Source organism: Melospiza georgiana, chromosome W, assembly GCF_028018845.1.
Source record: "Melospiza georgiana isolate bMelGeo1 chromosome W, bMelGeo1.pri, whole genome shotgun sequence".
NCBI classification, from domain to species: domain Eukaryota; kingdom Metazoa; phylum Chordata; class Aves; order Passeriformes; family Passerellidae; genus Melospiza; species Melospiza georgiana.
In genome coordinates, this window is record NC_080464.1 from 13,227,882 (window position 1) to 13,299,970 (window position 72,089).

Consider the following 72,089-nt stretch of genomic DNA (forward strand, 5'->3'; position numbering starts at 1 on the left):
GGCAGACATAGGCAAGCAAGCAAAGCTAGGGTAGGGTAGGCTAGTAAAACTAGGCATGGCACTGGAGGCAAGGCAAAGCCAAGTGAGTTGGAGTGCCTTTCCTTGGGAAGCAAAAGATATGGTGGCAATGTTGGTAGGGCAGCTGATAAGGTATCATGGGGAGGTATAGTCCAGCAAGACATTTCTGTCCTGGCCCTTTCTGTGTAGGAGCCATTGTTGAAAAGAGTCAGTACCGGGTGTGGTATGCAACTTTTGCTTGGTAAGTTCCTGAAGGAAATCAGCAATGCTTTCTCATGGGAAGGAAAGAACTTAGCCCCAGTGTTGGAGGTGCAGATAAGAAGCTGTGTCGTGCAACTTAAGGGCGGCCTCAATTTCTATCCTGGCATATTTGGTTTGGAAGCACTGACTCAATTCGGACAATCATGGAGTTGCTATCCATCTTTGGAAAGCAGTCTCCCTCCTTAAAGAATCCATTTGGCATGTTTTTCCCACTTCCTCGAGGCAGTCTTCTTGAAATTCTGCCAGCACACTTCTTTTGGACAAGGTAAAGAGCTGCACTTGGTCTTGGTGTGCAGCCTAGCTAGGGCCCCGCATAGGTAATGCCCAATAGCAGTGTTCTGACACCTTTGTATAGGATCAGGCACTGGATGTTTTGGATTTTGGAGGAGGAGATGCCATTTCTTTTGAGATGGGCTTCTAGTTCCTCCTCTCTTTGGCAAAGTTTGGATGGGCACTTTGGGTGGTCTCAGTGAATTGAAAGGCATTTCTCTGGATTAGAGTTGTTGAACTGTCAGTGGGAATGCAGAGGCCAGGCCTCTGCAGGACAGGTTTTTGTCTCTTGTAGCTTTAGAGGCTGCATGAGCAGTCCCTGGTGCCATCCCATTTGGATTCTGACTCTGAGAGATTAAAGGCTTACAGTGGTACCTAGAGCTGAGAAGCAAAGTGGTGATAGCAGGGTGTGTGCTTGTAGTTTGATGGGTGCAATTGAAATAGTAGGCAGCAAAGAGCTTTCTCCACCGACAGTTTTGCGAGCTCTGGTTTTGGCAGATGTTTTCAAGTTTGTTACCAGACACTACGAGAGAGAAAAGTTTGTTAGGGCAGAAGAGCTGGTGTTGGCCTTTGAATGCGGGGCAAAGAAGAGTATCCACTTGGAAGGAGAAGATCAGTGAAATCGTGTTGTCCTGACACAGTTGATTGGAGAGCAGGGACATTTCTGACTTGGCTGCATCCTGGGGGTGGTTTCGTGTTGGGCTCGGTGCGTGTCCTTGTTTTGTGAGTCGACAATGCCATGGTGTGGTTATTTTGATGAGCGCTGACAGTGCCCAGGAAAAAGACAAGCACTTTTCTAACCCAGCCCCATTCGTGTGGGGGCAAGAGCTCTGCTGTGGATCCTGGCTCTTGGTCACTGACAGAATGTGGTCCTGCATGTAGCAGAGAAGGAAGAGGAATCATTTCATTGTTGATTGCACAGTTTATAAGCTTCAAAATAAAAGGCAATTGCAGCATGGCCTCTTCCTTTTAGAATGTTTTCTGTGCCATCAGCTGCTCAACATATAACTCGCACCCACTGAACTGCATCCAGCTCCCTGGAGATATGCACTTTCCCTCAAGATCTATGTACCATCTTGCACTCTAACTCTTGAAGATCCTAAACTGTCACCCTGTTTTTTTAAGATTTTCTAAGCCTTCTGATGTTGACATTCTTGTAGTGAACTTTCTCACACACTTTCTGTAAATAACTCATTGTTTTGCATTCCTTTATGGAGGAGGAGAGAGTTGATGGACTGTTGGTTTGACCAGTGTCATTGGAGAGGTGTCACTGTCACCCTCCAATCTGCTGTCACTTTTGTAAAACTATAAATATTGGAGTCAGAAAATAAACTTCCCTTTTTTCTTCACCTTGAGAGTAGTGGTGCGCTTCTGTTCTTTCGTGTCCTATAACGACACCAAACTGCTTCAAAATGTCCAGCAGCTGCTCTCAAAGAAAAAAGTCCTACAACAAAAAGGCAGTGCTGGCCATAACAGTCCCTTTGCAGTCTGTCAACTAAATGAAACATACTAGTGATTCGCATGTTCCTTCTCAACGATATATATATATATATATAAATAGCATCAGCACATTCTCTCAAAGTGGAAGAGCTATCGTTACAGCCAAGCGTTTTCAGCTGCACTTCTGACTGACAGATGTGCCAGGCCAGACGGCATTTGCCAACCTACCCTCTTTTCTGTGAAAACTGACATTGGCAGCCCAAATATTTTCGCATTCTTTCATTGTGGCTGTGTCCAAGCAGCTAGAGGTCCTGCAGATGGAAGTGTCAAGACAGAAGATGTTCTCAAAGTACCTCCTTTTCTAAACAGCTTTTAAACTGCACACAGTGTTCTGTATCTTCTTTCCCAGATAGACCTGCCCTCAGTTTTTCACTCTCACATCTTTGTTGCAAACGTCCAGCAGCTGTTTGCATAGAAAAAATCTCTGGAAATAAAAGCGAGCCTTGGGCTGCACCTTCTGCCTGCCACATGTAAGCCACATCAAACTCACCAGTGCACTCTGTCCTTCCCTTCTCCTCTGCATCTACCACTGTGTTCTCTGGATCTCTGAAACTTCTTTTCAAAATCAATTGCATTATCTCAGACAACTTTCTGAATTTTAGCTGGAAAATTACTTTCACCTCCTTCCCATATGATCAGAGCTACTATTGCTTGCATGTATAACTGTGCTTGTATACAACTGAAAGCTAAAGGTACATTATCTTGAACTCTACTAAGTGCTTCTACTATTAACTTGTGGTCTTGGTCTTTGGCCTTTTCTTACTTTGGCAGTACTTTTGAAATCTGCTACTGGCTAGTTCTTAATGCCAATAGATATGACTGTAAAGGCTGCTTCAATTTTGCTACGCTACTTGCTGCAGTGGCCAGCTTATTCACCAGTATTTCTGAATCAATTCCATTTAAAACTCCTAATCCTGTCCCTAATATCTCAGTTAGATCTTTTCTTATTCTGCTCTTGTGGTATACCTATTTTTGTTACTACGTTGTCCAGCCTTCAAAGGATGTTCTTAGGAAAGTGGAGCAGGCTGGTTGTATTTTTGAGATGTTAATTTGCATGAGCATTTCAACATGCTTGAGAGACCATTTTGGATTGAACAACAGTTGTTGTTTATCCACATTCTTCACTATGTAGGGCTCTATTCTATACACTTCAGGTTCAAGTTTGGGTTAGGTCTGAACTATTTGAGTATTAGTGTGAATTGTATAAGGTCTTGCTGTTGTAAAAAGGGCAGTATCTATTCTAAATTTAAATGAGAGCTCGATAGCATCACGAGGTCAAAGGCAAGTCACTTCTACAGGCTGTATTAAGGTGAAATTACACTAACAGTCTGATTCACTTAGGTTATCACAAACTTCTTGGTGCTTGTATACGGAAGGTTGAGACACTAATTGCTTCTGGTCTCTCATAAGCTGTCTCATTGACTACCTGGCACTCTGATTTCTTCTCTTCTGATCTTTTGAAGTGTCTACAGTTCTCGTTCTTGCTACTCTTGCTCTTCATATACCTGATCTCCATGAATTACTACAGTGGATAGGTTTAAATCTTTTATCTCAGAAAGTTCTCCCATGGATCTAGTATACTGATTAAAAGCTTGGGACCAAGGCCTTTCAGCATTGCTTTGAATAGAGATACTCTCAAATTCCAAGACTCTAGTTATAATTATATTCTGTAAATGAAATTACAAACTACCCCTGGCCGCAATATACTCATTTTGCTTAAGTAAGTTTTAATCTCAGTTCATTGTCTCTTGGTGTCACTCTCTAAGGGACTTCTGGGGCTTTCTTCACTCGAGAGTGATGGATCTAGGCATTCTGCTCTTTGATCTTGATTGCAGTGAAGGTGGTGAGAAGCACCTGGAATGGTCTCTCCTACTGTGGTTCTAGAGTCTTTTCTGCAAGAGGCTTAACATATACATAATCTCCAGACTGTATGTTATGTACTGGTCTACTTAGCTCTCTGCTCGGAGTTCTAGTCATATGTTTTCTATTTTCTCTGAGCTGTCTACTTAAAGCTACCATATAGATATTGTGGCTGGAACTCTGAAAGCAGTATTGTTTACTCTGGTCACCTCTCAAGCCTTGACAGTTCTGGTGGGGTATGCTTCTAGCCACCTTGAAAACGTATTTGTCAATAGTCATAAATACCGACACCCCCCTTTCCATGGGAATTCTCAAAAGTCCATTTGCTACTGCTGTCTGGATCCATGAGCCTTCCTAATCTGACTTAGTTTTGGTCTGGGGGTATTCTTGGGGTTAGTCTGGAGGGAAGGATCACGCTGTTGGTTTACCTGAGTAATACTGGCATATAAATCTTTGGCAATGATTCTTTCTATCAGATATGTGTTCTAGAAAGCCTGTGGGAACTACTACTTAAAAGTCAACACTTCATTTTGATGCATTCTGTAACTCTGGCAGCCTTGGTCATTCTGGGAAAGGAGCCACACTTTTTTATAAAAGCTTTTAAATAGTTAGGCCTCAGTGTGTTTTCTGGTGCTCTTCTTTCACTAGTGATCACAAAAATGGGAAGGGATTACTAGCTCTTTTTCAATGGTAGCTGTCCTGGTTGAGGGCAATTTTGGTAGAGAGTTTCCAAAGGAGGGCCCCTCCAGAAAGCAAACCCACAGGGCCCCTCCCTCCAACCGGTTCGGGAAGAATTTCTCAGAAAGAAGTGGAAAGAACCTGTTTATTTACCAGGCACAGCACCCCCAGCACACAAAATGAACAATACCGGATGACACCACTCTGGAAAAAGATGACAAATTCAGAAAGTCTCTCTTGGGGGTGGTCGCTCTGTTCTCAGTCCCTCCGGCGCTGGGGCAGCTGCTGCAGCCACAAGGTGCAAACTCTCGGTGTTTCCAGGTCCCAGTCCAGAGCAGGTTTGAGATGGTTGAAAAAAGGAGAGGAGAAACAGTCCAGGAAAAAATTTGGACTGTTTAGTTAAACTAGCTAAAGAGCAGAAGCAAAAAGCAAGCAGAAACAAAGCAAGCAAGAGCGAGAGGGAGCAAAAGCGAAAAGCAAAAGCAGAAAAAGCCAAAGCCGCAGTCTCTGTGTCCCGCCAGGCTGATAAGAAAACCAAAACAAAACTCTCGCTCTTCAGGGCCAGTCTTAAGGGTACCAAACATAATATTCCACATTAACAGAACTCATGAATGGCGATACAAGCATCATGACGTCACCCTAGGACAGTAACCCACCCCTTGTGGTTCTATGTCTTTTTTGATTAGTATTATTATTATATTCTGGCTTACCTTCAAGGGAAATCTGTCCATAATTACTTCACTTTTTGCTGCTTTCTTTGCCTTTCTATCTGCTAGCTCATTTCTTTCTTCTAATTCTGAGTTTACTCTCTGGTGTGCTTTAATATGCCTTTTCAGGCAGCTGAACTGCTTCTAGCAGCCGAATTATCTCTTCTTTCCTTGTGAGGTCAGCGGTCTCCTCTCCTTCCAGATGGCTCCATGTGCATGCACAACTCTGAATGCATAGTTTAAGTCTCTCGGCATGTAGTTACTCTGTACTCAGTATGTCGCTTTCCACTGGCAACGTGGCTACTTCTGTCAGTGAACCAGGTGTCTGCATCGTCCAAAGGAGTGTCCTTTAAGTCTGGGTGGCTGGAGTAGGTAACTTCAGTGGTCTCCAGGCAATTGTGGTGTACTGCTTCTCTTTGATTTCTACTGAGAAAAGAAGCTGGGTTGACAATATTAGTTACCACTAGCTCTACATCATCTTGCTCTACCATGATGGCTTGGTATTTCTGGAACTTCTGTGGTGAAAGCCAGTGGCTGCTCTTTACTGCTAGTACTGCAGACACTGTGTGGGACACTAGCACAGTCATTTTGTCCCAAGGTAAACTTGTGTGCTCTTTGAATATTCAGCATGACTGCTGCTACAGCTCTGAGGCAACCTGGCTATCCTTTGGCTGTTGCATCTAGTTGCTTGAAGAAGTAAGCAATTTCTTTCTTGTATGGACCTAAGTCCTGAGCTGGTATTCCTAGGGCAATTCTTTGTCTTTCATAGGAAGATAGAAAGAATGGTTTACTTATATCTGGAAGTGTCAAAGCTGGAGCGGGCACTCTTTAGCTGGTGAAAGGCCTATGTGGCTTCCTTTGTCTCCTGGAGATCTCTGTTTCTATCGGGAATAAGAGCATAGAGGGGTCTGACGAGCAGTCTATAATTATAAACTCAGCTGGCACCACCCTGCCATGCCTAAGAAGGTTCAGAGTTCTTTTGTCATTTGGGGTTTTGAGGTTTGGCATACAGCTTCTTTGCAAGCTTGCCCCAAAGTTTGTTGCCCAGCACTGACTTTGTACTCCAGGTAGCTTACTTTCTGTTTCACAACTTGTGCCTTTTTCTTTGATACTCTGTATCTTTGGAGTCTTAGGAAATTTGAAAGGCATACTATCCAGGCTACACATGCTTATCTCGTCTAAGTGTCTACTAGAAGATCATCTATGTACTGCAATAGCTTTCCTTCTTCCTGTGGAGCATCTCAAGACTCTGCGTCTTTACAAGTTGCTCTTCAAGCAGAATGGAGGAATTCTTTTGAAGCCTTGAGGCACATGGACCATGTGAGCTGTGTTTTGCACTGCTTTTAGGGCTTATTTGAATGCAAAAATTTTCTGGCTGGCTTCGTGGATAGGGAGGCAAAAGAAAGCATCTTTCAGGTCTAAAACAGTAAACTAGGTTAGCTCAGGTGTTAAACAAGTTAGTAAAGTATATGGATTTGCTACTACAGGGTATAAATTCTTTGTTATCCTTTTGACAGCTTTCAATCTAGTACTATCAATTTTTGGGCTGATTTCTTCGCTATCTTCTTTTCAGGGGATACTGCTTAATTCTCACTGGTTGTGTTCTTTCTTTAAGCTTGATTGCTATGGGGGGGGCATTCTTCACCTTCCCTGGTACAGCAGAGGCTCTTACTCTCAAAAATACTTGTTTTAATATCTTTTTACTAATTTCTTTCCTAATTTCAATGGCTGTTAATGTTAAGCCTAACATTTTTATATTATTTGTTTTTAGAGTAACCTCCCTATTTGAGAATGTTTAGCGAATTGGGTGTATTCAAAAGCTTCTAAGTACACATGTTACTTTAAAGGTTTGCAAAAGTATGCTTTCTCAGACTGGCCAGTTTTTCCTTACACTACAACGTAATCATTCTCCACAGGTACTAAAGCTTTATTTAAAACTGAATATATGGCCCTTGTGTCAACTAAAATTCTACCTTTTTCTTTCTTCTGATCTCACTGCCTCTCACAGAGGGGTCTGTTACATCTTAGTTCTGGATGAAATTGAACTGCCAGGAGGGGGATGGGTACGAATGGGTATACCTTTGGAGCCTGAGTCTTCTTCCTTTTTGAGGAGGTCCTCTTTATCTTCCCTTGCCTTAGGAGGAGCCTTTAACAAATCATATGTACTCATTTTGCACGTTGTAATCGCTTTGCGTTTCAGCATGATAAACTTTGTCTGACTTCATACATTGCTATCTTATGCTGCATGCTGAACAACATGTTTGATTTGCCTTCTCTTTGCTTTGTTTTCTTTTTCAAGAGCTAACACCAGTAGGTCAGAGGGAGCTCTGAACCCACAGTTACTCTTCCATTCTGGGTGATTTCTTAAAGCAAAAAAAAAAAAACCACATCAGCATACAGGACTCTATCCCATTTACCTTCTCATTTTAAAACAGCTTTAACTGCAATAAAGTATTATAAATCTTTTTATTTTCTGAGCTTCCCTTACTGGCAGCTTTGTCCTAGTGAGCTCCCCTCAAAGGGGCTAGTTCCAGAACTTCTTTGCTCTGGTTAGTTCTCATTATCTCATTCTCTTTATACTCTCTTGTTTCCACCCAAGTCTCACAGTGTCTTTTCTCAGTTTTTCCTCACACACAGACCTCCAGGTGGCAGGTATCAGATGTGATCCGCCACACATAAGCTTTAAGATCTCAGGTTCTGAATTGGCTTGATCAGGAACCTTCAATTTACACCTAAAGCACAGAACAACAATACTAGCGCTTCTCACAAACTCTGCATTGCACATAAGGTGCCAGCCTCTCAATGCACTAGGCTATTTCGTTTATCATTTCGGTGTTTATCACTTAAACTCTACGGCAGGTTGTTATCAGTCTAAACTTATTATATTACCAGCTGAAGTCTTATATATTCATTTGTCTCTTCTATCTAAACTCTGTTTTACAAAATCTCAGTCTTTTCTAGTTCTCTTCCCTCACAGTCTAATTAAAGCATTGTTTCTACTGACACTTACTTTACTGCCCTGCAAAAGGCTGTGCTTGTTACAGCAAAAACTCTGATATGCTCACAAACACAGACACACACACACACACACACACACACACTCAAATTCGTGAGAGTCAGGGCTTGAATTTGTGTGTGGGGGGGAGTTCTTGGAATTTCTTTAATTCGTTTTACCACAGTTAAACATAAATCACTATAACGTAGTTCTTCTGTGTATAATGCTACACTTATTGCAAACAAAATCTTAAAATCTCTATAAACACTACCATACAATCCGAGAATCACATTATCACAATGTGGGGGAAGAACCACACAAACTCACCGGGAAAGTGCATATTTCTCAAAGTGCTCACTTTTCTCAACAAAACACAGCATACAATACTTCATCATTTACCTACCCCAGCTTTCTCTGGTCCTCACACACTCTGGACACAATCAAAATAACAGCACACAGTAAAATTCCAGAGGTCAAGTCCAAACTACCAGGGCAGAGGAACTCCTTGAGCTCATCCTCACAGTCAAAATGTGCCTAATCTACACAAATCACCACCTTTAAACACAATAAATATCCTCACCGACATTTCTCCACTTGTTCCACTTCTCCACAGGGCACTCCCTGCCCCCACAGCCTGCCTCAGCCGGAGCCTCAAGCCTTACCTGGCTGCTTCAAACACAGGTAGAACTCACCCCTTGTGCCATGGGTGAACTCACTTGTTCGCTCTCTCTTTCATACGCCACACACTCACACTATTAAAAACACATTAACATTAACTACACAATGCATTAACTATACAATGATACAATGTCTGGAGACCACACACACACACACAGACACACACACACACACACAAGTTCACTTGACCCACTCCCAGGGTCGCTAGCGGTCGCTCTATCAAACAGTGAACCCCCATCTCTAGTTCAGCTGCTCTATCAGCCGATCTGCCTGCAGGTACAGGAACATCTCACTCAGACGTCTCTGAGTGACTTACTCAGACTTACCCAGCAGTCCTATCTCTCTCTCCTGGGGCTCTTTGATATACATACCATATCTTCCGCACACCAGCAGGTCCTTGTCTGTCTCTGCAGGAGGCAAGCTCTTCCGGGAAAATCCCGGGATGTGCCTCAGAGTCCGTCTATTCCTTCTGCCCCTACAGGGACAGAGACGGTCCCCTCGTGGTCGCCGAAATGTTTTGCGGAGATAAACAAAACTTTACAACTTTTGTGAAAGTTGTAAAGCCGGTATGATTATTACAGCGCTGGACGCATGTGGGTATTGTTCTCCTAAAATGACATGCGTACCTCTGGGAACTCCAGATCTTCTTTTATCTCCTTCTCAAATACATCTGCATGCAATTTCACAGTAGGTTCATACATATTCATTCTACTGATTTCGAGTGACACTTGCCATTAATTCTTCAGAAGGAACTTCTGGGTCATGTTTCTCTGTTCTGTCTGCCCCTCCTCCTTCTCTCTTATCTCTTGTCCTTCAGCTGCCAAGCACAGGCTCTTCGAGAGAACAGACAGTCAGACTAAACAGCAAGCTACATATTTAACTCAAAGATGTATATTCTACATAAATCAAAATGGATTTCTACCTTGGAAAATATCTACTCTGCCTCACTACAGAAAACCATAATGGCTTTGAATCCTGTAGAAAGACTAGATTAATTCCTCAGGAACTCCACTGACCAAAGTGGATCTAGAGATCTTGGCTTCACTCCATACTCTTCCCCCTCACAGCCCTCAGCTTCTCAATCTGATTCACTTGCCAGTAGCCGTAAAGTTTGGACATGGGATGAAGTTGCAGTAGATATGATTAATTATTGTAGACAATAATTAATGGACCTATAAAAACCTCGGAGGAGAAATCAGAAAAAACAAAGGTGTTTATTGGGGCTCCTCACAGTGAAAATATAGAGAAGGGAAAGCAGATCTCTAACCACCACCATTGGTGGTTGGTAGGAATTAAAATGTGGGTCCCCAAAGAGGTGATGAATGGTTTGCCCCTTGATAAATTGCAGAAAATAATAAATAATTGGTACCAGCGAAAACCGAATCCATCGGCTCAACCCAGTGCACCCCTCCCTTTCTCAGGAACCAAAAATAACCCTCCCCCTGTGACCATGGTAACAGGGGTTTTCAGGTGAAGGGAGAGATGAGAATGTTGACTCCATGTTCAGAAGGCTTGATGTATTATTTTATGATATATATATTACATTAAAACTATGCTAAAAAGTAAAGTAAAAGGTTCTCTCAGAAGGCTAAGTTAAGAATAGAATGGAATAAATAACAAAGATCTGTGTGTCGGACAGAGAGCGAGAGCTAACTGGGCTGTGGTTGGCCATTAATTGTAAATATCGAAGATGGGCCAATCACAAATGGACCTGTTGCATTCCACAGCAGCAGATATCCATTGTTTACATCTTGTTGCTGCAGCTCCTTAGCTTCTCAGGAGGAAAAATCCCAATAAAAGGATTTTAATGAAAAGGTGTTTGCGACATCCCTCAGCCTCTCCCTCAGAACACAGGCAGTGAACCAAAACCAACAGGGTTTTCGGGAAATGAATCTCTCTGCCGCTTACAGATGGGCAAAGGGACGGAGCTTGGGTTCATTTAAGAATACTCACTAAAAATAAATCAGGAGATATATTAATCCCAGCTATCATGGGCCTCAAAAGGCTGCCAGTAACCTTTTTGAATGACACTGGGGCTCAAATCTCTGCACTAACAAAAAAGGATGCCCAGAGGTGTGGAATTGTTCCAACTAAGAGACAATGCTGTGTTCTTAATGCTCTGGGAACTACAGAATCTATGAATGCTGCCTTAGTCAAACTGACGCTCCCTGGAGATGAGCATCAACTAGTCATCAAAATGGTAATTGGGAACATTCCAAATAATTTATTAGGAATGGATGTCCTTGCTGGGAGGCAGTACGAAGACTGAGGGATTTCTGTGGTCTTTTGGCACACTGCCACTTAATATTAGGCTGCTTCAACCCGCACCCTCCCTATCCTACAATAAAACAACTAATGTAAAACCATACTGTCTACCTTCTGGTGCCAGAGAAGGTATCAAAGTGGTTCTACAGGACTTGAGAAACCAAGGGATAATAATTCACACACATTCTCCTTTTAATTCACCTCTATGGCCAGTCTGAAAAGCCAATGGAAAGTGGAGATTAACCGTAGATTTTCGCAGGCTTAATGCCAACACAGACCCTCTTACAGCAGAGGTCCCAAACTTAGCTGAATTAATAACATCAATTCAAGAAAAGGCTCACTCAATCATGGAAACTACAGATGTCAAAGACATCTCCTTTATGATACCTATACAGCCAGAAGATATGGACCGCTTTACTTTCACATGGGAAGGACAGCAATACATTTTCACTAGGCTTCCCCAAGGCTACAAACACTACTCCCCCACTTTGGGTCACCATGCTTTAGCCCAGGAATTAGAAAAAATACCCAAACCTGATCCTGTACCTGATAATAAATACATTGATGACATTCTGGTGGGACAGGGGGATGAAATAGAGGTAGTAGGGAAACATCAGCAGAAAATAATCTCTCACTTAGAAAGTCTTGATTTGCAGATGGCCCCAGAGAAAATTCAGAAGCCTTCTCAGAAAGTGAAGTTTTTGGGAATTTGGTGGAAAGGAGGTATGACATGTATTCCACCTGATACCCTAACCTCTTTAGATCAGATTCAAACGCCTGAATCCAGGAAAGATCTCCAGCAAGCTCTAGGACTATTAGTGTTCTGGAGAAAACACATCCCAGATTTCTCAGTAATTGCTAGGCCGCTTTATGACTTGCTGAGGAAAAGGATGAAATGGGATTGGACTCCTTCTCAGGAAGAAGCATTGCAATTACTGATTTTTGAGGCAACAGCTCATCAAGCACTAGGCCCTATCCATCCCAAAGATCCCTTTCAGGTGGAATGGGGATTTGCCTCCTCAGGGCTATCAGTACACATTTGGCAGTGGGATCCCGAGGGTCCGATGGGGTCTCTTGGTTTTTATTCCTGTGGTTTCAAAGATGCTGAGAAAAGATACACTACCTGGGAAAAGGGGTTGTTTGTGGTTAGCTTAGCTCTCCTAGAAGAGGAAAAAATTGCACGACAACAGCCTATTGTATTAAGAAGCCCTTACAAAGTTATCAAAATTATCACTAATGGGACCTTCCTGCCTGACGGGGTGGCCCAAAGGGCCTCAGAAAATTGTATGCTCAGATGGAACCCTACTGTAATACCGTCGCAATAACAGAAGATGCTGCTAAAAATCTAGCAATCCAAGACACTGAGAGCCTGGCTAGCAGCCAAGATAAGCCTGCCTCTGTAATCAAAGCTGCCCTTCCTTTCTCCCCCGAACTAGCAGCAAGTTCTTGGTTCACAGATGCCTCTGCAAAATGGGAAGGGAAAGTATGGACATATAGAGCAGCTGCCTTACACATTTCATCTGGTGAAAGAATCATTACCAAAGGAGAAGGCAGCGCTCAGGCTGGGGTACTCATAGCTGTTTGGAGTGTTTTCCGACGTGAGGCACAGAACACTTCTCTTGTCTCCATTTAGACCGACTCTTATGCAGTGTACAAAGGTTGTACTGAGTGGCTTCCTTTCTGGCAGCAAAATGATTGGGAAGTTCACAGAATTCCAGTGTGGCAAAAGGAAAAGTGGCAAGAAATTTTAGATGTCGCAAGTCAAGGAAATTTTGCTGTTGGTTGGGGAGCTTCTCACCAAACAGATGGAAATCCAGCAGGAGAGTGGAATAATAGAGCTGATGAACTAGCAAGGTTCAGCCTCCTGAAAAAGGAACTAATTACTGAGGACTATTAGAATGGCTGCATGTAAAAAGACAGCACACAGGTGTGAAAGATTTGTACAAGGAATCTCATGCTCGTGGTTGGCCAGTTACCAGGGAAATGTGTAAAACATGCCTATCAGCCTGCAAGCAATGTCACAGGCGACTGGAGAGACATCCTTTAGGATGGGTAAAGGCTTATGGGACACATTGCAGGTAGACTATATTGGCCCCTTTATGAAGTCAGGAGGTAAACACTTTGTGCTGGTAGGAGTAGAAATTGTATGTGGGTTGTTTCAGGTTGATGCTTTTAAAAGAGCTACAGTGGATAATACGGTTAAAGCTTTGCAGGGGTGGTTTGGAACTTTCCCAAAGCCACAGGAAATTCAATCTGACAACAGGTCTCACTTCACTGCTAGAGTTGTACAGCATTGGGCAAAAGGTGAAGGAATTAAGCGGACTTTCCACACCCCTTACTACCCTCAAGCTAACAGGATCGAAGAAAGGACCAATGGATTTTTGAAAGGACTTCTGAAGCCACGGGAGGGTAATCAGGACGTTCGATTATGGGAAGCTGTTAAAAGAGTGAACAGTAGATGGGGGGTGAATGCATGTCCCAAAATCACTGCCTTTTGCCCGACAGCTCCAAGCATCATTCCCTCACTACAGGGACCTGACGATTCAAAAAGTCCAGCACATTACCCTGGACAACCTGTTCTGGTGGACCTCCCTACTGTCAGGGAAGTAGCACTAGTGTTGAAAACCCCTCTGAATAAATATGCATGGGTAGCCTCTGATGCTCTAGGGAAAGATCATTGGATAAATACACACTGGATAATCCCATCATTTTAACTCTTTTCTGCCTCTCAGTGGCAGGATTTCTGTTGTTTTTACTTTTACAGAAGAACCCTGAGGGACATGAGTATCATCTGAACCATGATAACACTGGTGATACTTTTCTGCATCCTACCACAATTCCATGGACAGGATCTTGCTGAGTGGTCGAGGTCTGAAATTACCCTCCATCACACTAATGTTCTAGGAGCGTATACCAAGGGTGGCCACCCGAACCTAGAGCCTATAGTGCTGCATGACTCTGAGGTATATCGTCCAACTGAGTGGGGATGGGATGAGAAGGACTGGACAAGAACCCTAACTGGAACATTTGGTGAGTAAGTTGTGGAAGCATGCAGAAAAATGGAAGGATCTCTCTACGAGAAAGCCACCTCCATACACTTGACGGAAATTTTATGGAACCAGGTGGGAAAAATGATCTGGATATCCCTTCAGCGAGACTGTGTCCTACAAACAAGTGGGAGTGTGCCAAACAAATTCCCCTTACTCGGTGTTGCTGCCAGGAGTATGTTGGTAATTACACTCTTGTCACAGACATTTCTCCACAGAAATCCTTTCTTTTGGATTTCTGCGTCTTCGGGAGGCCAGAGGCCCCCGAAGAGAAGGTAAACAATTCTTATCAGCTGCTGTGGAATGCAACAGGGACACCTTGATTGGCTCATTTCCTATGTTTATAATTAAGGGCCAATCACCAGGGCAAGTGAGGGGACTGAGTCCCTAGACACAACTTTGTTTGGGATTCTTTTCTATCTATTCTTAGCTTAGCTAGCAGCTCTGCAAACCTCTCTCTATGTTCTATTTAGTATAGTCATAATGTATTATATATCATATCTTAATAAATAAGCCTTCTGATCAAGATACAAGAGTCACCGTCTCTCTATCACCAGCAGCACCCACTCAGGTCGCTGTAATACACTCTAGGTCCCAAAACTAACAATGTTGCAATTACAAAGGATTGCAAAAATGGACCAATTGATAGCTGGCTTAATTTTACTTTAGCTAAACCGACTTATGTGACATGCCGCTGGCAAAATAACTTGACCAACCCGTTAGGTTGAAAAGGCTTAGTTCATAAATGTAAGATAGACGCTATAACAAAATCCACACTGACTTCCGTAGTTACATCCCAGTGGATAGAAGGGACTAAGAGCATGAAGCCCACACTGAGTACCGTAGTTACACCCCAATGTGTAGAAGGCACTGAGAGCACAAAGCTCACATTGAGTACAGTAGTTACATCCCAGTGGGTAGAAGGGACTGAGATTACGAAGCCCACATTAAGTACAATAGTTATACCCCAATTGGTAGAAGGGACTGAGAGTCCCCTTAGTCAATGGGTTACCGAATGGCCTTGGTCCCAGGCTTTTGTTCACTTTGCAGGAATGGGAAAAACAAAAACCCTGGCAGTTTCAAGGCAGTTTCAAGGGGTAGTGGGAGAAGAAATTAGCCGAATGATTTGCAGAACTACTTACAGTAAAGCAATCTCAATCAGTGTTTTGACAGATGAGACAAATAAGCGTGAACAGGTTTGTACGCCCCCAAGCGTACAAGACTGTTGGCACAATTTTCAATTAACACAAACTGCAGAAGTAGTTTGTCTTTGGTCCAAAAATACTGAAGGCCTTTGTTTTAAGTTGATAATAAATGGTATGACCCAACCTTCTACTACCACCACTCCACCCCAACTACCGCTTATGCTTAGCCCGAGAATTTTTGAAATTGGACCATATATAATCAGGAAAACTGGTCAACAACACATATTGTTCAATCCAGCATGGTCTCTTAAACAAGTCAAATTGCTGATGATGCAAAACAAGGTCTCAGAAATTCAGCTGGCCTGTTTGCCTTTTTTGCAGACTTCTTTGAGGGTTGGACCACCTGGCTGCAAAAACAGAAAGTCCATTTTTTCTTTAAAAACAGACACTAAGAGACATAACCGGTGTTGTGGGAACAGGTTTGGGAATTCTAAATAGTATTGATTCAGAAGTACTAATGAATAAATTGACTGCCACAAATAGAGATTTGACCAAATTAAAACAACCACTGCAATCATCCTTATTGGCTTTGGGAACACAGCAGTGCTTGCTATCAAACATATTGCCAACTTGGGAAAAGGTAAATGTGAATGATCACAAATTGGTAACTGATGCACTCGGTGCTACACAAAACAACCTTTCTTTGGCTCTTAGCTGTATCCAGGCACAATTGTCGATGCAGTCAGTTGCTGCCTCAATTATAAGAGAAGGTGAAGGCACTTTTCCTACTGAAATTTGGAAAATAATTTGGGACAGTGCCACTGATTTTGAAAGAGAATTCCAATCCTGGTGGAACTTGGTGAATTTTACTTAGGAACCCATTACAAACACAGTCACAGCTCTTGTGTTAACCATACACAATGCCTCAGTGCATTTGAGATTTCCTAATATTGCAAAAAGGTTAAATCATGGTGGAGCTATTCCCTATCTTTCTGAACATAGAGAATGGGCCCCTCAAATTGGTGAAAAATGGCCTGTATTGTTCAAGAACAAGGCTTCATCTGTGAAAGTAATGCAATTATAGCTCAAGACGTTTGTTTGGACACAGAGCAAAATATCTGTCATTTTTAAATTCATCCTAACGAGACTTCTGAAACAGTCCTTAAATATATAGGCAATGGGTGTGCATGCTTTAGAACTTCTTGTGATATGGTCTTCGTAGAAAATGTAGTAGTGGATAGTAAAAATCATTCAAATTTTTATGCTTGTAACTTTACAAAATTGCAGCACGTGATTTTTCTTCAGAAGCTCCAGTTACCTCCCATTACCTTTTACAATCCAATTTAAGACCAATTCACAAACTACTACTGTCTTAGGGTGACGTTATGATGCTTGTATCCTCATCCGCTTGTTCTGTTTATGCTGGATATCATGTTCTGTGCCTTCAAGACTGGCTCTGAAGAGAGAATGTTTTGTTTTGGTTTTGCTATCAGCTACTCCCCCATGGCTGGTGGGACACAGAGACAGGGCAGTACATGGTGCTGCTTTTGTTTTTTTCTTTGCTTTTCGCTTTGCTCTTGCTTCTGCTTTGCTCCTGCTTTGCTCTTGCTTTTTTGCTTCTGCTCATTAGTTTAGCTGAGCAGTCCAAATTTTCCCTGGACTGTTTCTCCTTTCCCTTTTATGGACCTACTCGAATCTGCTTTGGACTGGGACCTGGGAAACACCGAGAGTATGCACCTTGTGGCCTGCAGCAGCTACCCCAGCACAGGACGGACTGATAGCAGAGCGACCACCTCCAAGTGAGACTTTCTGAATTTGTCATCTTTTTCAGAGTGGTGTCATCTGGTATTGTTCATTTTGTGTGCTGGGGGGTGCTTTGCCTGTTAAATAAACAGGTACTTTCCACTTGTCTCCAAGGAATCCTTCCCGACCCGGTTGGGGGGAGGGGCAGTGTGGGTCTGCTTTCTAGAGGGGCCCCCTTTTGGAGGTTTTCCCCCAAATTTTCCCTAAACCAGGACATTTCCCTGCTTCCATTGGGATGAACATTACTTTGGTAAAGCAATTGTTGCTTCATCAGGACTTAATCGAAATATTGGAGAAGATCAAGAAGAATGGGCAGAAAGCCCTGGTAACTGTCCGTCACAATGTGAAAGAAATACATCATGTCATAGAGAGAGTAAGAAAAGATGCTGAACACAGGTGGTGGGATACTTTTTTTGGGTGGTCACCTACTGCCACAAGTGTCCTGAACAATATGTGTCATCCCATCATTGTCCTTTTGAGTTTAGTTTTGATTGGGGTTTTTTAATCAGCAATCTTACTCATTACGAATTGGAGAATGATGAAACAGTTAACAAAATTGACGTCTGTAATTAATGCACACAACTTGGCTGATGTCCTTTTCACTGTGGACATCTCCAAGACTATTGACACAAGGCGATTATAAATGAAAGTATGTGTTTTGAAATAACCTTCAATTTTCTTTTGTGATTATATGAAAATTACTTTTGATTTTTGGTGAATTGTTTTGAAAAAAAATATTTTAAATTAACATTTGTTGATTTGGTTATTGCTTTATTGCCTTTGATTATTTGTGATTAGTTTTGATAATTTGAAAAAATGGTTATAAAATAATATTGTTTAAATTAATATTAATTATATTTCTTTATTGTTTCCTTTACCCCCCCTTTTTCTATCTTTTCTTTTCCTTCCCTTCTCTCTCTCTGACATACTGTCTCTGCTTTCTGGGATATGCTACCAATGTACAACGAGTCCTAAAGACTTCATAATGATACTATGGAACCCTGCTGATTAAGACCCTTTGAAGACTGTCGTGAGTCACCAGGTGATGTGGAAAACAGTCTGAAGTTCCCCTCGTTTGCCTCATGCCCATCCACAGGACCGATATCGGGACCCTGAGGACCTCGATGGAAATTCTGGCCTGCCGGTGGTGGATGAACACCAAAAATCCTGAGGCCCCTGAGCAGAATTCTGGCCTGCCAAGTGATTGTTCACAGCTGAGTCTACAGTGACTGCTTTTGGCAGGGCCTGCCAAGGGGCAACAGGCCCTATATGCTTGCACCTGCTTTGCGACTATAGGCCAGGAATTTTCCCACCTCTTGGCCAGATGAACTTGCTGGAGCAACCTTGGTAGCCCCCTCATGGAAAATCCTTCATCTGCTCAACTACCACCATGAGGGATGGAGATTGAAGCCCCCCTGCCAAGGACTGATGCCCCAGTAATTCTGATCCAGGGGTGCTGACCTGACTGAAGCAGGATGCCTGCTAAGTGTTGCCTACAGATGTGTTCACTGGACCTAGACTGGTTTCCCATACAAAGCAGGCCTGAAACAATGGGTCCGCCTCACTGCTGATACTGACTTATCCTGCTGAGAACATGGACTGTCTGTACCCATCTTCAATACCTTTTTCCCCCTCAAGAATTTCAATAGACTTCTTCTTGATTGTATCTGTTCCCCCTCAGTCATTTCAAGATCTGTTTCCCCACTCAGCAATGGACTATAATAGAACCTTGAGTTAACCAGGACTTTGAGATCTTCCCAACGTGACTAGGGGAACTCCATTGGCTGGACTACAAGGACTTAGACTCTCCACGTTTGGTAGCTATACTCCCTCTCTCTTTCTCCCCCTCTTTCTATTCTTTTACTCTCCCTAATTCCCTTCACACATTTGCTGTGGTCATTCTATAAAGGTGCATTTGTTTTGATTGATACTGCAATCCCCTTTCCGTGTTGTCTGTTGCACTTCGAGATCAGTTAACGAACCATCACCACCCCCGTTAGTATGAGCGGATCGTGACAATACCTTCTTTCAAGCTGAAATTGGTTCTAGTCCATATAAGCACACTGGTAGGTAAAAGTAGACTCTAAAAGATAACATTCAGAATGTATTTCCCTTGTCTTTCCATTAAAGCAAGTGAAGAAAGCTGACAGGAGATCTTCAGATAACATGCTATGGGAATTGAAAAGATTCTGTTCTTATTTGAAGCAACTGAGAAACTCACACAATGAAATACAGTTCAGACAGATGGAAGGGTCACATATGTTGTCAAATCTATACTTTCAATGTTTGAATGAAACAAGATTTCCTGAAGTACAATCCTATAAAATGAAGGTGAATTTGCAGAAGCAATTGAACTGGGTCTGTTTTATAAACACCATGTTTTCTAATTGAACTGAGGATTCAGGAAGGCAACCTTGGAATTAAAAGGATTTCAAAACATACAAATACCAAGACTGGCAGTTAATTAACTTTAACAGTCTCTTTAAAATAAGATTTATTTTTAACTTCTTCTTGTAGTAGGTCTGAAGACATTAGGCATGATGCAATAAAAAAATAACAAACAAAAAAACCAAAACAAAATCAAAATAACCTTCTCAAAAAGCTTGGAGAAACCAGAGAAATTATGATTTTTGGGGGTTAAGTAGTCCTTTAAAAGTTGTCTCTGGGAAAAGAGATAAAAAAACCACTAACTGACTGTGGAGTATATTCCAAAACTGTAATGAAGCATATAAGGGGCAAGAGCCTATAATAAAACTACTATGCTGGGTTCATCTGTTGAAAGCATTCCAGAATGGTTGAAATTATGAATCACATAATGTGCGATTAAAAAAAAGAAGAAAAAAAAAGAGGAAAACATATGGAAAAATATTTTGAACAAGTTTTCCCATTCCAAGAGGGTATAACGACTTTATTTCATTTTGTTCCTAAGATGGATTTATAGCTTATGAAGTGTTTTACAATCAAGAGTGAGAGTGTTCACACTAACCATACAATTTGGATGGATCACTTTGACTTTGTACAGCAGCAGATATGGTTTAGCACTCCACAATTCAGTCCACGAAAGTGAATGGGTGTGGCAGATTTAACCTAACTGCCCAGTCCACCAGAATGCTTAATTTTCTTGAAAAATGCTTTACTGTATCTCATTATCTGGACATGTCTCTCTAGCTCCAATTTGGGCTCCTTGATATTTCATCTACAGGATGAGATCCAATTTAGCTTAGCAAGGATATAGCCTTTCAAAACCACATCTTTTATCTTCTGTATTCATACAAGTACATTTCTACTGCAGGGAACAGTTTGGAAGATCCTAGTTGTTTTGTTTCTCAGATATGTTGCTGCATAAAATATCTCTTCTTTTAATTTTTTCCCTGCTAAAGTATAGGGTCTGTGCTTAAATGATTGTGATGCTAAGTCATTATCATCTATTCTTCAGTCGTACAGAGTATGCAGCAAAGTTTTCTTCTGAGGACATTCTACTCTTTTGATGAGAAATGCTGAAGGTCTGACTTTAGTTGCAAAGGTCACTGATTGACAGGTTGTAAAATTGTTAAGTCTAGTAACAGCAGGAAAAGTGTGCTGTTGCAGTGTCTGTAAATGTCATGTCAGCTGCTGTTGGGATAAAAAGCATGAGTATAAGCAAAGATATCTGCATGGATAGAAAAGAAACAAAGAAGACATTTGTTGTGATTTCTGCACTAAGGAACAAGAAGAAATAGGAAGCCCTAATTTCAGTGGCTAAGAGAGTATCATCCTTGGGCCAGTTCTCTTCAACATCTTTTGAACAACCTGGACAGAGCACTTGAAGGAATATTAAGCAAGTTTGCCCAAGACACTAAATTGGGAGGAGCTGTGAACTAACTCCCTTGAGAGCAGAGAGACATTGCAGTGAGATCTTGCCAAATAGGAGAGATGGGCAATTATCGCCAGCTGGGAGTCTATGCACAAATCACAAAAGGGGCGGGACTGCTGGGGACGGTGTCCCAAGCTGTTGTATTTTCCAGCATCAGTCTCATTACATGGTGATGACAATGGGAAGCTGCCAGCAGCTCATGTTCCCAGCAGCAGACAAAGAACTTAATGTTACAACTTACTTTAAAAGTTTTTGGACCAACCACACAAAGCAAAAGCATATTGTCAGTAGTTCTATCAAATCACTATAAGCCCATGTTCCTGTGGTTAAAACAATGCTTGCTTCTTCTGAATAAAAGACCTGCTTGTAAGCCTTAAGATACAATGCACAGAGCTCCATTATTAAGCTTAGAACTTCCTAACAGCTGGCTAGATACCCTTTGCTGTAGCTTAGGGAGTTATTCTAGATAAGCATTAATACACAGACCAGTTTTGTATTTGTCCTTACTTTTCTACTTCTCATATAATTTTTCTGCTGACAAACCTTATGACTACTTTTTAACTCCAATCAGTTTTGCTGTCTCTGAGCCCTGCCTTTTGCAGCTTCCCCAAACCCCTTTGTTTTTGAGGATTCCCACAGGCAATCACCAACCAGATGGAGTTGAACAAGGGCAAGTGATGGATTCAGCACCTGGGACAGGGCAATCCTGGTGTGTGCATAGACTAGGGAGCAATGCAGAGAGGTGTGGCCTTAAAGTCAGGTGTCCGGCTGGCAGAAGGGCGGCCAACACCCAACTGCAAATATGTGAGCACCCCTCGGCATCAGAAGGCTTCGGGCTGTGCTCACAGCGGACGGAATCGCTGCTGGCCGACGAGAGTAAAGAGTCCGGACACTCACTGGGGACTTGTCAGATTTATTGTCAACTAGGGAGTTACAGACACCCAGGTGTTGAATCTAACGTGTCTGCCAGAGAGTGACCTCGAACAAAGGGTGCAACAGGATTATAAAGGGGGGAGGAATTCATGGGAGGGGTTTACAAGGAACCAATAGGGGAAGGCAAGGGAGTGGACTTAGGATAACGGGCATGAGAGAAAACCCAATAGAAACAATGTAAAGGAGGGGCCCCGTAGCCACAGCCAATCAAGTCTCCCTAAGCACAGAAGATTCTGGCAAACTAGGAGGAGTGGGGAGTGATTGACTGGGCCCAGGGAGGAGAACAAATTCACATATAAGGAAACACAGGGGAGGGGAAATCATATAACAGAGAGGATTGACATAAACTGTGGCGGGAGTAACCAAGGCAACCAAATGATAGACAATACCATGGCGGGAAGAACTGGTGAGGGCAGTACCATTGCAGAAAATGGGGGAGTGATACAGAAAATAGGGGAGTAATTAAATAAACTAACAGAACACACTACAACAGCTGCCCCTTCCCCTGCCCAGCAGCAGCAGCTGGACGGGGGAGGGGGATCCAACCTCTTTGCCTCCAAAGTCCCAAGAGAGCCTGGAAGGGGAGCAGCTTTGCTTTTAACCCCTGTGTGTTCTCAGAGGTGTGTCCAAACTTCAGTGGCTACATCAGGTGCCAATATTAAAATCTGAGCACCTATTGGTAACCACAGCATATCCCAAAAAAAACCTACTTTCTGTCAGTGAAACCACGACAATTGCCCAGCAAGGCATCAGCTCCCACAGCGTGACGTGGATCCTGCTGAGGTAACTGCATATTGTCCAGTGCTACTCTTTCAACCATTTGCTTCCAGGTAGCTTGAAACACACCGTAATGCACTGGTTGAAACAGAATCGTAGCAAGGTGAACAATATCATAAGGTGCAAGTACATCAGCACTTAGAACACTAATCAGTTGCATCACGTGTGAAGAGTCAACACCATACTGGTCTACTTTGGACTGAAGGTCCTGTACAACCCTCCATGAAAAAACCTAATGGCTGTCTTCTTGTCCTGAATTAGGAGCAGCTTTGAAAACAGGGAAAGCCACAGGCCCACCAGAAGCAGCAGCGGTCATCCCCATCCTTCTAGGTGGACCTATTTTCTCTAACAAATTCCCATCTCCTACTTCAGCTGCTTTCATTCTTACTTGCTCCCAAAAATGCAAAGGATGTCAAGGGGTCACAGCCATCTGGCAGGGAGGCAGAGTCCAAGAACCAGCAGACCTGGATCTGCTACGAGGTTGAACAGAAACAGATTCCTGTGTCTTTTCAGATGTACTCATAACCAGCAGTTCATCGTCAGAGCTGTCACTAGACAGGGCAGGACACAATGTTAAAGACTGCATTTGTTCAACTAGTTCAGGAAGGAGGGGGCAGACAGCTCAATGGGGGTTGGAGCGGAGGCAGAGAGCTCGAAGGGGGGCAGAGACGGGGTGGCTGGCTCAAGGGAACATGAGGAGGAGGCAGACAACTCAAAATAGGGCAGAGGCAGGGTGGATGGCTCAAGGGAAAACGGGGGGGAGGCAGCCGAACCACGGGAGGGTGGGGAAGGAACAGCTGACCGAGGGATGGGTGCAGGAGGTAAATGAGCCTTAATTGGTCTTATCCTAGGCAAGCTATTACAGCTCCAGAGCTCAGCCCCCAAGGGGACTGAGTGCCAGAGGCCAGCTCGCTCAGACCAAGGCCGCGGGTCAGTCCCTGGCAAGCAGGGAATATTCAGCTCTTATAGTGATTAGCCAGCTCTTATGATTTCAGCATTGCTTGCTAGGTAGCTTTCCCTTGGCTTGAGGCTCCAGCAGACGGTAGAGAGAGGAGAAGGAGAAGACGCCGGCTGTTCCATGAATATGGCTTTATTGCAGGGGTCCGTGAAGGGTTTCAGCACTTCTTCTTCCGAGTTTGTAGGGGTACAGTATGCTACTTTTCTAGCCTTGGCCCGGTTCCAATCTTGACCAATGGAAAAAGGTTAGAGGGACCATAAGTGACCAATGGTAGGGTTAACAAGATATTGCCTCACATGGCTATAGGGATAGGTTATAGGGCGGATGTCCCTGGAATCAGGAAGCTTCTATGCTGTTGTGTCAGCATTTCTATTATTCAGATTCTCCATGGGGCCCTGGCTAAAGTTGATGGTTTCACTACAGGGAGGGACAGCTGAGCCGCAGGAAGGTGCGGGGGGAGCAGCTGACCAAGGGGAGGGGGAGGGGGGAGCAGCCGACCCAGCCTGTTTTTCACTTCGCTTCTTCTGTAACTTCAGTTTTGCTAGTTGCAGTGCAGGCGTGAGATATTTTGGTCTAGCACTCAGTTCAGCTAACTGTTGGTTGAGCAGGCGAAGTATACACAGGTTTAACATAGTCTTTAGGAGATAAATACTGAGGAACAGTCCCAGCCTGCCGTTTAATTCTCATGATAGTAAACCCTGGGGGAAACTCCACAGCAGCAGCAGATGTAGCAGCCTCCTCAGGGGAAGATACATCGACAGGCTCAAGCTCACCTTCCTCCTGTTTCTCTACTCCAGTTTCTTGCTCCAATTCCTGCTCCTCCAATTACTCCTCTCTCTTGTTCTACTTTCCATTCCTTCAATGCCTCATACAACAGCCTCCAAGTAGCAGCCAAATCAACAACAGTCTTATCTCCCTTAGATATCACTTCCCGTAGTCTCTTCCCAACTTTTTCCATGCCCGGACACTGAAAGTATTGCCGGCATCAGCCTCAAAGTCCTGTGATTTGCACCATATCAGTAAACTGCGGAAGTGCATAATCAGAAATTTCAACACTTTGTCTTTTCAATAAAGTTTTCCATGTGGACAAAACAGTCATTTCCTCCTTTGATAAATTATTTCCCATTATTTTTCCCAATCGCTCACCTCGAATCAGACATCTGAATTAGGTCCAGACATTCGCAGCGTCCCTGCTGCCCTCACTCATATTTTTTAGGGTACCCTTCAACTTTATTTTTTTTTTTTCTTTTTCTCTTTACAGTCCATTGTAATCACGGAGGACGGCCACCAGATGTCGCTGTAGAGCGCGGCACAGTACAGTAATACACAACTCCATCAGAAGGGCGAAAGAGAGATTTTATTAAACCAACGTAACATTTATAGTTCCTCCAGATACTGACACCCCTCTAACACATATACAGTGCCCATTGGTCATAAAAGAGAAACAAAGTTCTCAGTAGACACCCAGAGAGCCATGTCACTCTTGAGCCAGCGAGAGTCCATATTGTCCAACTTTCTCTCCTTCTCTGGTCTCTGTGGTAATGACTTTGGTGTTCCTTCAGGAGAGATATAGGGCTTCTCCTTATCTTCAGGAGGCCCTGCTGGCTCACAGGGACAACACAGAATGTCTTTCCTACATTTCTTCATCTCTCAGACTGATGTTGCATGTTGGTAATTTAATAAAAAGATAACAAGAAGGATATTTTTTAACAAGTGAATTTAATTACACCCCTTCCATGGTGTCGTGGTGGCCTTTTCCGTCCTTGTTCCGGTGCTCCCACCACCGAACAGGGATCAGGACTGCTTCCAGGGTTGTCTTTTTAAGGATGCTTTGTCCAGTTCCAGAAAAGCACAGTATCTCACCTTCCCACCTTTGGGACATCTGTCCCCCCCATATTTTATATACCCCCTGGGGCCGAGGGGTACCCACACTGAATCTTCTTTGGCACTGGGACATTTCTGCCCCTGGATTCAGTCTCTGTATCACACGGAAACATGGCTCTGTCCATGGCTACACGAAAGAGTCCAGCATAAAATGCCACTCCATCTTCTCCATTCTTTCAACATCTCTCACTCTCTCTCTCTCTCTGGTCCAGACCTCCATCACTCGTTCATTTCCTTCGTCCTCCTCCACTCTTATCACTCGTCTAGGAAGGGTTAATGTTCTGTAAGGTTTTCATTGTCCAAAAAGGGTTAAAAACTCCTCCAGGTGGCTGGACTCCTGACTGCACATCTCCTCAGCCGGGCTGCCTGCTGCCAGCACATGTTTACTGAGTTTCAAGATAACGACACAGGCTGCACTCTCTCTCTCTCTGTCTGTCTCCAAGGGGGGGTGGGGATGGCTGCCCGATGTCTCTTGGGGCTCCTCCACCCTTCCATCTCCAAGGCCTCCTCACCTCCCATCTCTGTCCAGGCCCAGGCCTACCACATGGCTGCCCCTCCCCCGCCCAGCAGCAGCGGCTGGACAGGGGAAGGGAGATCCGACCTCCGTCCCTCGAAGTCCCAAGTGGTCTAGTGGTTAGGATTCGGCGCTCTCACCGCCGCGGCCCGGGTTCGATTCCCGGTCAGGGAACCAAATAATGTTATGGTTTAGGCCTGGCAAAACCAGAGCCCCCATGAGTCTACCCTCTACCTGATATCTGCTGTGAGATGTGAGCAAGAATAAGCAAAGCAGGCTCCAGCTTAAACATAAAGAAAAGTTTATTAACTAAACTACACACAATTACTAAACTACACACAATTACTAAACTACACACACAAAAAAAAAAAAAAAAAGAAATCACAAGGAGAATGAAAGCTACACAGAAACACTTCCCCCTCCTCCTCCAGATCCCAGTACAATTCATCTCCCAAAATTATCCACACTCCCAAAATTATCCACACTCGGTCTGGCACCACCCTTTAGAAAAATCAAATCTTCAGGTTATGAAGAGTAGACGGAGTCCTTCCTTGTACCACAGACTTCTTATCACAATTAGCACCGCCCGGAGTCCTGCTATCTCGCAACATCTCCTTTCCATGCCAAGGTGCTCTCACCACCAGGCATGGGATGAGGCAGAGGCCTGCTTTCAGGGTGGGCCTTTTTAAGGATGCCTTATCTCGTTCCAAGCAGAGCACAGTCTCATCTCTGGGACCTTTGTTTCCCCCATTTCTTCTATACCCCCTGGGGCCGAGGGGTCTCAACACCAAACTCTCCTGGCTCCGAGCCTCCGCTTCCCCCTGCAATGCAGCCTCTGTATCACCAGGAAACAGTCCATGGATCTACAACGAAAGAGTCCAGCAAAGTTGCCACTCCATCTTCCCCCATTTCTTCAACATCTCTCTTTCTCTTTGCCAGACCCCCTTACTGGCCTGTTTCTTCCTTCATCTTCCACTCTTATCCTTTTCCTAGGAAAGGTAATGTTCTGTGAAGTTCTCACTATCCACAAGAGTTAAAAGCTCTCCCAGGCGGCTGGGCTGCTCACAGCCCCATCCCCCCCTTCTCCTCCCAGCCGTGCTGCCAGCACATGATATCAAGTTTCAAGATAACCGCACAGGCTGCCTTCTCTTCGTCTCCAAAAAAGGGGGGGTAAACAGGTTGCTCGATGCTCCCCCACCCTTCCACCGAATCCGGGCCTACCGTAGATGGGCCACGTGGCTTTCCCCTCCCCCAGCCCAGCCAGCAACTGGGCCGGGGGAGGGAGGCCCAACCCTTCACGCCGGAAATCCCAAGAGGGCTCTGAAGGACAAGAGCCCTGCTTTTAACTCCTTGGGTTTGTAGTCTCAAGACGTGGATACAATACCCCACTGGTCAAACCAGGTGCTCATCTTAAAATCCGAACACCCATTGCTAACCACAGCAAAACAACATAGCCCAGATGTCTCATTTTCGGTCAAACCACGACCACATCTGAATCTTATGAATAGACAGTGTCTGATTTAGAAAAACATAAAGAATTATCAAAGTTTAAAGAAACATAGGATGATAAACTCTTTGGTGATGGAACGCAGCCTATTCATTGGTTGAAATGAAGCAGGTAGACAGGACATATGGAATATTTTTTTGTGGATCAAACTTTTATTTTCTAAAGTGATAATGATAGATAGCGAACTCACCAACTTAGATACTGCACAGTAGATAAGGTTACATAACTTGCTCCATCAAGTTATCCCTTGGAATCATCATCTAAGGGGATTTTCTCCTCCATCTGTGAAAATATGCCTACCTATTTCGCAATACTTTGCAACAGCATTGTTAGGTCTGATCAGCTGGTATGGAGGGTGAATTATCAGCAGCAAGGTGACTGGCCAGGGGAATTTGCTTCAATGGATTTTGAAGACCTGCTTCAGCCCTGCTTGTCAAACACAGCCTTTAAAGGGTGCTAAGCAATTGTTCAGGCTGTGGATCACATGAAGAAGTACTTTCTGGTGTCTGTACTGGGCCATATGCTCTTTATTCTCTCCCTCAACTTCTCCATCGCCTCTCATCTGTTTCACATGAGCTATGCTCAAGGCCCACAGGCTACTTTTCACAGAATCTTGAGGCCTGATGCAGTAAGAATGATGAATAGAACACAGCTGGGATCAATTTTCCAGTTTGGATAAAATGCATTGTGCACACAAATCCAATGAGAAGTGTCAAGCTCAAATGCCCATCAACATATTTGAGTCATCTGTAAGTCAGTATTCATATAAAATGTGCTTCAAATCAAAAGAATTTCAAACCTTTCCTCAAAGTTTATATGCCTAGATTTATTATTTCCGGCACATATCAGATGAAAGGAAGACATTTTTTACTGTGGGGTGCTGGAACACTGGAACAGGTTTCCCAGAGAAGTTGTGGATGTCCCATCACTCAATGTATTCAAGGTCAGGTTGGATGGGGCTTTGAGCAGCAACAAAGGAGACTCTTGATGGTAGAGAAACAAAGTTTGAATATAGAAGAAACTCAGATTGCAGTATAGGAGCAAGTTTTCTCTCAGCTCTTGGGGTAAATTCAAAGTTGTACAAATTTGAATTTATCTGTGATTTTCACTATTGTAACAGGTTCATGAAAACTATACAGAAGATATCAAATTTTAAAAGAGATAAGAATTACAGCATAAAATACATGGGATTGTGTCACAGACATCTTTTCATAAAAATCCTTTCTTTAGGATTTTTCCCCCTTCTGAGAAGCTGTGGCCTCCGCAGCAAAATGTACACAATGGTTATCTGCTGCTGTGGAATGCAACAGGTGAATCCGTGATTGGCCTCAGGTGGATGTTTGGATTTACTGACCACTCACGGCAGAGCTGGGTCTCAGTCTCTGTTGAGACACGGACCTTTGTTATTCATTCCTTTTCCATTCTTAGCTTAGCTAGCTTCTGAGAACTTTTCCTTCTATTCCTATTAGTATAGTCATAATGTAATATATATCATAAAATAATAAATCAAGCTTTCTAAACGTGAGGTCAAGATTCTCACCTCTCTCTTCACCCTGAAGACCCTTGCAAGCTCTATAACAATTGGTGAACCCTGACTGAGGGGGACAAAAACCATCAATTGGTGAACCCCAGAGGAGCAATTGCTGCACTGGGTAAATCCCGAATGTGTGGCATTGATGGTTGCTTCACAAGGGACCACAGAAGTGGATTCTAGCCAGGAGCTGAAGAACTGAAGATCCTGATTTGAACAGAGTTCACAACCAAGGCTGACGAAAAAGAGAACCTTCTGAAAAGCCTCCAGAAAGATGCTCGGACAGCGCAGCAGCACATTGGGGCTGGCCAGAGCATGCTGGACTCTTTCTCAAGGTACTGTTGGCTTTTCCCTTCCTGAAAATGCGGCCCTTTGTAATTTGTGGTTGCTGATGTGGAGGATTTCTCCCATAGAAGATGAGGTTCCTTTCTCTTCTTCAGAGGAGAAACTTATTGCCCTCTGGCAAAAATGGGGTGAAGAGGACGGAATTCTCCTGTTGGAGACAAATTTCTATGAGTTTTTTCGATGGGCAAAACTTTTTGGGTTCTTTACCAATGTGCTATATGCTCTGGATGTTTTCGTACGGGAGTGCATGGACTCCATTTTCCAATTCCTTTTGGACCGTTGGTTTGGATGCCCCGGGATCTATCCAGCATTTAGAATGCCCCTTCCAGTCTTGAAGCGGAAACCATCTGTTTTTCCCTGGATTGCTAACTGCAAGGGGCAAGCTCCATTTCCCCCGAATTCAGTGGGAGAAGAGCCTTTGGAGGAAGACGATTTGCTGCTTCCCAGCCCCCCTGCATCCCGGTGGGGGGCGAAGTTTCGCCAGGAGCCAAAGAAGTTTTTTTCTCTGCGTCTTCAGCGCATGCTCAGATGGAGCCATCCCTTCCCCCCCGCTCTCTCTCTGGGGGGATGGGAGTGGGCTGCGCTGCCCCTGGGAGCCCTGCAGGCCCCGCCCAGGCTGGCCTCCTGGACCCCGCTCCTCTCAGAGATGGGGGCGCCACCAGTCTCCAAGGCCCCCCCGCCTGCTGGGCCTGCAGGACCACCTCCCGGACCTGCCCTGCAGCCGCCTCCCTGGCCAGTCCCACCAGTGGCTTCACTGGCTTCCACGCGTGCGTCTGAGAGCTCAGAAACACTGCTCCCTGCGCCTGCGCCTGTGTTGCTATGAGATGCTCTCGGTGACAACAGCTACTCGGCGCCGCCCCCCCTGGCTGTCCTGCCACCCCGGCCAGCCCTGCGAGCACCAAGAGCGCTGCCTCAATGCGCCCCGCTGGTGCGGGCGCTTTCCCACATGGCCTCTCCCTTGGCCGTCCCTCTGGCAAAGCCTGTGGGCGCAGCTTCCCCGCCTGCGAGCTCAGAAACACCGTTTCCCGCAGCTGAGCCGATGTTGCTAAGCAACAGCGATCCTCCGACACCGCCCCTCCCGGTTGTTCCGCCGCTGGCCGTGCAAGCTCCGCCCCCTGCCGTGTGCACTCCGACGGCTTCTGCAACTGCATGTCTGCAGCTGACCCCAGAACCAGGGGCAGAAGACGCTGTCAACCCCGTGTCATGCCCGTCAGCCTCTCCCGCAGAGGCAGAGCAGCCTGCGGTACTGCCGCTCATGGCAGCAGCTGTCGTGGCAGCTCCTGCACCCAGCGCGATTTCCCCCCCTAGTTTTTTGGGTTGTCCCAGGGCTGTCCCTGCGGGGGGAGCTGGGAGAGGGGAAGAGGGCATCAGTCTCTCCTTCCGTGAAGCAGGCATGGCCTGACAGCTAGGGGCGGGGGCAGCCCGTCTGCCTGCGTTCAAAATCAGCATTCTCGGCGGGTTGGGGGGTGTTTGGTCAGTTGCTGCCCCTTGGAGGTTGCCATCTCTGACGCCCCTTGCGCACCCAAGCAGCGAGGGGCAGGTGGGTCCCGAAAGTTCTGCCTTTGGTCCCCAGCCCAGAGGGGGTGGTGCCATGAGGCAGATGGGAGACACACCTGTTGCATTTGCATTGCAGAGGCAGAGGGCACAGCGAGAAGAGATCATGGCTTGCTTGCTGTGGGGAATAAACATTCCTAGACCCAAAATGAGGATTCTTGGGGCTTCTTCTATTCGCCTGCTGCTGGCATGCCTCAGTGATTTTGGGGAAAAGAAGCGTGTGGCCACTGATTCTGCCATTGTACTGGCAGCAGAGTGCAGGCCTGTGGCAAGGCAGAGCCTGCCTCGTGGGTTGGGCCTGGGCTGCTGGGCACAGGTCCCTGGGCCAGGGCCACCTCCCGGCCTCTTAATGGGTTTGGGGGCTTTGCTTTCCCCTACCGGTCTTGGCCTGCCTTTTTGTGGGCCAGATCTGCGGTTCCTGGTCTCTCCACATGGGCCAGGGCCCCCCAGGGCCTTTCTCTGCTGCTGCTGCTTTTTCCAATTAAAAAAAAAAAAAAAAAAAAAAAAAAATTAAATAAAAAAGAGTTGAAATAGCTGGCAACAGCTCTGAAGCATTGAAGGGCCAAAAATTAGCTTCAGCCCAAAGTTGTTCAATAAAGGGCTGTGGCCAGGACATTTGAGAAATTGTCTCAAAATTGTTTGAAATTGTTTCATGACTGTCAATGGCTTTTCATAAATATTGATGGACTTTTCTGCAGCAAGCCTGTTTCAGGACCAAAAAAGGAACTTTGAGATATGTCCAAGAGGAACATCTTCAGTCCATGGACTTTTTCCTGAAACTCAGCTGCTTGGACTTGAAGTTTCTTTGCATTGTTTTTGCATTTTCTTATATTGTAAGATTGCTTTGATGATTTGATAGAATTGTATGTTTTACAGGTGAAGAAATTCCCTGTTCATTCCACACCAGCACTTGAGTGAGGTTTTGATTGGCGACTGATAACCTGTCAAGTGCTTGTTCTTTCCTCTTCATGTGCACAGCAGAGAAAATTAAAAACACTTTTCTTTTTAATTAAACTAAATGAAAAAGCTGACATGTCACAGACATCTTTTCATAAAAATCCTTTCTTTAGGATTTTTCCCCCCTCTGAGAAGCTGTGGCCTCAGCAGCAAAATGTAAACAATTGTTATCTGCTGCTGTGGAATGCAACAGGTGAATCCGTGATTGGCCTCGGGTGGATGTTTGGATTTACTGACCACTCATGGCACAGCTGGGTCTCAGTCTCTGCTGAGACACAGAACTTTGTTATTCATTCCTTTTCTATTCTTAGCTTAGCTAGCTTCTGAGAACTTTTCCTTCTATTCCTATTATTATAGTCATAAAGTAATATATATCATAATAAAATAAATCAAGCCTTCTGAACATGAGGTCAAGATTCTCGCCTCTCTCTTCACCCTGAAGACCCTTGCAAGCTCTGTAACAGGATGGGTTTCTACGCGGGACACTCTCTAAGAGAAAATCTCTGTATTTCAACACTTCATCACGTTAGGATTTCATTAGGTGCCAACGAAGGCGGCAAAATATCATTCAGGACATTATTTACTCTAGTTCAGCCTGGCCATTAGTAGGAATTGGGTTTGAACATAATGTAGATATACCACACACACTTTCCCTTCACTGAAAAATTACTGTTTACAATGAATAAGCAATGAGGATCAAAACTGATTGAAAGCATCTTAAAAATAAAAATTATTTCATTGTAAATGATCTGTGATCCAAATACTTCTTCCACCTCAGTGAGGGACAAAAAAATTCTTCCATATCATGATGGTCTAAAATTGTATAAACCAATGTTTTCTTCTGAAAAGATAGAATTTTTTTTTCTATTTTTAGAAGAAAATATTCCTAGACATACAACATGTGAGAAGTAACTAATTTAAAAGAAACAAAAGAAATGAAAATATTCCATAAGTATAATTAAATGAAAAGTTGTGTTTTAAATAGGAGGTAGATATTAAACAGAATTTTTGTACCTGATATTTGAATTATTGCACCAGCTTTTTTGCCTACAAAGAAAATTATTTAGCATTTCAGTCTTTTCCAAGGTGTTCATGATCTGCTATGCTGACCTCTGTGTGTGCCCAGGTGTATGTGGAAGGGGGGCATGTGAAGGGGAGTGTGTATGTTTGCTTAACACTTGTAGTGGCAGATTCATGCCTCAGCTCCATTATTTGTTGTGGTGGTTTGACCAGGAAGAAGTGGGAATTCTGGGATGCTGTGGTCAAACCAATAGGTGCTCGGATTTTGATATTGGCACCTGATGTGGCCAGTGACGTTTGGACACACCTCCGAGAACACACAGGAGTTAAAAACCAGAGCTTCGGCCCTGGGAGGCTCTCTTGGGACTTCGAGGGAAGGAGGTTGAATCTCCCTTCCCCCGTCCAGCTGCTGCTGCTGGGCTGGGCGGGGGAGGGGCAGCCATGTGGTAGGCCTGGGCCTGGACAGAGATGGGGGGTGAGGAGGCCCTTGGGGATGGAAGGGTGGAGGAGCCCCAAGAGACAGCCATCGGGCAGCCATCCCCCCCCAGGAGAGAGAGAGAGGAGAGCCGGCATCTGAATTTGATAGCGGCCGGGAAAAGGGGGGGGAATGCAGCGAGGAGGTGCCCCGCCGGAGCAGCAGAGAGTGTGGGAGTGCCGGAGCTCTGGGACAGACAGAGACTGGAATTTTTAACCCTTTTTCTTACATGATTGGGACCTTGCAAAAATGCTGATCCTCCTCGGAGCTGAATAATAAGAAGGATAGGAAATGAGATAACCAAGAACTAGGCCCGAGGGACGTGGAGAAGACTGGCTGAGTGGGGAGAGATGATTGGAGTGGCCTTTTGGCTGGACTTTTCTTGTGTGGCCATAGACTGAACCATTTATATTCCTGTGACACAGAGACTGCATTTAGGGGGAAGAAGTGCCTCAGAACCTGGAGGGTTCATTGTGGGGACCCCTTGGCCCCAGAGGGTTGGAAAAAAATGGGGGGGACAGATGTCCCAAAGCAGAGACTGTGCCTTTTTGGAGTGAGACAAGGCATCCTTAAAAGACAACCCTAAAAGCAGCTCTGGTCCATGCACAGTGGTGAGAGCACTGGGCATGGAAGGAAGATGTCACAAGCGGCAAAAGGACTTTCCGGGCGGTGCTGAGTGACATGGAAGCACACGAGGTTTCAGCGTGTTTACAGGGGAAGCCTATGGTGCAAGAAGGACTCCTCTCCTCTTCATGGACTGAAGTTTGAATATTCTAAAGGGTGGTGCCAGAATGGGCAGTTGGTGATTTGGGGGAATGCATCGGATTGGGAAATCTTTGGTGGTGGGGAGGGGGAAAGTGCTTTTTTGTAAGGTTTTCAATTTTTTTCCCTTATAGGTTTTTCCTTCTTTTCTTGTAGTTTAGGTAATAAAGTTTTCTTTATGTTTAAGCTGGAGCCTACTTTGCTTATTCCTGGTCACATCTCACAGCAGACACCAGGGAGAGGGTATTCTCATGGGGGCACTGGCTCTGTGCCAGGCCCAAACCATGACATTTGTTTTAGAAACTTCACAGAGAGTGGATATGAAGTTTAATATCAACAAGAGATCAATTCCCAAATCATCCATTTTACTCTACCTTATAAATCATGTGCTTTGTTGCATATTTTATCAAATATACTTTCAAGCCACATGGAGCAATGAGAATGTAGAGAATCCCTCCAATGTCTTGCAACTTTTATGCAAGTAGATTTTCAAGAAAATCATCATTTCTCTTTTAAATACGTCTGGTACAGGCATGATGGTGGTGTCAACCTGTTGGAGTTTTTGTTGCTGGGAGAAGTTGTACAAAAGGATTGGTTTTTACATGGACCAGTTACTGAATCAAGTGCATGAATACATTCGAAATTCAACTGGGGGTTCCTTTTTCTAGCAGACTACTTCTAGAATGAGCTTGCAGACTGAGGCTGACTCTTTTGCTTTCTTTGTGTTTCTTTCCTATTTTCTTGGCTTCTTTGCCACTATCTACAAAATATTAGAACTTTTTTCCCAACTAAAATTGTTTCATAGTCTGATAAGTATGATACGTTTTTTACAAGGAATTTTTTAAATCTTTGTTAGAGTTAAGAAAGTTAAGAACATAGGTCTTTTTCTTCTCCTATCAATATTGCAATGAAATAATTAAATAAAAACTAACTCATTATTTTTATTTTGAACTCAAGTAGATAATTCCCGTGCATTAATACATTTTGTGGACCACTATTTTCCATTCTGATGTTAGTTGTCACTTCTTAACAATATACCTTCTGTGACTATGTTGACAACACTTTTGGTTAAGATCCTAACTGGTCTTAGATACACATAGGGAGAAGTTTGCTCAGCCAGTGTCAGTCTTAAGCATGCGTATCAGATGATCTTTCTAGAGCTGGGAATTTTCCCATGAAAGGGATTCAGTTAGGGAAGAGACACTTGTGCCAGAGTTTTACATTCTTCTTGAACACTACTTAAGGAACTTAGATCCCATGTCCATTTGGATCTCTCTCTGCACAGAACTTTGTCATGCCAGTGCTTGAAATGCATCTCTAAGAGAATTCACTAGCACAGAATGAATGAGAGCAGAAGGGGTCAGAGGGGCTCACCAGGTTCAACACACCTGCTTAAACCAGAATACCTAGAGCCTCTTGCCCAGGATAATATCTGGGTGTACTTTTAATGTCTTCCAAGATCCAGGCTCCACAATCTTTCTGGGCAGTCTGTGCCATGATTCAGTCATCCTCACAATTAAAGATCATTTTGTGATGTTCAGAGGCAATCTCCTGTATTTCAGTGTGTGCCCACTGCCTCTTGTCTTTTCACTGATCATCATTGAAAAGACACTGATTCCCTCCTCTTTGCACTATTCCTTCCGGTATGTATGTGTGCTGCCATGTAGAGAAATGTCAAAAACCTCCCTGAAGCCCAGGCGGACAATATTCCCTTCATCTACCAGGCAAGCTGATTCATCAGAGGAGTTTAAAAAGCTGTTCAGCATGAAGTTCCCCTGGTAAATCCATGCTGACTACATTATTTTGTCCTCCTTCATGTGCCTGGCAACGCTTTCCAGGAATAGCTGCTCCGTCAACTTCCTGGGGATAAAAATGAGGCTGGCTGGCTTGTACTTTTCCAAGTCCTCCTAGTTGCCTTTTTTGAAGATGGGTGACATTTGCTTTCATCCAGTCTTTGGGCACTTTCCTCAGTCACCATGATCCATCAAACAGGATTAGGAGTGGCCTCAGAATAACATCTGCTAATAGCCTTGAGACCTTTGGCTCCATCTCAACAGGGCCTGTGGACTTAATGGAATACGTACCAATTCAGTGACTATGCCCATACAAATTTGCATGGGATAACAGGACATATTAACAGGTACCTGAAGAGTGAGTGAAAAGCTATGGAATCAATCCAAAAGGACAAAGACTAGAGTTCCCTTTTAAGACAAAGAATCCTATCATGGAGCTGAGCAGCTTTAGATCTAGGGAAGCTTCCCTTCTGAAAGGATGCAGAAGACATTCTTTTACCTTATCCAGTAATAAAATGTATTGACCATTCACTTGCAATACAAAAAATTAAATTATTTCCAAAATTGTTGCCGCCTAACTAGACAATAATGTACTGGCTGGGTATTCCCCTAACAGATGAGAGCACCTGCTTGATGTCTCTTATGCGTACAGACTACTCGAATTAGGTCATTTGAGTGGGGATTACTGGTCTTTGAACTTTTTTTCTGATGAATTTGGAATATTTACTGAAGCGAGGACCTGAAGATGAAAACTTCATTTCCCATCAGCGCACTTTAACATCCATGGCTGTAATGCCATTGTTTCTCACCAACTGAGTCAAGAATTTATGACTAGAATGTGAATCAGCTACAAAAGAAAAGATAAAGACTGGATAATATTGTCTCTTGGTAAAGCTATTTACCTCAAACAAAGTGACTACATTCTAATCACTCACTGGCCTTGTCCTGGTTTAGGACAAATTAGGGGAAATCTCCAAAAGGGAGCCCCCCAAAACAAAACAAACGTCCAACCACCCCTCCCCCAACACCGGGTTCGGGAAGGAATTTCTCAGAGGAGCAAAGTGGAAAACAAAACCTATTTATTTACAAGTAACAAAAGAACACTCCCCAACACAAGAAAAGGAAAGAAACAGACTGTGTATGGTGAGGGCGTCAAGCTTCTCTTGCAAGCTCCAGGTGTCCTGGACGTCTCAGGTCAGGTCCGGAGCCGGTCCAGTATCTTCAGGGGAGGGTAAGAAAGAGGGAACAAAAGAAAAGAAAAAAAAACAGCGCAAAAAGCAGAAAGCAAGCAAGCAAAGCGGCTAGCCAAGCCAAGCAGCAAAAAGCCAAAAACCAAAAAGACCTGGTCAAACACTCCCCCCCTCTCTTCCCCGCCCCGCCGCAGCAAGACAGCCGGGGGGGGGGGGAAGAGAGAAAAGGCACAGCTGCCAGACACAACACACGATATTGGGATAAAGGCTGTCAACCCACGACACTCCACCCCTTATCCCATATCGTGAATATACAATAAAACTTTCATTTCACTTACTCACACCTTTGACACTTACGCATTCCTCTCATCTTACTTGCTCAGACCTTTGACACTTACAGTTTCCTTCTGTCTCACATTCAACAAACAATGACATTCATATATGAGTCTCATCCCACAATCAGGTCTCCCTGAGGTACACACCGTGTTGTTCCATCTTTCTGCATTATCCACCATGTATAACCTGGTCCTTGAGCAAAGACAATCCCACGGATGGGTTTGTCTGTACTCGAGGCAGGGTTGATCCATACTGTCTTTCCCTGCAAACCTCTGACATGGGCCACTGGGGCTTTATCCCCATCTACTATATTAAGGAGCTCAGACTGAGCAGGACCTGCTCGGTTGGTGGAACCTCGAGTGTTAACTAACCAGGTAGCCTTTGCTAAATGCTGCTCCCAGTTTTTAAAAGAGCCCCCACCCAATGCTTTTAAGGTGATTTTTAACAATCCATTATACCTTTCCACCTTCCCTGCAGCTGGTGCATGATAGGGGATATGGTATATCCACTCGATGCCATGTTCCCTAGCCCAAGTATTAATAAGATTGTTTTTAAAATGAGTCCCATTATCCGACTCAATTCTCTCGGGAGTACCGTGTCTCCAAAGGACCTGCTTTTCAAGGCCCAAGATAGTGTTACGGGCTGTGGCATGAGACACAGGGTAGGTTTCCAACCATCCCGTGGTGGCTTCTACCATGGTCAGTACATAGCGCTTGCCCTGGCGGGTTTGAGGCAGTGTGATGTAATCAATCTGCCAGGCCTCCCCGTATTTGTACTTAGACCACCGCCCCCCATACCAGAGGGGCTTCACCCGCTTGGCCTGCTTAATGGCAGCACACGTCTCACAGTCACGAATAACCTGAGAGATACTGTCCATGGTTAGATCCACCCCTCGGTCTCGTGCCCAATTATAGGTGGCATCTCTACCCTGGTGGCCTGAGGCATCATGGGCCCATCGTGCTAAGAATAACTCTCCCTTATGCTCCCAGTCGAGATCTGTCTTCAACTCCCCTATCTTTGCAGCCTGATGTACTTGCTGGTTGTTTTGCTGCTCTTCATTAGCTCTACTTCTGGGGACATGGGTATCTACATGGCGAACCTTCACAGGTAACTTCTCTAACCGAGTAGCGATATCTTTCCACTCTTCCGCAGCCCAAATTGGTTTTCCTCTTCGCTGCCAGTTCGCCTCTTTCCATCTCTTCAGCCATCCCCATAGAGCGTTGGCTACCATCCAAGAATCGGTATACAAATAGAGCCTTGGCCACTTCTCTCTCTCTGCAATACCTAGGGCCAGTTGAATAGCTTTGATTTCAGCAAATTGACTGGATTCACCCTCTCCTTCAGTAGCCTCTGCAACCCGTCGAGTGGGACTCCATACAGCTGCTTTCCACCTCCGTTTCATCCCTATGACGCGACAAGAACCATCGGTGAATAGAGCGTAACGCGTTTCTTCTGCTGGTAACTGATTGTATGGCGGAGCTTCCTCAACCTGGGTCACTGGCTCTTGTTCCTCATCCGCGACACTAAAGCTTTCACCTTCGGGCCAATTTGTAATTATTTCCAGGATCCCAGGGCGATTTAACTTCCCAATTCGAGCGCGCTGCGTAATGAGGGCAATCCACTTACTCCAAGTAGCATTGGTGGCATGGTGGGTAGAGGGAACCTTTCCTCTGAACATCCATCCCAGCACCGGTAGTCGGGGTGCCAGAAGGAGTTGTGCCTCTGTACCAATCACCTCCGAGGCGGCTTGGACTCCTTCATAGGCGGCCAAGATTTCCTTTTCTGTTGGAGTATAGTTATCTTCAGACCCCCTGTAGCTCCGACTCCAAAATCCCAATGGTCGGCCTCGGGTCTCGCCAGGCACCTTCTGCCAAAGGCTCCAGGACAGACCATGGCTCCCGGCTGCAGAGTAGAGCACGTTCTTCACATCTGGTCCCGTCCTGACTGGACCAAGGGCTACAGCATGAGCGATCTCCTGCTTGATCTGGATGAAAGCTTGCTGCTGCTCAGGGCCCCAATGGAAGTTGTTCTTCTTGCGGGAAACCAGATAAAGGGGTCTCACAATCTGACTATACTCAGGGATGTGCATCCTCCAGAAACCTATAGCACCTAAGAAAGCTTGTGTTTCCTTCTTATCAGTTGGTGGGGACATAGCAGTGATTTTGTTAATAACATCTGCAGGAATCTGACGCCGTCCATCTTGCCACTTCACTCCCAAAAACTGAATTTCTCGGGCAGGTCCCTTGACTTTGCTCTTCTTAATGGCAAATCCGGCTTCCAAGAGAATATGAATTATCTTCTCTCCTTTCTCGAACACTTCTATTGCCGTGTTCCCCCAAACAATGATATCATCAATATATTGTAAATGTTCTGGAGCCTCACCCTCTTCTAGTGCAGCCTGGATCAGTCCATGACAGATGGTAGGACTGTGTTTCCACCCCTGGGGCAGTCGGTTCCAGGTATACTGCACTCCCCTCCATGTAAAAGCAAACTGGGGCCTGCATTCTGCTGCCAGAGGGATGGAGAAAAACGCGTTAGCAATATCGATGGTCGCATACCACTTTGCTGCCTTGGACTCCAGCTCGTACTGCAGTTCCAGTATGTCCGGTACAGCCGCACTCAGTGGTGGAGTCACTTCATTTAAGGCACGATAGTCCACAGTCAATCTCCATTCTCCGTCAGATTTTCGCACAGGCCAGATAGGGCTGTTGAAGGGTGAGTGGGTTTTACTGACCACCCCTTGGCTCTCCAGCTCTCGGATCATTTTGTGGATGGGGATCACGGCATCTCGATTCGTCCGGTACTGCCTGCGGTGCACTGTTGAGGTGGCAATTGGCACTCGTTGTTCCTCTACCTTCAAGAGTCCTACTGCAGATGGGTTCTCTGATAGTCCAGACAAGGTATTCAATTGTTTAATACCCTCTATCTCCACTGCAGCTATTCCAAAAGCCCACCTGAATCCCTTAGGATCTTTGTAATAGCCATTCCGGAGGAAGTCTATGCCCAAAATACACGGAGCCTCTGGACCAGTCACAATCGGATGTTCCTGCCACTCCTTCCCAGTCAAGCTCACCTCAGCTTCCAACAAAGTCAACTGTTGTGATCCCCCCATCACTCCAGCAATGGAAACAGGTTCTGTCCCCACGTGTTCCGATGGCATTAAGGTACACTGTGATCCAGTGTCAACCAATGCTTCATAGTCTTGTGGCTCTGATGTGCCAGGCCATCTGATCCACACCTTCCAGAAAACCTGGTTCTCCCGTGCCTCTTCCTGGCTGGAGGCAGGGCCCCTCTAAGCCAGATTGTCCTTCTTTCCTTGGGCATATGCCTTAGAAGTTCCTTCAAGGGGATCAGACATGTCATCGTCATCAGCATACTTAACATCTCGGCTACGAGCGACCGGAGCTGCTATCCTTTTGGTGATACTTTCTCTTTTCTTCAAATCATGCACCCGTTGTGCCAAAGCAGCGGTGGGTTTTCTGTCCCATCTCCTCATGTCTTCTCCAGACTCACGCAGAAAAGCCCATAACTCAGCCCGTGGGATGTACCTTCTCTCCCCATCAAAGGAGCGCCAGCGTTGGACACCAGGGCCTCTAATTTGTACAGCTGAGATTTGAATAAGGTCCTCCTTAATCTCTTCCCGGAGTTTCTTATGATTCTCCTCTATTTTGTCCTCTAGTTCCTGCAGTCGGGTTTCCACTGCTGCAATTCTGGCATGAGTTGGGCCATGCACAGCATCTGCATATGCTCGAAGCTTCTTTGCCATATCGAGCACAGTCTCATATGTATCATCCCGCTTCATTATTGCTAGGGCAGAAGCGTATTCAGGTGGCCCAAGTCGCACAAGTTTCCTCCACATTATAGGTGTGCATGGTACCAGGTCCGGATTCCTAGTTGTTGTATCATCTGAGAAAATGAGCTCTGCCACCGCCATCTCTCTCAGGCATTGGATCCCCTGTTCTATGGTCTTCCACCGTGTCTGCTGCATATAGAGATCATCCGTACACAGGTATCGTTCTGCTACGCTTCTTAGGACCCGTTCCCAGAGGCTGTGAGGGTTAGCCCCCCTCATCATACCTTGATCAATGACAGGATCATGTGACAGGGATCCCAAATGCCTCGCTTCAGTACCATCCAAAATTGTAACCTCCCCTGCAGCATCCCAAAGGCGGACTAACCAACTAATTATAGATTCGTCAGGTTGTCGTCTGTAATCCTTTCTTAGGCCTCTGAGGTCCTTCAGAGAAAAGGAGTCAATATTAGCTCCAGATTCTGTGCCCCTTGATGTGGCCTCTGATTTTGGTGAGGGTCCTTCTCCTGCATCATCATCATCATCCTCCACCTTTCGATCAGTCTTGCCTTTACACTTTCCACCTCTTGTATTAGCTGCAACAGCCATGGGTTGGGGCCTATTGTCTGATTCAGCTGCTAGCCTGGAGCCTGGGATGTTAGCTGCAGCCTGGGTCACTGGGATAGTAACTAACTTATCTCCCTGTTCCCTTTCTGCTATCTGCTGCTCCACAGTATCTAGCAGAGTACGGTAAACAAACGCCAAGGCCCAGCTCACTGCAGTAACCCTTTCCTCCTTAGTATAACCATGGCACTTCTCCCTCAAATACTTTGCCACCTCGACTGGATCCTGAATTTGATCAGATGGAAAGTCCCAATCTATAGGATCGGAAAATTCCTTTAAAGTCTGGCCCATGTCCTCCCATTTCCCACTCCAGTCAAGATTTTTCCTGCTTTGTTTTACTCCTAAGTCAGGAGTGTCTCTAACCCCTCTAGAAATCTCAGTCTTCATTTTATACACACTCCAGACAGTATAGAAAAGGCTTAATAAATTAAATGCCAGAAAGATGGTTTCTTTCAAACTCAGGGGAGATTCAGTATTTTCTAATAGAGATGTCAACAATTTGGAGGACAAGAAGGAGGACAAAGGCTGAAAAGCCCCTTCCCCTTCTTCTCCCCAAACAAACTGAGTAAACAACCATAACAGCAATCCATACATTCCTGAAATAAAGTCCAGCATTTTTATCCGACACATCATCACACATAAGACCAGCACAATGACTATTCTGGTTAGTGCCCCCCGCTTACAAAAGCTACTTATTAGGGACAACATCAGAGCTATTTTTGGGTAAGGAAATAACCTCAGGGACCACAAAAGTATTAAAACTTCAAAAACCCCTAGGGACCAGAAATACCGGCAAGCTTCCACTCCAAATGACATTATGAATCACCAATATGCCCACAAAATAGCCAAAACCAAAATATTATTGTTATAGGTTTTTTTTCCACTGTGTTTTTTTTTGGCCTCCGTTTCCCGGCCAATGCACCAAAAAGTATATTGTCCTGGTTTAGGACAAATTAGGGGAAATCTCCAAAAGGGAGCCCCCCAAAACAAAACAAACCTCCAACCACCCCTCCCCCAACACCGGGGTCGGGAAGGAATTTCTCGGAGGAGCAAAGTGGAAAACAAAACCTATTTATTTACAAGTAACAAAAGAACACTCCCCAACACAAGAAAAGGAAAGAAACAGACTGTGTATGGTGTGGTAGCTAGGGAAGAGGCGCTGCGGAAGATTTCGCGATGTCACGGAAAGCCAGGACCCTCGGTTCCCCATAGATAAGACTCTCAAGTACTCATAGATAAGAAATTAACATAGGAATGTGGTCCCACTAACAATAGGAATGTTGCCCCACAGAAGCCAGTAACTTTCCATCCCTTACCCAGTACTTTTCCATTCCCTACTAACCATAGGTAAGAAGGACAAACCCCTTTTTGATGTAGAGACCCCTAAGACTATAAGACCCCATGAGAAGAAGTAATAAACGCCTTTGACCGTCCACCACATTGGTGTCTGCGTATGTCATTGGCCCGAACGGCCCTAGAGAGAGGGCTGTCGAGCTGTACCTCAGAACCAGGTCGCCTGCCTTGATCCAAAAGGCAACATTTGGTGCCGGGACCCGGGACAGCGGCTTGCGCCCGGGAAACGGGAACACTCCTGGAAAGAGGACGGCGGCTGCGGCAGCGGGACTGACCGCAGCGGGGGAGGACGCCTCCCGGACCAGCTTGGACCATGGAATCCACAGCGAAGGTCGTAAGTCAGGCTCATGAGCAATGGGGAATTAAAGGTGAGCTCAGGAACTCTAATCTTGCTATTGCAAGGCTCCTAGAGCTGGGGACGATCGAACGTCTGGTAAATATATTATATTGGGAAGCGCGGGAGAAGTGCACTGCCGCCTCAGCAGAGGACTCAAAGTCCGCAGGCAGTGGTAAAAACCTCAAAGCGTGGGGGAAAGTAGAAGAGGCCCCACGCAAGACGTTAGAAGAACAGGAGATGCGGGAAGCCGCGCGTATACGTTTATTAGCTACACCAAAGCCGGGGGTGGGGGCCGCGACGCAAACCGCCTCTGAGAGCGATCAGATTGAAGGCGGGAATATGCGGGGGCCGGGCGCCTTCCACCCCTTCCCGAGCCCGAGCCCAGACCCCCCAGAGGCCCCAGGAGACCCCCCGGAACCCCCAGGGGACCCCCCGACCTTCCCGCGGAGCCCGCCGGGTCCTAGCCCCCCCGCGGAACCGTCCGAAAAAGCCGCGGTTTCTCTATCCGTCTCTTCCCCGCTGGCCGCCGGTCCGGCGCAAGAAGCAGAGCAGCGCGCGCGATGCTTCTGGCAGGGACTCGCGGAGGAGGCGCGGAACAAGGCCGGATTGTCGGACCCCGCCAGGATCGGTAAAAACTCGCCCCCGCCATGTGCGTTTAAAAATGGCGCCGAACCACATGGCGAGGGCGGAAGGGAGGAGGCGGGGGGCGGAAATGGAGTCAGCCTGCTTAACAACGCATGCGCGGGCGAGCGGGGAGACGGGGCGGCCCCCGCGGAGGAGCGTAAGAAAAACGAGAGCGCTCTATTCAAATTAGGTCCTTATAGGGTAAGGACCTCCCCCGGCAGGAGGCGGGGGGACCCCAGGGGGAGGGAGCAGCACCACCCCCGAAGGGAGGAGCGAGGTTGAAGCCGCACAAAACAGCGCGGAGCGCCGGAAGTGTACCGGCAGTCAGCTTCCGGCTCAGAGTCAAGTTACAGCTGCTCAGACAGCTCGGAAGAGCCGACCGAGCCCGGCTGGGACTCGGAAACCGAGAGAGCAGAATTAATGCGGTTTCGAGCGAAACCGAATAAAGCTTTAAACAATATCGAGAAACAATCGCAACACAAACTCAGCGATTGGGGAAAAATAAAAGCAGCCTGTGGGGACCGGGCACCGGCAGCCTCCATGCACGCTTTCCCGGGGGGGGTTGCCGGAGCGCGGGGGAACCAACAAAGGGCATATACCCCGGTTAACCCAAAAGAAGCCAAAGCGATTTCAGAAATAGGGATCAACTCAGCTGTAGTACCCACTCTCGAGGATGACCTTTCTAGCAATAACGATCTGCTCACTTTTGAAATTACGCAAATAAGCCGCATGCTTTTTGATGGGTCGGGGCGGACTGTATTTAAGCAGGAATGGCAAGATGACCGCGTTAGCCCAGGCTTCCGAGGAAGGGCAACAACTCAGCGAGCTGTCCCCAGCCGACACAGCTTTCCCTGGCAGCACCCTCACTCCAAGCATCCCGGCCCCAGGGAAACAGGACGTCCTTTCCATGCTCGGATTTCGGATTACAAACCTATCCTGAAGGCCACTGCCGTGTACCCCCCGCTGCCAATCAAATTGACTTGGAAATCATCAGACCCTGTATGGGTTGAGCAGTGGCCCCTGACAGAGCCTCGAGCAGCAGCCTTGCTGGAACTGGTCGACCGCGAACTGCAAAAGGGTCACATAGAACCCTCCACCAGCCCATGGAACACCCCTGTATTCGTGATCCCCAAGAGGTCCGGACAAGGCTATCGTCTCGTCCACGACCTGAGAGAGGTGAACAAGACGATCCGACCCCTGGGTCCAGTCCAGACACTGCTACCCGCGAATTCAGCCATCCCCGAAGGGCAGCCGTGCGCAGTACTGGACATCAAGGACTGCTTCTTTTCAATACCCCTGCACCCTGAGGACAGAGAACGATTCGCCTTTTCCGTGGCGTTTCGGAATGGCGAGCGGCCCAACCTTCGCTTCCAATGGAGAGTGCTTCCACAAGGCCTAGTCGACAGCCCGACCATATGCCAGATCACCGTGGACAAAGCACTGACGCCAGTCAGACACTCCAATCCCACCGCAACCATCATTCAGTACATGGACGACATCCTGGTCGCAGCACCATCGACAAGCCAAGTGGATCACCTGGTGTCCACAATCACGGAGACCCTTCAGGCCAACGGCTTCGAGATCGCGAGCGCAAAGATCAAGAGAGGACCCTGTGTGACCTTCCTGGGAGTAGGAATCACAAGCTCCTACGTGACACCCCCCGAGATGAAAGTCAACCGAGACGTCAAGACGCTCCGCGACGTGCAACGCCTGGTGGGATCGCTGCAGTGGCTTCGCAACATCGTTCTGATTCCCCCCGAGGTCATGGACCCTCTGTACGACCTCCTGAAAGGGAAGAACCCCTGGGAACCCAAGGAGCTGACGCCGCAGGCAACGAGCTCCCTCGACTTCATCGAAAACCAGATGTCCACTGGCACGCTTGCCAGGTGGAACCCAGCCATGCCACTGGACCTGTACGTCCACTTTACACTGAAGGGGGGAGTGGGAGCACTGGCCCAAGGACCTGCTGAAAAGGCCCGACCAATCCAATGGGTGGTCCTCGGAAGTCCCGCTCGTGCATTTTCCCCGGGAATCGAATGCATCGCCAGCCTCATCATGAAAGGCAGGAGACTCGCCTTGAAACACCTAGGGACAGAGCCGACAAGCATCCACCTTCCGTTTTGCAAGCAGCCGACCTCGGAGTCAGCCACAATATCGGAGTACCTGGCCCTTGCTCTCTCCGGCTTCGGAGGAGAAATCTCCTACTCCTCCAAGCCACCCTGGACGAAGCTGCTGACCGTGGTCGACATGGACATGCCACCGAAGGTCAAGGACAGACCGCAGCCAGGACCAACGGTCTTCACAGACGCTTCCTCCACGACTTCAACCGCAGCAGCAGTGTGGCAGGCAGGAGAACAATGGCACTGCGTCAAAGCGTGTGACCCCACACTGTCAGTGCAACAGCTGGAGGCAGCAGCAGTGGTTTTGGCGTGCGGACTCTTCCAAGACGAACACCTCAACATCGTAATGGACTCTATATTCGTGGCAAGGCTCTGCCTGTCCATGGCAGGACCAGGAGTGTCGACATCAGCAGCAGCCCTAATACTGGAAGAAGCACTTTCCTCGCGACAGGGCACCGTGTCAGTCATCCACATCAACAGCCATGACCCAGTCAAAGGCTACTTCCAGACCGGCAACGATAAAGCGTACGCCGCAGCAAAAGGCGTTTGGACCCTGCAAAGAGCTCGTCAACTGCACAAGTCGCTCCACATCGGAGTCAAAGCACTGGCGAAGAGATGCGGAATCCCGACGGCGGACGCGAAACATGTAGTAGCCACCTGCCCTCATTGCCAGAAGTCACCCCTTTGGACCTACGGGGTCAACCCGAGAGGTCTCAAGCCCTCAGAAATCTGGCAGTCAGACTTCACCTTATGTCAACTGCTGAAGCCCCGAGCATGGCTTGCAGTGACGGTAGACACTTACAGCGGGACGATCATAGCCACACAGCACTCCAAAGCAAACTCCAAAGCCACAATTCAGCACTGGCTGACAGCCATGGCTTGGCTTAATATCCCCAAGCAGATCAAAACTGACAACGTTTCCAATTTCACCTCCAAACAAGTACAGGAATTCGCTGCGAAATGGGACATCACATTAGTGCAAGGCATCCCACACAACAGTACCGGGCAGGCCATAGTTGAGAGAGCAAACCAGACCCTGAAAACCAAGATAGAAGTATTGGCAAAAGCAGAGGGCTTTGCCAATGCCATTCCCCCAGGAGATCAGGCACGCATGCTGGCAACCGCTTTGCTGGCACTGAATCAATTCCCTAGGGGAGACGAAACAAACAGTCCCGTCCAAAAACACTGGGCCACTCGAGCGCTAGAAGAGGGCCCACAGGTGGTAATCAGAAACGAGCTAGGCGAGTGGGAACGGGGTTGGAGGCTGATGCTCACGGGGAGAGGGTACGCGGCTGTCAAAAAGGACGGCAAAATCAGGTGGTGTCCACTTAAGTCAATTAAACCGGACCTTCATAGCGAGCAGAATGAGACTGACGAGAATTGCGAGTCTTTGTTTACAGGACCTGCTCGTGAGACGCCCTCATGACGCGTACATCCCGGTTCCAGACGAAAGTGACAGACCACCAAGCCGTCAGGCAGCACCTGAGAGACCCGCACGGGTGAGACCCAAGCTCCAAGGGTGTTTCTGTGTGATTTTGCTGTTGGGGCTTGTCACCAGAGGGCAAGCCAGCCCAGATCACTACCCCCATCGGCCCTTCAGGTGGGTCATGTGACAACCTTAGTAGTGGCAAAGCACTCAGAGAAATCACCACACCGAACACCCCATCCTTCGTGCTCCGCATCACCGACCTGTTTCCAGGACAGCCAAGGGCAAACCCCTATTCCCTACATGCCAAACACTCGTACCTATCCTACTGGTGCCCAGCTTCCAACCCTGGGAAAAGCTACTGCAATCACCCAGGGTGGGGATATTGTGGGCACTGGGGCTGCGAAACCATAGTCACAGATGCCAGACCGTCGGGGCCTGGGTGGGATCCACAAGAGCCAGACAAATTCTTACAGTTCACCTGGGCACCCATCGGCTGCAAAATACCCTTCTTCTTTCGCGAAAATCCCCATCGAAACCAAATTAAAATCCCTAGCTTTCGGGCATGCACTGATTACAACATGACGGTCCTGCAGCCAGACCACCCTAGCTGGGCCACAGGCAGAACATGGACAGTGGTCCTTCAAGGGTCAAAAGAGAGGGTGAACGTGCAAATTATCAGGCTCCAGCCGTCAGCACCCCGAGCGGTCAGACCCAACAAAGCGCTTAAAAGCGTGCCGAAAGGGAGAAACATAACCTACCCCAAAACCTTACCCACAGGGGTCAGCAATGTCCCGACCGGTCAAGCGGAAACCTTTCAGATGAGTCGCTTAACCGAGTCAGACGCAGACCCAATCCTTCGTATGTTAGAGGCTACCTTTCTATCCCTGAACGAATCCAACCCTAACCTAACCGAATCCTGCTGGCTTTGTTACGATGTCAAACCCCCTTTTTTTCAAAGGAGTCGCTTTAAACACTCCCTTCAGTTATTCCACAGCCGACGCCCCTCACCAGTGCAGATGGGACACCCCTCGCAAAGGAATCACCCTGAGTCAAGTCACAGGCCGAGGCAGATGCTTTGGCAATTCAACCCTAGCTAAGCAGGAAGGTAACATCTGCACCAAAATTGGCAGGCTGAACAGGAAAAACAATAAGTGGGCAGTCCCATCCGCATCGGGGATGTGGGTTTGCCAGCGATCCGGAGTGAGTCCTTGTGTGTTCCTTCCCAAATTCAATGACTCTAACGACTTCTGTGTCCAAGTTCTGATTGTTCCTAGGGTCTTGTACCACTCAGACGAAGAGATGTACCATCTTCTTGAGGGACCCAGCCGGATCCACAAAAGAGAAATAATAACAGGTCCATTGGCGATGCTGTTTCTAACAGTCACCTTCGGACCATGCCTGCTGAACAAGCTGGTCTCATTCGTTCAGAGCCGCCTGGAACGGACCAACATCCTGTTCATAGGGCGACGACAGTTGCTGTGAATTCAACCAAGGAATTCAACCAAAGAACACTGCCAGTCACAAGATTTTCCAAACTTGTCTGGCAAAAGCTTACTCAGGTTTCCCAAAATCCCTTTCCCTTTTCAAGTTACAACTTTATACCTCAATTCAGTATCTATGTACACGACTACCTCATTCATTTGTGAAAAGGGAGGGGGAGATGTGGTAGCTAGGGAAGAGGCGCTGCGGAAGATTTCGCGATGTCACGGAAAGCCAGGACCCTCGGTTCCCCATAGATAAGACTCTCAAGTACTCATAGATAAGAAATTAACATAGGAATGTGGTCCCACTAACAATAGGAATGTTGCCCCACAGAAGCCAGTAACTTTCCATCCCTTACCCAGTACTTTTCCATTCCCTACTAACCATAGGTAAGAAGGACAAACCCCTTTTTGACGTAGAGACCCCTAAGACTATAAGACCCCATGAGAAGAAGTAATAAACGCCTTTGACCGTCCACCACATTGGTGTCTGCGTATGTCATTGGCCCGAACGGCCCTAGAGAGAGGGCTGTCGAGCTGTACCTCAGAACCAGGTCGCCTGCCTTGATCCAGAAGGCAACAGTATGGTGAGGACGTCAAGCTTCTCTTGCAAGCTCCAGGTGTCCTGGACGTCTCAGGTCAGGTCCGGAACCGGTCCAGTATCTTCAGGGGAGGGTAAGAAAGAGGAAACAAAAGAAAAGAAAAAAAACAGCGCAAAAAGCAGAAAGCAAGCAAGCAAAGCGGCTAGCCAAGCCAAGCAGCAAAAAGCCAAAAACCAAAAAGACCTGGTCAAACACTCCCCCCCTCTCTTCCCCGCCCCGCCGCAGCAAGACGGCCGGGGGGGGGGGGGAAGAGAGAAAAGGCACAGCTGCCAGACACAACACACGATATTGGGATAAAGGCTGTCAACCCACGACAGGCCTAAAGCTTCAAGGATGGGGAGATGGACCAGGTTTCCCTACACTGCTGTTCTCTTTGTCACCTCAGTGTTTAATAGGGGTATGCAGACATTCAATAAGATAGCTCTGCTGAATTAATAAAATTCAGTCTTAAGAAATAACTTTTTAGCAGTTGAAATGAAAAGAACAAATAAAATGATATTAATTCCATGGAAGATTTAAATGATTATTTCTTCATTTTGCATTTGAGGATGTATATTGTGTAAGTTTGTCTTGTGTTGTTGTACAGGTTTTCTAACTGGCACACCTTTCTTTATGAATGGACTGTCCTTTCCTAAATAATATGGAGGAACACACTTCTGATAAGAAGAGCACTAGGATGTCTTTACTTGACCTTTTATTTTTACTAATGCTTGATCCTCTGAAATGAATAGTTTTTTTAAAATGGAAATGTTTTACTATTTTTCCCACGGGGGAGGCCAAAAGCTCTTCCAGTCACAGCTGCCACTAGTCAGCTATTCTCCTATCTGCCTTTAAGTAGTTGAATGTTCTGGTCTAAAAGTAGCACCTTCCATGTAGCCATGCTCTTAGTTGCCAGTGTCATCTTAAATCCAAACATCCCCCTGAGAGGGACCGCTGGTTCTGTAGTCAACTAAAGGGAAAAAAACAGTCCATCCGTCCTTCCTGATTTAAAATATAAAGATATGTTGTCCCTAAAGGATTCTCTGCAGTTGAACACCACTTGTTTTTGCCGTGTTTCTTCAACTCCCTTGCAAGTCATTCATGCGTTAGGTTATTGTGAGAATTGCTTGGTTTGAAGATGATTAAAAAGGGTATGAGAATACTTTTGTGCCTCTGCTATAAGGATACTTTTCAAATCCATACAAACTTCCTGCAAATGCAAAAACCTGCATCCTGTATTGTCCTAGGTCACAATATAAAAATGTATTCTGTTCCCATCCTCAAGAGCTGCTGAAACCAGGATGGGCACCGTTTTTTCCTTATCTCCTGTTAACGGGCCCATCATTGTCTTGCCACATGATTCAGAGATAACTCCCTCCAGGAGCCATTTCTGTTCAACGGGTAATCAAGGACCCACCCCATGACTCAGAATGATATCAACCCATTGCGACATGCTCCGCTCAGGGAGGAGGAGCTAAGCATCCCCAGCTGGATATAATCTGGGTTTTGGGACACCACAAGCAGTTTTTCTACTGGATTCCCAGAGGAATGACCACCCTTACCCACTGGTTTTCCAGAGGACAAGAGCTACCAGATGGTTTCTACAGGATCACCACTTCAACAAGACCATTTCATCCGGACTGCTGCCACCACCCTAACTAGCAGGGCGTCAGGTTGTATTCTGTCAGTGTTTTTTCTTTTGTATTATTGCATATATTTGGGGTTTTCCCCTTTTCCTAAGAAATTGTATTTCTGACTTGGAGTCTTGCTGCAGTGCTGGATTTCTTCAGCCCAAAGACTAGCTCCTGACACCAACAGTGAGAGTGGGCTGGCCCCAGAAAGCTGTCAAATCCAGGGTGCAGCTGCACTGTGGCACAGGTGGACTGCGTTGGGGATAGGACTGCGCTGAGGGCAGGGACAAGGAAGAGGGAGAGGTCTTCTGTATGTTTTCCAAAGGAGTTTCTTCCCTGGAGGGTCAGGGACAGAAAGACACTGAGTCAAAGGCATACATCAACTTATAAATGGGGAGAGAGTTCCCAGGGTAGGATACGATCTTTAACCAACTGGGAGAAACTGGGGGTGGACTACAAGGCAAGGAACATAATGTTTAAACCAATAGGGGACTACAGGGGAGGAGAATAACTTAAAAAAACAGTGAGTTTTTGAAGGATATAAAATTGATTGGGAATTTTGTAGAGAAAGGGGCAGGCTTGGGGAGGGATTGACATTCAGTGGAAGGAGGAACAGGGAACAAAAGGGCAGGTCATTGGGGAGATGGACAACTCAGGAAAAAACCAACAACATAGGGGGAAAGGAACAATCCATTAATAATAAAATATCCTACGACAGCACAAAACAGGTAGTATTATAAAACTGACTACTAGAACTGCATTACAATCAAAAACACACACTGCAACATCGTCTCTCACTGGTTTTGCTTTCAAACCAGAATAGGTGCCAACCGAAAAATTTGCAAACTTAAAAGTTAACTGGCTGCAGTTTTGATTTCTTTTTTAAATATATCACCGAGGCGCTACCTGCTTCTCTAATTGGCTTAGCAGCATGTCTGTTCTTAGTGCGAAGAAGGGATTCACTTTGCCGGGCATGGAGGAAGCTTCTAGGAGCTTTTCACAAAATATTCACTTCTGTGGCTGGCTTATTCCCTCCCCACCAAAAACCAAGACATGCAAAACTAACACCTTAACTAATCCACAGTACTTAGTACGCATCCAAAAATTCCTTTTAAACGATATTTTACATTTTTTACCAAATGCACTAAAAAGAAATTGATCAATGATATTGATCAAAATAGTTCCAGTTCAATAGAAATATTGGGTTATGCAACTCTGGTTTACATAACTATTTTTTATACAATCAACAGAAGCTTTTTTCACCTCTAAAGAAATGTTTCCTGATGGTTTGCATCAGAAGATCCAGTATTGCCATCCTGAGACTTTTGTTGTGAAGGCCATAAGCTGTGCTCAGTGTTTTGGGTATATTCTTTGTTGTGTCTAGCATATGTTTTGGACAGAAAGTCAGTATTGTGGTAGCTAGGGAAGAGGCGCTGCGGAAGATTTCGCGATGTCACGGGAAGCTAGGACCTTCGGTTCCCCATAGATAAGACCCTCAGGTACTCATAGATAAGAAATTAACATAGGAATGTGGTCCCACTAACAATAGGAATGTTGCCCCACTGAAGCCAGTAACTTTCCATCCCTTACCCAGTACTTTTCCATCCCCTACTAACCATAGGTAAGAAGGACAAACCCCTTTTTGACGTAGAGACCCCTAAGACTATAAGACCCCATGAGAAGAAGTAATAAAGGCCTTTGACCGTCCACCACATTGGTGTCTGCGTATGTCATTGGCCCGAACGGCCCTAGAGAGAGGGCTGTCGAGCTGTACCTCAGAACCAGGTCGCCTGCCTTGATCCAAAAGGCAACATTTGGTGCCCGAAACCCGGGACAGCGGCTTGCGCCCGGGGAACGGGGAACACTCCTGGAACGAGGACGGCGGCTGCGACAGCGGGACTGATCGCAGCGGGGGGGGACGCCTCCCGGACCAGCTTGGACCATGGAATCCACAGCGAAGGTCGTAAGTCAGGCTCATGAGCAATGGGGAATTAAAGGTGAGCTCAGGAACTCTAATCTTGCTATTGCAAGGCTCCTAGAGCTGGGGACGATCGAACGTCCGGTAAATATATTATATTGGGAAGCGCGGGAGAAGTGCACTGCCGCCTCAGCAGAGGACTCAAAGTCCGCAGGCAGTGGTAAAAACCTCAAAGCGTGGGGGAAAGTAGAAGAGGCCCCACGCAAGACGTTAGAAGAACAGGAGACGCGGGAAGCCGGGCGTATACGTTTATTAGCTACACCAAAGCCGGGGGTGGGGGCCGCGACGCAAACCGCCTCTGAGAGCGATCAGATTGAAGGCGGGAATACTCGGGGGCCGGGCGCGTTCCACCCCTTCCCGAGCCCGAGCCCAGACCCCCCAGAGCTCCCAGGAGACCCCCCGGAACCCCCAGGGGACCCCCCGACCTTCCCGCGGAGCCCGCCGGGTCCTAGCCCCCCCGCGGAACCGTCCGAAAAAGCCGCGGTTTCTCTATCCGTCTCTTCCCCGCCGGCCGTCGGTCCGGCGCAAGAAGCAGAGCAGCGCGCGCGATGCTTCTGGCAGGGACTCGCGGAGGAGGCGCGGAACAAGGCCGGATTGTCAGACCCCGCCGGGATCGGTAAAAATTCGTCCCCGCCATGTGCGTTTAAAAATGGCGCCGAACCACATGGCGAGGGCGGAAGGGAGGAGGCGGGGGGCGGAAACGGAGTCAGCCTGCTTAACAACGCATGCGCGGGCGAGCGGGGAGACGGGGCGGCCCCCGCGGAGGCGCGTAAGACCAATCAGAGCGCTCTATTCAAATTAGGTCCTTATGGGGTAAGGACGTCCCCCGGCAGGAGGCGGGGGGAGCCCAGGGGGAGGGAGCAGCACCACCCCCGAAGGGAGGAGCGAGGTCGAAGCCGCACAAAACGGCATGGAGCGCCGGAAGTGTACCGGCAGTCAGCTTCCGGCTCAGAGTCAAGTAACAGCTGCTCAGACAGCTCGGAAGAGCCGACCGAGCCCGGCTGGGACTCGGAAACCGAGAGAGCAGAATTAATGCGGTTTCGAGCGAAACCGAATAAAGATTTAAACAATATCGAGAAACAATCGCAACACAAACTCAGCGATTGGGGAAAAATAAAAGCAGCCTGTGGGGACCGGGCACCGGCAGCCTCCATGCACACTTTCCCGGGGGGGGTTGCCGGAGCGCGGGGGAACCAACAAAGGGCATATACTCCGGTTAACCCAAAAGAAGCCAAAGCGATTTCAGAAATAGGGATCAACTCAGCTGTAGTACACACTCTTGAGGATGACCTTTCTAGCAATAACGATCTGCTCACTTTTGATATTATGCAAATAAGCCGCATGCTTTTTGATGGGTCGGGGCGGACTGTATTTAAGCAGGAATGGCAGGACGACCGCGTTAGCCCAGGCTTCCGAGGAAGGGCAACAACTCAGCGAGCTGTCCCCAGCCGGCACAGCTTTCCCTGGCAGCACCCTCACTCCAAGCATCCCGGCCCCGGGGAAACGGGACGTCCTTTCCATGCTCGGATTTCGGATTACAAACCTATCCTGAAGGCCACTGCCGTGCACCCCCTGCTGCCAATCAAATTGACTTGGAAATCATCAGACCCTGTATGGGTTGAGCAGTGGCCCCTGACAGAGCCTCGAATGGCAGCCTTGCTGGAACTGGTCGACCGCGAACTGCAAAAGGGTCACATAGAACCCTCCACCAGCCCATGGAACACCCCTGTATTCGTGATCCCCAAGAGGTCCGGACAAGGCTATCGTCTCGTCCACGACCTGAGAGAGGTGAACAAGACGATCCGACCCCTGGGTCTGGTCCAGACACTGCTACCCACGAACTCAGCCATCCCCACAGGGCAGCCATGCGCAGTACTGGATATCAAGGACTGCTTCTTTTCAATACCCCTGCACCCTGAGGACAGAGAACGATTTGCCTTTTCCATGGCGTTTCGGAACGGCGAGCGGCCCAATCTTCGCTTCCAATGGAGAGTGCTTCCACAAGGCCTAGTCGACAGCCCGACCATATGCCAGATCACCGTGGACAAAGCACTGACGCCGGTCCGACACGCCAATCCCACCGCAACCATCATCCAATACATGGACGACATCCTGGTTGCAGCACCATCAACAAGCCAAGTAGATGACCTGGTGACCACAATCACAGAGACCCTTCAGGCCAACGGCTTCGAGATCGCGAGCGCAAAGATCAAGAGAGGACCCTGCGTGACCTTCCTGGGAGTAGGAATCACAAGCTCCTACGTGACACCCCCCGAGATGAAAGTCAACCGAGACGTCAAGACGCTCCGCGACGTGCAACGCCTGGTGGGATCGCTGCAGTGGCTTCGCAACGTTGCCCTGATTCCCCCCGAGGTCATGGACCCTCTGTACGACCTCCTGAAAGGGAAGAACTCCTGGGATCCCAAGGAGCTGACACCACAAGCAACGAGCTCCCTCGACTTCATCGAAAACCAGATGTCCGCTGGCACGCTTGCCAGGTGGAACCCAGCCATGCCACTGGACCTGTACGTCCACTTTACACCGAAGGGGGGAGTGGGAGCACTGGCTCAAGGACCTGCTGAAAAGGCCCGACCAATCCAATGGGTGGTCCTCGGAAGACCCGCTCGTGCATTTTCCCTGGGAATCGAATGCATCGCCAGTCTCATCATGAAAGGCAGGAGACTCGCCTTGAAACACCTAGGGACAGAGCCGACAAGCATTCACCTTCCGTTTCGCAAGCAGCCGACCTCAGAGTCAGCCACAATATCAGAGTACCTGGCCCTTGCTCTCTCCGGTTTCGGAGGAGAAATCTCCTACTCCTCCAGACCACCCTGGACAAAGCTGCTGACCGTGGTCGACATGGACATGCCACCGAAGGTAAAGGACAGACCGCAGCCAGGACCAATGGTCTTCACAGACGCTTCCTCCACGACTTCAACTGCAGCAGCAGTGTGGCAGGCAGGAGAGCAATGGCACTGCGTCAAAGCGTGTGACCCCACACTGTCGGTGCAACAGCTGGAGGCAGCAGCAGTGGTTTTGGCGTGCGGACTCTTCCAAGACGAACACCTCAACATCGTAATGGACTCTATATTCGTGGCAAGGCTCTGCCTGTCCATGGCAGGACCAGGAGTGTCGACATCAGCAGCAGCCCTAATGCTGGAAGAAGCACTTTCCTCGCGACAGGGCACCGTGTCAGTCATCCACATCAACAGCCATGACCCAGTCAAAGGCTACTTCCAGACCGGCAACGATAAAGCGGACGCCGCAGCGAAAGGCGTTTGGACCCTGCAAAGAGCTCGTCAACTGCACGAATCACTCCACATCGGAGCCAAAGCACTGGCGAAGAGATGCGGAATCCCGACAGCGGACGCGAAACATGTAGTAGCCACCTGTCCTTACTGCCAGAAGTCACCCCTTTGGACCTACGGAGTCAACCCGAGAGGTCTCAAGCCCTCAGAAATCTGGCAGTCAGACTTCACCTGGTGCGAACTGATGAAGCCCCGAGCATGGCTTGCAGTGACAGTAGACACTTATAGCGGGACGATCATAGCCACACAGCACCCCAAAACCAACTCCAAAAACACAATTCAGCACTGGCTGACAGCCATGGCTTGGCTTGGTATCCCCAAGCAGATCAAAACGGACAATGGCTCCAATTTCATCTCTAAACAAGTACAGGAATTCGCTGCAAAATGGGGCATCACGTTAGTGCAAGGCATCCCACACAACAGTACCGGGCAGGCCATAGTTGAGAGAGCAAACCAGACCCTGAAAACCAAGATAGAAGTATTGGCAAAAGCAGAGGGCTTTGCCAATGCCATTCCCCCAGGAGATCAGGCACGTATGCTGGCAACCGCTTTGCTGGCACTGAATCAATTCCCTAGGGGAGACGAAACAAACAGTCCCGTCCAAAAACATTGGGCCACTCGAGCGTTAGAAGAGGGCCCACAGGTGGTAATCAGAAACGAGCTAGGCGAGTGGGAACAGGGTTGGAGGCTGATGCTCACGGGGAGAGGGTACGCAGCTGTCAAAAAGGACGGCAAAATCAGGTGGTGTCCACTTAAGTCGATTAAACCGGACCTTCATAGCGAGCAGAATGAGACTGACGAGAATTGCGAGTCTTTGTTTACAGGACCTGCTCGTGGGACGTCCTCGTGACGCGTACATCCCGGTTCCAGACGAAAGTGACAGACCATCAAGCCGTCAGGCAGCACCCGAGAGACCCGCACGGGTGAGACCCAAGCACCAAGGGTGTTTCTGTGTGATTTTGCTGTTGGGGCTTGTCGCCAGAGGGCAAGCCAGCCCAGATCACTACCCCCATCAGCCCTTCAGGTGGGTCATGCGACACCTTGGTAGTGGCAAAGCACTCAGAGAAATCACCACACCGAACACTCCATCCTTCGTGCTCCGCATCACCGACCTGTTTCCAGGACAGCCAAGGGCAAACCCCTATTCCCTACACGCCAAACACTCGTACCTATCCTACTGGTGCCCAGCTTCAAACCCTGGGAAAAGCTACTGCAATCACCCAGGGTGGGGATATTGTGGGCACTGGGGCTGCGAAACCATAGTTACAGATGCCAGACCGTCGGGGCCTGGGTGGGACCCACAAGAACCAGACAAATTCTTACAGTTCACCTGGGCACCCATCGGCTGCAAAATACCCTTCTTTTTTCGCGAAAACCCCCATCGAAACCAAATTAAAATCCCTAACTTTCGGGCATGCACTGATTACAACATGACGGTCCTGCAGCCAGACCACCCTAGCTGGGCCACAGGCAGAACATGGACAGTAGTCCTTCAAGGGTCAAAAGAGAGGGTGAACGTGCAAATTATCAGGCTCCAGCCGTCAGCACCCCGAGCAGTCGGACCCAACAAAGCGCTTAAAAGCGTGCCGAAAGGGAGAAACATAACCTACCCCAAAACCTTACCCACAAGGGTCAGCAATGTCCCGACCGGTCAAGCGGAAACCTTCCAGATGAGTCGCTTAACCGGGTCAGACGCAGACCCAATCCTTCGTATGTTAGAGGCTACCTTTCTATCCCTGAACGAATCCAACCCTAACCTAACCGAATCCTGCTGGCTTTGTTACGATGTCAAACCCCCCTTTTTACGAGGGAGTCGCTTTAGACACTCCCTTCAGTTATTCCACAGCCGACGCCCCTCACCAGTGCAGATGGGATACCCCTCGCAAAGGAATCACCCTGAGTCAAGTCACAGGCCGAGGCAGATGCTTTGGCAATTCAACCCTAGCTAAGCGGGGAGGTAACATCTGCGCCAAAATTGGCAGGCTGAACAGGAAAAACAATAAGTGGGCAATCCCATCCGCATCGGGGATGTGGGTTTGCCAGCGATCCGGAGTGAGCCCTTGTGTGTTCCTTCCCAAATTCAATGACTCTAACGACTTCTGTGTCCAAGTTCTGATTGTTCCTAGGGTCTTGTACCACTCAGACGAAGAGATGTACCATCTTCTTGAGGGACCCAGCTGGATCCACAAAAGAGAAATAATAACAGGTCCATTGGCGATGCTGTTTCTAACAGTCACCTTCGGACCATGCCTGCTGAACAAGCTGGTCTCATTCGTTCAGAGCCGCCTGGAACGGACCAACATCCTGTTCATAGGGCGACGACAGTTGCTGTGAATTCAACCAGAGAATTCAACCAAAGAACACTGCCAGTCACAAGATTTTCAAAACTTGTCTGGCAAAAGCTTACTCAGATTTCCCAAAATCCCTTTCCCTTGTCAAGTCACAACTTTATACCTCAATTCAGTATCTATGTACACGACCACCTCATTCATTTGTGAAAAGGGAGGGGGAGATGTGGTAGCTAGGGAAGAGGCGCTGCGGAAGATTTCGCGATGTCACGGGAAGCTAGGACCTTCGGTTCCCCATAGATAAGACCCTCAGGTACTCATAGATAAGAAATTAACATAGGAATGTGGTCCCACTAACAATAGGAATGTTGCCCCACTGAAGCCAGTAACTTTCCATCCCTTACCCAGTACTTTTCCATCCCCTACTAACCATAGGTAAGAAGGACAAACCCCTTTTTGGCGTAGAGACCCCTAAGACTATAAGACCCCATGAGAAGAAGTAATAAAGGCCTTTGACCGTCCACCACATTGGTGTCTGCGTATGTCATTGGCCCGAACGGCCCTAGAGAGAGGGCTGTCGAGCTGTACCTCAGAACCAGGTCGCCTGCCTTGATCCAAAAGGCAACACAGTATAGATGATGTTCTTGCTGCAGTAGCCATGCTAAATAAGGCAGAGTGTCTGGCTGATGTACTGGGGCTATAGACTATCCACCAGTCGCCCAGGGCAGTGGGGATCTCTAAAGGAATATAATATTGGCTATGCTCTGCGAGTTTTACAGAGAGAAAGATCCTCATAGCTCAAATGATTTGTCTCCTGGATTTCTGAGCTATATGTTGTATCACTGATTGAGTTTAGGTAGGTTATATTTTCTATTTCTTTTTTTTTATTTAAATATTACATCGTAAGGTGTTTCAAATTCCTAAATATTGCTTCACTTTATTTTGTATGCAAGACTGGTTCATCTTCTCTCTGCTGTATTATTGCAGACCATATGTGAATGGACTTTTTTTCCTTTTGGACATTATTACATTAAAGCTGAATGAACAGAACACTCTATTTTTCATTATTTTACCAGTTTGCTAGGAAAGAATTTTGAAGACAGGTGACGTGACTCCACTGGTGGTTTTCAATGGAAGAGAAGAATTACAATGTCCTACATTCACAGCATTATTTACAGTAATATTGCAGCTAGTTTCCAGCAACTTAGGTCAGGTTCTGGAAGCAGGCATCCATGATAGTATAGAAGTCTAAACAGTTTCAGTTTGGTGGCTTTTCTTGAAAAATAGCTAATATGTCTCAACGTTGTGCTGAATCTTGTTGTACAGACACTTCTTTTGATGTCTGAACTACTTGCTGGACTTCTGTTTCTCACAATCAGCTACAGCAAACCTGTGTTTCCTTATAGCTTTAAGAATTTGGTTGTAATCTATAAAAGTAAGAAAACATTGCCATATTAATACAAGATAAAGAATATGTTAAGAAAGCAGTTAATGGCATGGTTTTTTTCTACAAATTGGAGCAGAAATTTACTTGTTTGATGGGGTTTTTCTTTTTCTTCTCAATGCAATTTTACAAGTGGTGGGGTAAGAAAGTGTGGGTTTTTACAGGTTTGCCTTAAAAGAAGTATTACAGGGGAAACTATTGAAAAGAATTAATCCAGAACTCTATGCCTTTCATACAGAGTTTCAGAAGTGAAAAGCAAGAGGAGAGAGTGCAGACAAGATGATTGAATAGAATGAATTCAAAATAGTTTTCTTTTCTCTCTGAATTACAGCTCTAAACGTCGGGGTATTAACAGGAAATACATCACAATCTCTAAGATTTAAAAATGGATTATGAAGTTTTATATCCAGTAAAGTGTAAGGTGTCACATTTTAATGTGATTTGCATTTTGGTGAAAGCCTGGCATCTTCTGCAATTTGCCAGATACCAAGGGATTTAGAACAGTAAGTATGCAAGTAATCTTTTGGACCCTTCATCTCCCTTCTTATGACAATGGATACATTTATTATGCTCCTAGTTTTACTCCATTAGGGGATTTGATCATACAAATTGTGGAGAGCTTTGTTCAAACATGGCTTATAGAAAAAGGCCATGAACACAAACAGCTGGTTAAAAAGTAAAAGGCAGCTGTAAGCAGCAAGTTCTCAGGCTTTTTCCTTAACAAAAATAAACACCATGTCCTTGAGTAAGTGATGAGAAAAACATGGTGAAAAACATGGAGGCCTTGAGAATGATCAATAAGAAGTCAACAACAGGATGAGAAAAACAAGTATTAGCCTCAACAAGAAACCACAAGTATTAGCAACAAAGGAGGGGTTGGCATGTAATCTGTAACCAATGATGAGCTCAGGTTTTGCAATATGTATAAGCTTAATTAACACTACTATAAAAGTGTGTAAGCTGGATCAATAAATCAGAGTTCGATGCTCATCAATCGAATGTGGTCGTCTCCCTTCACTTCGTCAAATGGTGACACCCGATCTCGATACTGCAACGCACCACGGAGGAGTGAAGACACGGGTCGGGTCCTGAGAAGCAGCCGGGACGGTACAAAACGCAGAGAAAAGAAAAAAAATGGGATAAAAAAGAAGCTGAGACGCATCGTGCCTCGGGCAATTGTAAAGGAAAGCCCAACCGATATTGCTGTCGGACCTTGAAGAGCTGCAATCAGCGCTGACGATTTAGGTATGGAAAGGCAAGAAGCATATTATTTATTTACTGCCTTTTTACAAAAAAGGCAGGTTAAGGGGATAGATTTGCAAAATGATTTACCAGGGCTATTGACTTACAGTTATGATAGGGGAGTTTTTATTAACCCCCATACGGTTCACGAGTTAACGGAGTGGTGTAAATTCGGTGATTTATTATGGGAGGCTACTTTAGAGGACGATAAAACTGCCAAGAAGTTAGGTAAATTATGGAGGGTCGTTCACAATGAATTACTGCAGTTTCAGGCCGAGAAAAAGGCTGCCCAGCAGGCAACAGCTGCTCATGGACGTAATAAAGATTACGGTTAGGACAGGGGAACACCATTAGCTCCTGCAATGAGGACAGTTTTATTACCTGCTTCGCCGCCCTCCTCTGCTTCAGCAAGCCAGGCTAAACAGTGCGCTTCTGAGGCTTCCACACCCCCTGAACAACAGCAGCTGTGGCTGAGACCACCCGATAATCTCCTGAAAATCAATGAGCCGATCCCTGGGGCGGAAAACGACCTAGCGGGGGCTATTGCAAGGGAGCGGAGGTTGGTGTGAGCTGCGCTTGCCAGAGAAGCTATGGAAAAGGGGGATGAGGAAGTTATCAGTGCTGCTACCGAGCTGGCTTGTCCTGTAGTATTCCATCCGCAGGAGGGAGGGGGCATGCAGGCTACTATTACAGCCCTTGATTGGAAATTGCTGCCTGAACTGAGGTCTACTGTTAGTCAATTTGGAGTGAAAAGTGAGCCAGCCAAACAGATGTTAGATTATATTTTTGATACCAGTCTTCTTTTGGTGAATGATTGTCGTGGATTAGCTAAATTGATTTTTACTCAACATCAGCAGTTTTTATTTAATGCTAAATTGGCAAGGGCTTGTGAACAAGTGTGTGGCGGTCCAGAGGCAGCCGGGGGACCCTCTCCATGGCATAACTTTTAATGAGCTTATGGGCCTGAGACCTTTTCTTCGTACTGAGGCACAAGCTTTGTTGGGGCAAGAGAAGTGCCGGGAGGCCATGAGACTGGTCAGACTCGCTATAGAGAGGGTAAAAGAGCCGGGAGGGGAACCCGTGTATATGGGAATTAAGCAAGGCAGAGAAGAATTATTCGGCTCATTTATTGATAAAGCTGCTGCTGCAATTGAAAGGGCTGGGGTGCCAGAATATATGAGGCGGGCATTACTTAAACAGTGCAGTGTCCAAAATTGTAATTCTGCTACTAGGAGCGTGCTTAATACCCTAGGTGCCAATTGGACTATAGAGGAGGCATTAGAGAGGATGGCTTTGATGCCAACAGGACTACAGGCCTTTGTAGTAGATGCGATCAAACAATTAGGAATAGGCTTACAAGAACAGGCAAAGTCCTCTCAGAGTCAGGTGTTAGCTGCTCTTGCACAGCTTCAAGCATCAGCTGCACTGACACCAGCAAACAGAGGGAACCACATGAAATGTTATTGATGCGGAGGCATGGGTCACATGCGCCGGGAATGCCAGGCCACAGGATTCTGGTGCCAAAGATGCCGTTCGGATACTCATAATTCGGGCACTTGCAGATGGAAATCAGGAAACTACTCCAGGAGTGCACACTGCAGCGACCTCGCCCCGACACAAGTCGTTGCTGCAGCAGCAACAGCACCCCCTCCTGCCTCCAACCCGCCACAGCAGGGAGCCTCCACATGGACATGGCAGACGCAGTAGATGTTACTCTGATGACCCCGCACCCGCAAAAAATCCCGACAGGGATTCAAGGACCTATCATCATACAAGATAAAGCGGTGGGTGCTCTGCTCTTCGGAAGATCATCTGCATCTATGTTGGGATTATTTGTTTTGCCTGGAGTTATTGACGCGGATTACACGGGAGAGATTATGGTGATGGCATATACCCCTTTTCCCCCACTTCAAATCAATAAGGGACAGAGGATCGCTCAGCTGGTACCACTTGAGCAAATGACTAAGGGAATGCAGCCCATAAAAGGACAAGAGAGGGGGGAAAGTGGTTTTGGTTCTACTGGAGGCCTTACCTTGTTGACTTTAAACCTTTCTGAGAGACCCAAGAAAAGGGTGGAAGTAGAGTTCAAAGGACAAAAAAGGTCATTCTCAGGCCTACTGGATACTGGAGCAGATTCCAGTATCATTAACCCTAGCTGTTGGCCTCAACACTGGCCTTTGCAGCCAGCAGCCACTACAGTGACTGGGGTTGGAGGATTTACCCTGGCTAGCCGTTCGCCTCCTCTCCGAGTTCGCATAGATGGGAAACAGCTAACAGCTATTTTTTCAGTAGTCCAGTTACCACCTACCGTGCAATGCCTTATAGGGCGGGACATTATGGCTCAGTTGGGGGTGGTTTTGACTAATGAACACCCTTTGGAGTAAAAGCCATTGCTTGGACTTTCCCAATTCCCATCACCTGGACTGTTGACACCCCGGTATGGGTTAAGCAATGGCCCTTAAAAGAGGAAAGTCTTCAACACGCATATCAGCTCGTCTCAGAACAATTTCAACAGGGACACTTGCGGTTATCTACCAGCCCCTGGAATACTCCAATTTTTGTAATCAAGAAAAAGTCAGGAAAGTACAGGTTGCTCCACGATTTGCGTGCTGTTAATGATCAAATGGAACCTATGGGTGCATTACAACCTGGATTACCTAACCCTTCCATGATTCCAATGGATTGGCCTCTGGTAATCATTGACCTAAAAGATTGCTTTTACACTATTGCCCTTCATCCACATGATATGCGACAGTTTGCTTTTACATTGCCTGTGATTAACAGGGAAGGGCCTGATCAAAGGTTCGAGTGGACCGTACTTCCGCAGGGAATGCGCATTAGCCCCACCTTGTGTCAGCTTTATGTTAATGCAGCATTGCAGCCATTAAGAAAACAATGGCCTAGCACAGTGATATATCATTACATGGATGATGTATTGTTTGCTCAGCCCGTGCCTTTTAAAGAACAACAAATCCAGAAAATTAGGACCACACTGGCACAGTATTCTTTAGTGATAGCTTCTGAGAAAATTCAAACAAAAGCCCCCTGGAAATATCTGGGATGGTCCATGTCAGAGCAAACAGTAAAACCTCAGAAATTGCAGTTGAAAACAAAGATGGCAACTTTAAATGATGCTCAAAAACTTTTGGGTGATTTGCAGTGGTTAAAACCAATAGTGGGAATACCCAACAAACTACTAAATGAGTTGCGCCCGCTGCTAAAAGGAACTGACTCAACCTGCCCGGTGCGAATCACTGACAAACAACAGCGGGTCATTCAGCAAATTTTGGACTGTGTTACATATGGACACGTTTATAGAAGGGATCCAGACCCACCCATAGACTTGACCATTTGGAATGGTCCACAATATCTTCTTGGAGCACTAACGCAATTTAAAAAGAAAACGGGGGAGACACAGATACTAGAATGGATCTCCCCTCCGCTACAGCAAACTAAAACTCTTCTTCAAAAATTTGAAATGTTAGCAGATCTAATAAAGAGAGGCAGAGAAAGGATGTTACAGGTGGCTGGGACAGAACCAGCTATCATTAGGATGCCAATGAAAAAGGACACTTTGGATTGGTATTTGAGTAATTCAAAAGAACTGCAGGAAGCTCTCTTAGGTGCATGTTGCCCCATTGAAACAGACAACCTTCGACCAGCTTTGCTTCAGTGGATAGGGGACTGGTACTGGATAACTCGCCCAAAGCGACAAAACTCCCTTATACCAGATGCCATTACTGCATTTACAGATGCTGGTAGGAAGTCAAGAACTGCTGCAATAACTTGGCAAGAAAAGGGAGTATGGAAACATCACATTCTACAAGCAGAGGCAGTGGATAGCCTACAAACCATGGAACTGTTAGCAGGGTATGGACAATGGCACAGCTTAAGGAACCTTTGAATGTTGTTACAGACTCTCTGTATGTAGCAGGAGTTGTAGCAAGAATTGAAGATGCCTCCATAAAGGAGGTACAAAATCAGAGACTGTATGAACTGTTAATGCAGTTGAAGAGGGCTACAAGATCAAGGGAGCACGCTTATGCTGTAATTCATGTTAGAAGCCACAAATGGAATGTCGGTTTAGGAGAAGGGAATGATAGGGTGGATAGATTGGTTACCATAACCCAAAACACACCTCTGTCAAATCACCAATTGGCACGAGAAGCTCACTCAATGTTTCACCAAAATGCAAAAGGCTTAAGTAGAGAATTTAAGGTAACACTCACAGAAGCGAAAGCCATCGTGAGGGCCTGCCAAACTTGTAGTCACCATAATGGGGGTAGTGGTTTAGGCCTAGGAGTAAACCCACGAGGCCTGCAAACAAACAAATTATGGCAAATGGACGTTACACACTTCCCTAGTTTTGGCAGGCTAAAAAACGTACATGTGTCTATCGATACTTATAGCAAATATATATGGGCAACAGCTCAGACAGGAGAAAAAGCTATACATGTGGAAAGGCATTTGTACAGTTGCTTTGCAGTGATGGGTACACCAAAAAGAATTAAAATGGATAATGGTTCTGCCTATATCAGCCAGAGGATAGGGAGATTCGTAAGAAATTGGGTAATCGAACATGTTACAGGGATCCCAAATTCCCCGACAGGGCAAGCCATCATCGAAAGGGCAAATGTTACCTTGAAAAGGTATTTAGCCAAACACGAGGGAGTAACTGACCCCCAGGCGAGATTGCTAAAAGTCTATTTGTGATCAATCACTTATGTGTATTTGGGGATGCAGGGCAACCCCCAGCAGAACTGCATTATAAGCCACAAGAGGCTGCTGAGCAGAAAAAAGAAATATGGGAAAGATACCGGGACCCCAAGACAGGGTTGTGGAAGGATCCTGCTAAGGTCCTGTTCTGGGGAAGGGGATATCTCTGTATTTCCACCCCTGCAGGAGCACTGTGGGTACCTGCCAAGTGGACTTAACCTGTTCTTGATGCAGTGATTGGTGGACCACCTCATGGAAGGGGACAAGGAACGTCTGGAGAAGAAACTGCCCCTCATCCTGTGACCACTACTGCTACAGCTGAAGGGACACTCGAAAGCGATCGACAGGGCCGTAACACGCCACTGCCGGACGGCCAGGGAACTGATTGGCACCGTCGAACCATTATCATCTTTCCACATAAGGGGACCGGCAAGAGAAAACTGCCTTGAATGCCACAGCCCGGATTGTGCCGCTTGGGTGGCACTATATTGTGGGGGTTGTGGTAGGACCTTTTGGGTGGAACAGTCATTGCTTTGGAGTTTGTGGTGTAACACCTGTAACCATAAACACACATGGGGCCATGATTAGGAACGGGAACTACGGAGTCAGACAGGGCTAAATACAGCTTCAGCTTTAGATCTTTATGAGTCTCACGAGCAGAAAATCTTGGCTTACTATCGGTGGGAGGTACAGTGTATTCTGAAAAGAGTTAAGGCTCAAAGTAAGTCATACATAGCCTCTGCAAGGTGTAGAAAATTGGTGCCCTTAACACAGCATTCTGTTGTAGAGGAGATCCTAATAAGGCATTAGATCACTGCATTAGGAGATTACAGGGATCGAGACTACAAGTGTCAGGAGCAGCAAGGTTAAAGACTGATAAGAAAAAGAAAGCAAGAGAGAGAACAGAGAAATGAGGCTTATTTTTGTTATACTGCTTAGTGCAGTGGTGGCTGGAGAGGTAAGGGTAACACACTTTAATCAACCTAGAGATAATATATGGATAACGCTTGCTAAACAAATTAACCAATCATCGCTTTGTCTCAGCCTTGGAGGGGTTACTAACCCATTTTGAACATGCTTGGTGGGACTCCCAGTATGGTCTCCTCGAGAATTTTGCAGTCTTATTAATAACCGAACTCTATGCATGCGTAATATGACAAACATTAAATTGCCCGTGCAACAAGGGTATACTGCAAGTCAAAGTGACGGCTACCGCCAATGCTTACTAATCCAATCACTTAATACTCCTTTGCACTCTCCTCCAGAGGAATTGGATCTTGTCGGAAGTGCAAACGCCAGTATGACAAACACCTCAAATGGCGGATGGTTCAGCTTTGATCCTTTAAATCTTAAAAAATTCAATCAGCATAGAGGAACATGGGGTACTCTAGATTCATCTCTGAGTCTGGGCACAGTGTCCCAGCAACTTTACAGCCAATGTAAAGGCACTAATATCGTGACACCAATGAAATTGCCCACAGGGATATTTTTAATTTGTGGGGACAGAGCCTGGAATGGTATACCAGCCCGACCACAGGGTGGACCTTGTTATTTGGGTAAATTGTCATTATTTCACCCCAATGTATCTATAGTAATGCAACTAAGCCAAAATGCAAGCAGACAGAGGTGTAGCCTACATGACTTAGACTGTAGTCAGATAGGAGATCCACGGTTCTGGAGTGAGCTGAAGCAAGTAGTGGTTTCAACTATCCTGCCAGGAGGTGCTGCAAACAAAGCTATGAACTTAGCAAAACAACTAGGGTGCTGGGCTAATGGTGAATTAAATAAGACGTCACAAATTTTAGATATGTTAACTGCAGATGTACAAAGTGTTAATCATGCTGTTTTGCAAAAGACAGCTGCTATAGATTTTTTGCTTTTAGCACAAGGCCATGGGTGTGAAGAGTTTGAAGGGATGTGCTGCATGAATTTATCTGATCACTCTGTATCTATTCATGCTAAGATAAAAGAGTTGCAGCAAGGACTTCACAATCTCAAAGAAGAAGAAGGACTGGGAATTGATGAATGGCTTAAAAGTTTGGGACTTGGGCCGTGGCTGAGGAACCTTGTGACATACGCTATAGGGATATTAGGTGTGCTCTTAATGCTTTTACTTATTTTGCCTTGTCTTTTTAATTGTATTCAAAATATGGTTAGTAGAATGATAGAAAAAACTTGGCAGACTAACCTCCTTTCTCAAAAAGAAAAAAACGGGGGAAGTGTGGAGAGCTTTGTTCAAACATGGCTTATAGAAAAGGCTATGATTACATACAGCTGGTTAAAAAGTAAAAGGCAGCTGTAAGCAGCAAGTTCTCAGGCTTTTTCCTTAACAAAAATAAACACCATGTCCTTGAGTAAGTGATGAGAAAGACATGGTGAAAAACATGGAGGCCTTGAGAATGGTCAATAAGAAGTTAACAACAGGATGAGAAAAACAAGTATTAGCCTCAACAAGAAACCACAAGTATTAGCAACAAAGGAGGGGTTGGCATGTAATCTGTAACCAATGATGAGCTCAGGTTTTGCAATATGTATAAGCTTAATTAACACTACTATAAAAGTGTGTAAGCTGGATCAATAAATCAGAGTTCGATGCTCATCAATCAGATGGTCGTCTCCCTTCACTTCGTCAACAAATGTCTAGTCATTCTTTCCTAGTTTTCAACCACTCAAAGAGCATTAATGAAAAATATTCAGAAGTTCTTGATCTGCAACAGTGACAAGCACTAGACTGCTAAGAGTCAGTGGGCATCAGCAGATCCATTAAGACAGCACATGGCAGGCTGTTCTGGCAGGACTGATGTTTGAGGGGCTCTAATTCTGTGAAATATACCATTTGAGGGATGGGAAAAATCAAAACAGATTCTGAAATTTCAACCCAACACATGAACAAGTAATAAGGCAGGTAATTTTCTGTGGAAATTTCTTTAGCCCCAGTGTTGTGGTTGATGATTACTCTTCCTACCTCCTTTGGCCAGCTACCACCACAGACACGTTACTCCGCTTATGCACAGAAAACCAGAAGAAGGGATTTTTGACCAAAGCATCTATCAGGACCTTAGTGTTTTTTGCTCCAAAATGTTTCAAGGCAGATAGGGAAACAATTCAATTTTTGAGAGTCTGTTGAGAAGACCATGTTGAAAGTTAAAACCATGGGTTGTGTTCCTCTATATGTTACTGACTGTGCTTATTATCTTAGTCATGTAATATATAGATATATATTTAGTAGGGGTTTTTTCTTTTTCTTCTTTTCTTTTTCTTTATTATTTTTTTAAGCATCCTTGAGATAAAAGGCCAAAAGTACAGAAAAGTATTGTAAGGTTAAAATACGTTTGAGATGCCTCATGCTGAAAAACATGTGGCTACTGCTAAGGCCCATTGGCCAATTCCTGCTTAATTTCTGAGAAGCTATAAAATTCCCTTCTGTATTTTAGTTCTAACGAGCTGTTGTTATGGTGGAGATGCAAAATAAGAACAACCATTTTTGAATCTGTAGGGATGTATTCACCATTTTGTAGCTGCCTTTTCAGTTTCTGAGCCAGTAATGGAAAAAAGGAGAAGTATCTATACTGTTTTTAACCTGTAGACCATCCACTACTGTCCATGTGCTCAGGTTCAAAGCCAAACAATTCTGTCAGGCTTCATTGGGAGGAATTATATGCATTCAAAATACTATACTAGTGCGGAAAGCCGTGTTTGTCTGGGCTTTATATAAGTCCAACCCGGCTAGTTCAAACCCTTAGCCCACACGAACTGCATAGACAGAGGATAAAAGACCAAAGCGCTCTTTGCCACGTAGAGATGACTATCCAGTTTATTAGCTTGAGATAGGACACTTCTGGTGGCAGACCACCCAGGTAGCAAAGAGAGTGTGGCCCCCTTGCAGTGGAGTTTTATACCCCAGGGAAAGGGGGGCGGGGAAAGAGGACCGTGGCCAATGGGATGCCACTGGGGAAGGGCGAGGGGAGGGGCCACCCATGGGACAGACCATTAAGGGGAGGGGGGTATGGGGATAAACCATGTGATAAGAAAGTGGGAATAAACTGTCCATGTGATGTTTACGTACCCAGTAAAATTTTTCCCATCACTCGGGGTAAAAACACAAACTACATAAACTATTTAGGGCACTACAACACCTCCACCTTTTCTTTTAACTAAAATTAGAAGGAAATGTGTTGGACTTTTTCTGCTGCTGATTATGAATTTGTCCACCACTCATGGTTTACAGGTTTGCCAATTTGCTTTAGTTCCACAAACTCTGAGCGGTTGACTTCAGCGGTACTGGAGACCAAACCGTGGATAGCCTTTTAAAGTATGCGGCGTAGAATCCCAAATGCTAACATGACTAGGAAAAGAACAACAAAAAACAACAAAATTGTCCTAATTATAGAAGTCCACTACCCCGAGAATCTCAAGTCCTTTAACAGTCTGCTAAACCAGTCCTCAGCTTCCTGCTTGACTTGTCCGATCAGGCTTTTAACTTCTCGGAGAGCCGCATGGACATTGGGTGCCTTTGATGCTAGGTTTATGCAGGACAGTCCTTCAAATTCCTGGCACTTGTGTCCATGCAGCAGCAGGAGGAAATCTACGGCCACACGATTTTGGAGTATGGCCTGCCTGGTAATCTCCACATCCTCTAGGAAGGAGCTGATGGCCGTGGAATTCAAGTTTGGCTGTTTGACTACCCAGCACTCTAGGTGGCCCAATTAACCTAGAGCCTTGGCTGCTGCAACCCATGGAAGGAACAGGGATACAGCGATTCTTTTTGGCTTAGCCCAATGGAAGATTTCTGCATTTGGGTCCAAATTGTCAACGCTTCTCTTATGAATTTTGCTGACCGAATTGTTCTTATGAGTCCACTCGCTAATCATGGTTTGGTTGGGTGCCAACAGGGACAACCGCCCGATGGTACATGGCCCTCCTAAAAGCCAAGAAGGGATTCCTGCCCATGCCCGATCCCCACAAATTAAAAACAAACCTTTTGGGAGGCTTTTGGGATGTGAATGGTATGGATTGTCTGCTGCAACATGGCTTAAAACCTTACACCACCTTTTGGCAGTGAATTCCTCTCAATACTGTTTAATGTTGTTAAAAGGTTTGGTGTTGGAATGTGGGATGAAGAAGAAGTGTATGCAGTATGGTGCAGGGGAGGAGCCCAATAGCTCTAACTCTTGAGGCTCCTGAGCAGCTCTGGGTAGCTTTGGAAGCCACTCCTCTATGGGGTTTTGAATCATTACAGCTCGCTGGTGACGCATATTATGTGGTTGTGTGTGATTTGGTTTGGGACTTGGGGGAGGTATAGCCATATCTAATTTGTCTGTGAACTCTCCAGCTTGCAATGGAATCCCTACAAGACAGGTAGACATTGGGTCTTTCGCTGCGGCTGTGAACAGGCATATATTTTCCTGTTGGAGCATCTGTGCCAGGGTCACCCAGATGTTTTGGCGTGGCTGAGAAACGATCCATGCAGCTGTCAGACTGCTCAGCGCGAACAGGATGACAACTCAGACAGGGCTCATTGTGAGGT

At 46.3% G+C, this 72,089-nt stretch overlaps 1 non-coding gene across 1 annotated transcript; it reads left to right on the forward strand.

Annotated features, from left to right (window-relative positions):
* Positions 1-26,248: 26,248 nt before the first annotated feature.
* Positions 26,249-26,320, forward strand: TRNAE-CUC (transfer RNA glutamic acid (anticodon CUC)). The gene has a single exon. It is a non-coding gene; the product is annotated as a tRNA-Glu (tRNA).
* Positions 26,321-72,089: the final 45,769 nt, after the last annotated feature.